Consider the following 72,089-nt stretch of genomic DNA (forward strand, 5'->3'; position numbering starts at 1 on the left):
TAAGTGAGTGTATGACTACATGCCTAAGTGCATACCACCTCCACCCCGAGTGTAAGTTATGAAGTATGTATGAGCGCATGAATTTGGATACATCGAGCAATAATCATGCACACTTTATCATCCTGAGTACAACCAGTGCATGACGGCTGCCTGATCAATATGCATAAGCGTTGTGAGTCACTGCATGTTGTTTTATAGGACTATGCATAACCCTGACCTTGTTTTAGTGTTGATTTTAATGTATGGTTAGGTTAGGTGGGGGTTGAGGTGGGGGTAGGGTGGGGGTGAGGTGGGGAGTGGGTAAGTGGGGTGGTGGGTGAGGGTGGGGTGAGGTGGTGGGGGTAGGGTGAGGGGTGGTGGGGGTGAGGTGAGGGTGGGGGTAGGGTGGGGGTGAGGAAGGTTTAGGTTAAAGTTAGGTTTTTGTTATGCGAATATGTTGACATCAATGTGTACAGAGGAACATACACTTTAGGTAGTGTGTGTGTGTTTATATGTGCGTGCTTGTGTTCCATAATCATAAGCGCGTGTGTGTGTGTTTGTGTCCTTGAGAAACATATTACTCAACTCCTGGAATATTTTCAGGTCAAAATGTGAATAATCAAGGTTTTTTTGTGTGTGTATGTGTGTGTGTGTGTGTGTGTGTGTGTGTGTGCATCTGGAGATAAGATAATGGTTGTCCCTCGTGTAACGAGGACGGCCGGCCCAAGAGCCACCTAGGAGTGAATTTGTTTAAGGTGTAGAAGCTGTGGCCAACACAACAACCACACCTTAAGTTAACGAGTTGCCTGACCCAGTGTCAAGGAATAGTCCAAGAAGACCGGACAACTCGCCAACTGCGCTGGCTAACCTTTACCCAGGAATACTATCTGCAAATCAATTAACATCAAGGTGCCCAATTACTGCTGGGTAGACAGAGGCAAATGACGTCAAGAAACTTGCCCATAGTTTCACCCTGCCCGGGAATCGAATCCGGGTCCACTCGCTTGCGAGGCGAGCATGCTGACCATTACACCACAGGTCCAGGTACACAATGGTACACAGGTACAGCACAGTGGTCCAGGTACACAATGGTATACAGGTACAGTACAGAGGATATGTACCACAACGTACTACAGTGACCACCTGAACCATGCAAGCACAAAGCTAACAAATTACACATTAATTAATAATAAGTGTAATTAGGAAATAAATAATTGATAAATGTCATTATACACGTAATAAGTCGATCGTAAATGTTTTTATACGGTAAAGTAATAGGGTTTTACTGCCAATTAACTCCTTGGTGTGCTTAATTTACACCAATCAATAATACTGTAGTAATAATAATAATAATAATAATAATAATAATAATAATAATAATAATAATAATAATACCAATAAAATAATAATAATAATAATAATAATAATAATAATATAATAATAATAATAATGTCATCAGCCACGCCCTTGAGCTGCGACCTTCAGCACCAGTCTCCCACAACCGACCATCACATGTTATGCATTAACTCTTATAAAATTAATCTATTGTCAACGGTGTCTTTCGCGTCGTAGGATAAATTCTTGAACCTCGAGTCTTTAAGAAAAAAAAACTATCCCAAAGATTTAATAAACGTTTAGTGTTTTATTTGGGAAGTCGTAGCTCAAAATTGGGATTCGAATCTACAAATCAAATGATATTAACATTCCCGCTGAACCAAATCTCCATAATGTAAATTTTTTCTAAATTTTCTCGTACCGAAATTTGTAATATGTATTCAAGCGGTTCAATTAAACGTGGAGTACAGATAAAAGCTGAAATGGTGGAAAAGTTACAAAAAAGTTCTTTCTGTAACTAGATACGTCAAATAATTTTATCAATGGTCAGCAGAATAAATTTAACCTAAAATTTTTTTAACTCCGCGGAAAAAATCCGTCTTCAGGAACAAAACAACAAAGAACTTGATCAATAAATGAAGGAGACGTTTTACTATTTATCATCGACAGAATCTTACCACCTTGACATCAACACGAGTGAGACACAACACAGTCATTTATAACCAAAATTCACCGTGTTTTTCTAGTCACGTTTACCCTTTGAAATCAGTCTCAAAAATTAAGTTTATCGATCCCTTCATCACACTTAAATAATACGATCTAGAAAAATAGTAATGAGATGATAGAACAGTACTGTAAACAATAATAATTACGAGAGGCCGAAGAAACAATGGAAATTCATATTATTAGTCGTGTGAACTCTGAAAAATAATTACATATACATTATATTTATCTGAAAAATAAAACAAGTTGACATGCGTTACACTAAAATAAATTCATGACTCTTACCTTCATCTGAAATAAACTTTACAATAAGATACACAGAAGAAATTACATACTGTATATACAATATCATCTGAAAATAAAGTTTACATGTGTGGTACTGAACTACATATGTCTTTCATCAGCACTAAAATAAAACCTGAACTTTAACTTCATCTAAAATAAACTTCACATAGATGGTGAACAAATGAATACATATGTAGTTCATTTACCTGAAAAAACTGCATTTATATTGTACTAAAACCCATAAACCTTACCTCCATCTGAAAAAAACCCACTACACTACCCCATAAACCACAGTCTAAATGTTAGTTATACTTTTACTTACAGCCTAACATTGTAACCTAACCTAACCTAACCATAAAGGTAACACGGCTACAAGCCTTGATCTACCTCAGCACCTGCCATTACCACCGCAAGGTTCCCAGTACTGAAGGGCAGCAATGTTAGTAAGATGCATGCAAGAAAAAAATAGAAAATAAAGTTTGCTCCGGATAAATCAAGGCTCAGTATTTATGGTAACGTTACATAATGTATTAAAAGGATTATAAATCACAGCAACTCTTCATGACTCTGAATAAACCAACGTCATAACTGCAGCCTATTATAATGATGCCCTACACCTCTGAAACACAGTGGTACTTACCTTATGCTGATGTCTCGACCTGTGAAGACATAAACCAGTGTTAGATACAAGGAGTTATCGAACCAGTCAAATAAACTATCGTAAAAAAAATGAGACTGAAGCCATAAAAAAGGCAATAAAGTTAACTATTCCCTCCACCATATTTCAGCAACCAATGACTTTATTATTCATTCATAAATCACAAGAAAAATTAAAGTAAATCCCCAAACCGACTAATGATCAACACTGGGGGTATTATGTTCATAGGATAAGATGTTTACTGCTCATGTTTTGGTAGGTTAGGTTAGGTAGGTTACTGTATGTTAGGGAACTTAGTTTAGGTTAGGTTGGGTAGATTAGTAAAAAGGTTAGGTAGGTTAGGACCAGGCACTGTTTGGGGGCAGTGCCATTTCATTATGAGTTGGGTTCCATTCCACCCCACTAGCACTGCTAGTTGGGGTTGGGGCCCCATTTCACCTCAATAGCACTAATAGTTGGGGCCCATTCCACCCTACTAGCTCTGGTCTGGCAGTTATCTATGAACTATGCATTTGTCACTAGGTTTATAATTTTAAGAGAAGAAACACTCACTCAGCAGATCATTTCCTGGTTATGTTAACTGTCACTACTATCTCACTTAATTTGTTTTCTTCACTATCTCTGAATAGAGTCGGTGCCTCGGGTATCATGTTTAAATTTTCGGTGGTGAAAAAACTGTTGAAAAATATTTATTCAAATTATTGCTCATTTCTCCGTCGTTATCAGTGAGCTCGCCGGAGTCTGACCATACTAGTCCAATCTTTTCTCGTGTTTTAGTTTGATACATTTGGTAGAATCCTTTGGGGTTTGTCTTCGCCTCCCTTGCTATCCTTACCTCATTATTCCTCTTGGTTTTCCTTATCTCGGTTTTAACCCTACTCGCCAATATCTTATAATAATCCTGGAGGTAAATTTCGCCACGCTTTATCCTTCTACCTATAGCCTTCCTTTGGCCAATGATGTTTTACATGTCTTAACTTCGAAAAAAAGGCATTTCCCCTATAGCAGACAATAGTAGCAAAAATTATGGCGGAATAGCAATGCGTTCTTGCCGAAATCGTGGACGAACTAAAGAGTAACGTTAATACTTTTATTTAATTAACACAGACCATCCTCTTCAACACCCCCCGCCCCCCCCGTGGGCACAGGGGTTAATACAGCATTACCATCATACGTCAGTTTACTCACCTTAGCGGGGGCAGTCGTCTTCAGTCATAGCGGTCATCACACTTTTAGTAACATGATTTATCAATATTATCATCACTAACACTTATAAGTTTTCATAATAAGTAATGTTCACATCACCTGCCTGGGTCACGGCGGCTCTGTACAATAACACTATTTTTGTCTAAATAAGTTTATCATCCTTTCACAGAATAACTTTCAACTCAGAAGTTTGTACACACATTTTTCCTGCACGTGTTCATGGTAAAATGTCTGGAAAAACCGTATTGAGGTTAAATTGAACAGAAGTTATCGTCTACCTCTAACACTCGACCACTCATCAACAGTCATATTCTCACCAAGTGTTCCCAGATAAATTTTCTCAACCAGCCAAAGTTTTAAAGTCCATCCAATATCCCACAGAGTTGTCAATACTTTAGTACAATCAGAGTTCATGATCTCAACTTAAATATATTATATCCTGTATACATGTAACATTTTCAGTTCTAAAGTGCTGTTCATTTTTAGTCTTTACTAGGTGTTATTTCTCTTTGCTGCACATTTTCACCAATTATTTGTGAGATCGGTAGAGTACACCTTCCCTTATAGCCAATTCACCCATCAAAATTATACTCAGGTATGTGAAAATATTTCAAAGATACGCTCAATAAAGTTAGTGTTCACTTAGGTTCAGTTTCTTCTTACACAAATTGATTTTTTGTCTATTACCAGGAAACTCAATTTGAACCAGCAACCCTCCCCCCCCCCCACCTTTTTTACTTTTACTTTTATTCTCTTCGCCACTGATCGGCTTGTTAGTCTCTTGGGCGATCGGTCACGTCTCTCATTACTTAGACAAAATAAGAGACAAATTTGATGGTAAACAGCCACATCTGGGAACACTGTTACAGAAGCGTCAGGCGCCAAACTGTTACTTATTTACCGAGATCATTAACTTTCTCATCTGATGCTTAAATAACTTTTTTATAATTTAAAGTAAATAATGAAAAATAAAAAAAAATAAATGAAAGAATTGCATAAAATATTATAGATAGTTTATCGTAACTAATAATAAACATCGCAATATAAAATATTCGGTACAATCCAGAGTCATCTTTAGAAGTCGCAAATTAGCAGACCACGAAAAATGAAGATAATATTTTCTGCCGATCTCATGAAACTTAATCATATTTACCTGTGGTGGAATAATAATAAAAATAATATTGTTACATCCTTGTGGGGCATTTTGCGTATAGTTTTGTTTGTCTGTTTTGTCTCATTTGGGGGTAGATAATGCTTCAGTTTGGGAGGCCCAGTAAGGGGGTAAACTTTTGTACGCGACTCAAGCAAGATACAGCACAGTACTAACTCATGTCAGTCTTTCGTTGTGTCCTCTGGAATCATAACAGCTGCATGGGTTACTGTGTTGTGTATATTAGTAGATTATGAATACTGTACCTATTACCGTTCTGTAGCTCAGCTGTTTGACGGATATAAATGCTAAGGTGATGACAACATCCTATCACAGCCCCGCTAGCGTTAGTGTATATTATTTAATAAATAAGCTAACTCTGCCCTTTGACACTGTAACGTTACTCAAGTTTGGTCGTAATATACTGGGCCAAAAAGATGTTGAAGAGACCTATTGAAATATTAGATCCACCATCGGCCATGCCCAGAACCTTCAGTAATAGAAAACTGAATGTTGCACCATACAGCAGGAACTGAAGAAAATGGGAATAGCCTTTCAAACATGGAATAAAAGTGGGATAAATTTCATTCTTGCCAGAACAAAAGACAACTAAAAACTTTCATAGAGCACAAACGAGCTTTATAACCAAACAAATACTGAAATGAACGCTTAGAACTCCTTACGACGTTAGGCAAACTTTGAAATAGTCTACAATAGAAAAAACAACAATGGAACCGAGACAGACATCACCAAACCATAATTATAAACAACTTCACAACACTATTTAAAAATTTGACGAAAATACAACCAACCAAGACCAGAAAGAATGTTGAAAACTTTCTAATTAAATAAAGCTTTAACGAACCAAAGTTCAGTTGCTAGAAACTCCAAGCTTAAGAAGTGACCCTAATGACAGGTCAGCTGGAAGACGTGACCCATAAACTATGACCCATTACAACACAACAAGGACAGATGACCTCCAAACTGTGACCCCAATACTTGTATAACTTCAGACAGGTCAACAGGGAGACGTCAACCCTACATTACCACCCCCCAAAACGCGTGAGTAAGGAGACGTGGCCCTCAAACACGTCAGCAAGAAGAGGTCACTGTCAGTAGCCAGCGCCAGGTTGAGGGATGACTCGGTGAACCACAAGCAGAGACGTATAAAAGAATCGTGTGGTAGAAAAGGTCACCTCAGATGTGAACGACTTTCGGGTCTTATCTCAGGAAAGGTCATCAGCGGTTCTTCACAGGTCTATATTTAGCGGAGGGAGAGTAAAGGAAGGAGGGAGAGTAGGAGAGGGTGATGACCTATGAATTCTGTATTTCTCTCCGTTCAGTCAACCAATCTTGCCCCCCCCCCCCCCATCCCCAATTCCCCTTCACAGACTAACTAAAGTTTTTGTAACAGCTTTAAATGTTCTTTTTTGTAACTGAGTCGTCTTGCTTTATTTACAAATACAGAATTGTTTTCCTTTAAGTCAACAGTACATCTGTGAAACCCCAGCTAACGATTATTTTATTCCTAGTATTTTATTCCTCGTAGTAGTATACTCAAGTTCTTCCTGGAAAAGTAAAACTGCCCTCCAGGTGACGCAGGTAGTGACGCTATGTATCAATCATTATATGACTCTTACTCCAGGAATTTCTATGACTAAAGCAAACCAAATATTTACGACCTTTCATACAGTTAATATCACTTATACTAATTACTACTCTTCTTGTTGTTTATATACAAAGACAAAACAAATTGTTGTGGTTTATACAGGTAATCATTTTCAGGTAGATACTCTATGTAGGTCTATACACTAAAACAACTATTAAAAATATCTTTAAAGATTTCTTCCAGACTGAACAAATCATGAATTTAAAATACACATTCCAATACCGAGGCCAGACGTTCATAATTAAGTGTCGCAGACTTTAGACCTGTCGTGACTCAGAGGTTGAGCTATGTTAAGAACTTGCCTTTCATTAGTTTGCAAGTAACCTATAATACAATCTTAAGGTTGTTAAAGCGCAATAATACATCATAACAACACAGTAATCAATTATATCACAACCTTCATGAACTTCGGCATGCTGGTAAATATCACATCAACAGCACTAAAGTCTCAAAAAAATGTGAGCTCGACATAATGGCTGCCTCGCATTTTCTATCAGGCGAGGTTTTCAGTGTAATAACTGATCTTTGTTCTAGACTGTAGTTACTAAAGCATAATATATAATAAGGATGAATAATTTATATGAATAACAACACTGAAGTGAATTAGGTTTCTTTTATTCTTAATAGGTTTTACCTAGTTTGTGATTTGTTATAAATCTACCTGATGACAATTTTTATTTGTTGAAACAAAAAATAACTCCCTCAAATTTTAAAAGTTGCCGTCTGGAGTCTAAACTAATATAACTTATAAATTTATCTTTAAAGAGTTGTTTGTCGTTTATAGAAAGTCAGCGTTTCTTTTTCTTTAAAAATGGAGAAAACAGACATTGAGACATAAAAAGATATGGAGTAATAACCTTCAGAAATTATTCGCTACTACCACCAGAAAACTACTGCCACCCCCACCATCACTACCACCACTTCTCCCCTACCACCCCCACCATCACTACCACCACTTCTCCCCTGCCACCACCACTACCCCACTACCACCACTTCTCCCCTACCACCACCATTACCCCACTACCACCCCTTCTCCCCTACCACCACCACTACCCCACTACCACCACTTCTCCCCTACCACCACCACTACCACCACTATCACACAATATCCAAAATCAACCTTACGACTTCACTATTCACTCAATTTACTTCATCGACCACGCTAGGACGAAAATACTGCTTGATGTGATGGACGGCCCAGTGTGTGTGAGAGAGAGAGAGTAAGGGAGAGAGAGAGAGAAAGGGAGAGAGAGAGATTAAGGGAGAGAGAGAGAGAGAGGGAGAGAGAGAGAGTAAGGGAGAGAGAGAGTAAGGGAGAGAGAGAGCATTAAGGAATAAACATGTAAGACCAAAGTTCAATGCTTGGCCAAAATGTCACTTGGATCAATCATTGTTCAAGAAATGGGAAAGAAAGATAAATGGTGGAGAAAACGAAAGGGGGTGAATGTGAATAAGATAAAACAATGAAGTAAGAATGAGAGGCAGAGAGGAAAAGGAGAAAAGATGTAATAATACTGTAGAAGGATAATGATTAAGTATAAGGGAAAGAAACTGAAAGAAAGAAAATGAGACTGAGAAAGAGGATAACTAGATAAAAATAAAAACAAAGATAAGAGGGAAAGATAGAGATGGAGAGGTAGAGAGAAAAAGAGATATATAGATAGAGAAAGAGAGACTGACAATCCCTTACTTTTCATCTCAGTTTTGGTCATAATATATACACTTACAGTATATGTCAGTCATCCATATTAGATCAAGGTGTTATATGATAAACTTAAGACTTCCCTAGTGCCGTGTTACAGATGACAAAGGTTAGATTAGGTTAAGTTCGATTAAGTTACTGTACTTTAAATGATACACGTACTTTAGACACCAACATTTAAAGCTTTAAGGATTTATTTTACATTTCTGTCCACTGTCGATTACATAGTAGGAGACCAGTTCAATAATCCTCTTATGTTTTGCATACCCTGTAATGTAACCTAATCAAACCTAACCTAACATACCCTAATTTAACCTAATCTAGCCCCGAGAGGTAGCATTAGGATGGTTAATCTTCAGGTAAAATATAATGAGGGCAAATATTCTGATGATCCAATGTTATTTATTTTTACTACATCAATAATTGTCCATAAAACTATCTGTGTTGTGTCCAGTTGGCCGCCACCAGCCTATATTTGTTCTCCGTTGTCATGTAAATATTCTAGTAAGTCTATAGTTCTTCGAGATCATTGTTGTAATATTGATTAGAATTAAAAAATAGTAAAAAATAAATAAAATTGGTTAAAATCACTAGTCAATGGCTTCTTCTGGGTACTAGTGTTTCTGAAAATTAAAAACAAAATTATCTACCATTTTTTTTAAAAATATGTGTATAATTTGAGTGCCAATGGCTTTCTTCTTGGAAAAAATTTTGAAAAAAAATCCTTGACAAGTTATTGAGATATGCCTTGGGTCATTTTGTACACTGACCACTGGCATAACAATAAATTCAGTCCAATATAACTTAACCCACATAACTTCGTCTGATATAATCGAAGTTAAGCTAATGTAACTCAACCTAAAAATACACTAAGTACACTAATACCAAATTTATACCTAAAGTTAAATTCTAGTAGTATACAGTACAGTAAATATAAACACTTAAAACTGTCTCAAATATATAAGTTATTTTCTAGAATACTGTAGTATAATACATATAAACAAGGTGGTACAATAAAACACTAAGGTCATCATTAAATATCTGTATCCGTTTATTTGCCATTCATGACAAACTAAAAAAAAAAAAATATTAACATTCCCTTGAAATCTGAGTCAAGACCTGCTTCTTAACATCTATTAAGCAGTATTAAATAAAGCCTGAGAAAATAAGAGTATGACATAGACAAAAATAATAATAATCTGTTGTTCTTAAACAAAACTCTCGTCATCCAATCAACATCAATAAAACAGACAACGTATTATTATCACAAACAAACAAAATTCAACAATGCGCAATGTTTTGAAGTGCAACACAAATAGTCAACTGATAAGTGTAAAGTACCTCTCTTGTTGGCTGGTCAAATGGATCCCAGTCCTAAGATTCTCCAATTCTTATGGTTTGGTTAGGTTAGGGTTCTGTAGGGTAGAGTAGGTCAGATTAGGTTAGGTTAGGTTGAGGACTGTTAGAATTCAGATCCATTTGACTCGCAACCTTCAAGTACTTCCACAGCTCATATACATCTCACGTGTTGTGTGGACCAGGACCTGTCAGGTGGTCGTTCACATACTGTACAGAATTTTAACCTCCGAACATTACAGCCACTACATGACCATCTCCTCACTTGATAATAGGAAAAATAAAATAAAGACTTCAGCAACACTTGGTGAAATACAGGAAGAGTGTACATCAAGGATTCCTACAGGTGTTGAAGACTGAAGACATTTATTACCTTCTGTCCAGTCTAAGTTACATATACAGTATATTAAACTCCTTTTATGATTACTTAACCTTGTGTACAATGACTTAAGCCCTTGAGTATGATGCTTAAGCCCTTGAATAATGACTTAACCTTTGAGTACATTACAATGAAAACCCTTAATTATGATGATTTAACCCTTGAGCATATTCACTTAACCCCTAAAGTACACTGTCATCATACGTGAGGGAATGCAGGTTATTGTATTCAAAGGGTTATAATGTCATACTCAATGGATAATGTACAGTAGTCATATACCAGGGGTTAAATCATCATATTCAAGGGATTAAACTTTATATTTCTGAAGACCACAGGAGATAATAATAATAAGAAGTACCGGTATCAATAACTGTTATTTGTCCCTTCTTGTAAAACCAAACTAATATTCTGTAAAATGTGGAAAAGTGCACCCAGCAGGATTTTATGTCTGCAATCATTATTTTGATATAAAATTTGTACTATGACTGTAATTTCTTTCAACCTTATTAAAACCCATCTCTGACAGTTCCATATTACAGATCAGATAAATCTGTCTTCCGTAGTACAATGTTACAGTTCATTCATCTTCACAAAATATAAAGTGGTAATTTACATACTCAAACATTAGTATTTAATCATTTCTGTACATTATTATTTTTGTCTTTATAATACACAAGTGTTTCCTAATAAATTATGAGTCTATATTCGGTATAAAAAAATATTTATAAAATAGATTTACAATTATCTTCAACTTATCTTCAGGTGTGTTGACTGTTCAAGAGAGTCCCTGCACCTGCTCAAGACTTCATTAACTTACTTCTACACCTGTGCTTCCTCTACACAAGCTGTTACAATTGCTCAAAACTTGTACCTGTATTTTGTCTAAAGCTGTAAACTGTCCTAAAGCTGCATCTTCACTAGTTAATGCAAGGATTTATCTCACAAAATGTACAAAAATCTATTTCTCTTTTAAGTATGATCAAGATTCTATAGACACACCAAAAACTGCAGCCACGCTTTTAGCTGTACAGTACAGTCGAGTTTACTCAATTAATTTATAAAACATGTTCTGTACTGTACTCAGAATCTGTACTACTGTAATTCTCCGGCAGTACAGTGTAAAGAAAAGACTGGCAGAAGAGTCCCCCACATTGATGATAACATGAACAAGAGTAGAACATCAAGCGCCACAAGTAATCCTGTTGCAGGAAACATAATCATACTGTATGTTGTTTTGTGATCAAATGAATGTAAATTGTTGTATACTGTAATATTTTTTCTTAATTTATAATTTCTATTACTTATCACTTTAGTAGCCATTTGGGGAGTTGGTCTGTTCTTTGTACAGGCAAACAGTGGAGTGACTGAAAAGAACCATAAATGTTCAGAAGTGTCACACTGGACAACATCCTTCTGACATCTGATCTGAGTGGGCACAGAAGCCAAGTTACCACAGTGAGAGACAAAGATATTGCTTCAGTACTACACACTTCCATGCCAACAGTGTCATGGCATGTCTGGGTGTAAAAATTCTGTACATGACTTTTTCTCTGAGCCAAGGTCATAGTGTTTACACCAAGGTCAGGTCATGATGTACAGTGTGAGTGTTTGTCCTGGCATATGTCATAGTTTATAAAAATTTCACAGTACTCATCAACATTACGTAAGTCATCAATAAAATAAATATCTAAAGACAAAACTACATAACTATATTTTGGTCGTGTTCACCAGGCAACACATAAGATGAAAAAAGACTAACAACAACAACAACAAAATCTACTGAACAAAATATACTGTACACTGCCGACTCAGCAAGTCTATTGAACCGAGTCACACACCCAGCAGAAACACCAAGTATTGCACTGATGTTTAGCACCTCAGTAAACACTACAAACGTCATTCCCAGCTGCACCCGAACACATAAATAATACTCTACTAAACCTTCGCCGTACACACACAAAAAGATCATATCCCTGTTAAGAAATTCTAAATAAATGTACTGTGCATTCTTTACACTGTGAAACTATCTACATTCACACGGCTAAAATACATCTATGAATCTATAAAAATATATCCTGAACATTAGGAAACCACAAAAAATCTGTAACAACTACAATTATATATATATGTATATATTTATACTCTATTTACAAGATAGATGAAGACAACTACAAAATATTGAACCTCACACACACACACATAAAGAAATCAATGCCCTGAACTCCAAGTCTTGAGATAAATTGTCATCCTAGACACGAAATGGAATATTGTATGAACGATCATGGGGATGGATGACTGTGAGAGATGAACGAGTGATGAAAACTACAAAAATATGAGACACCTAAATCATGTCACGGCACAAGAAGAGAAGCAAAGTATTACCAGTACTGTACTATAATGAGATTCAGGAAGTAAGGGAAAATAGCATAAAGGCGACAGGTGAGGTGGAAGACCATAGACATGTGGCGAACCAACAATGATGAAGACAGAGAAAGGTAGCAATGCACTGGAGACACACAGACAGTGCTGGATTACCGGGAATATGAGCGACAGCAGAAGACAGATTTCAAAACAGGTCAGTGATACGAGATGCAACGTTAACTTACAATGTAACGACTCGAGGGACTTGATGAAAATGATGCTAAAGAGAACTGGAAGAGTTAAGACTAAATTTGGTGCATGTGAGAGAGAGAGCATCCACCCTGGGGGCAACCAGCAGATGGATGTGAGAGTACAGTACAGGTGTGGGTGAGAAGGGTCCACCTAAATTTATCAGGTAATCTAACTATCTATGTGGACTGTATCAAGAAGTGTGACCGTACAGAACCATTTCTGGGATAACCCTACTCTTACATTTACCCACATCAGAGGAGCTCTTAGCTTAAATCACAATCTGTTAAACACGGTCGGATGAGAAAGTTTTAGATCAACTTTGATTTTGACACTGAAGTAATGTTTCTCTGCAGTGATGGTTGAAGCAATAACTATAATTTCAGTGGGTGATTTATAATTATATACAATATGGTGTGATAGTCTGCAACAGTATTGTATCATGAAGGAGTTAAGACCCTTCTCTCAACACCCATCAATACAGCTGCCACAAGGAAGCAATTCTTAATCACAAGTTCTTTCTTCAGCGCGGCCATCTGCAGGTACGTATGACTTATAAGAGACACTGACTGATGGTGAGGAGAAACATTTGGTTGACTTTTCTACAACTGGATAAACAGGTCGAGCAGGACTTGTCTGACTGATCCTCCACAGGTGAGACACTTCCTTCCCTTTGGGTAATGGTAGATGTCTCTTGTCTGTTGAGGAACTGACAAAACCTCTACTCAGATTAGAATGTTTACACCAATCTGCTGGTGGAACTTCCTCCAAGTTCACGGTCGGTGGTTCAGCGTCTTTATTTGCAGGGTCAACATCCCTCTTTACGAGGCTATTACCTTTTACATTACGTACCTCCAGTGAAAGCTGCTTCACTCTGTCCTTACAGTAATCTTTACCAACTGTTTTCTGCTTCTCCTGATGTCTTAAACCTTTCACAGAATCAGGCACAATTCTTGTTTGATCAAGCTTATTCCCATCATGTTTATCTACACTTGCAGCCTTACCTCTTCCATCACAACCTCTGCTACTACTGTGGTTCTCACTTGGGTGTCTTCCCTTCAAACTGTTGACACTTCTATAATCTTCCCTTTCCTCAACACCTTCTGCAGAATGTACTGGTATAGGTCCTCTCAGCACTTCACAATCATCACTTATTACCTCTTGGCTACTCTTACAGGCCCTGGGTGATGAGGCAATATTTCCTTCTTTACACTTATGATCGCTGCAGGATGAACAGCCTTCATCAGAGTCACAGGACACCACCTCCATATTCTCAGCCTTATTAGAATTTGTCTTATGAATTGTATATAACTTTGGTGTTCTCTTCTCACAGTCCTCACTCTGACTTGTTTCTTTATCTTGGTTCCTGGACTTTCTTAAGGGGCCACCTTGAGGTTTTTTCTTATAACGAATGTTCAGTTTGGTTGGAGAGGATGTGGAAGAATGCGACGATTGGTTCTGGTGTTCCCTGCACTTACGTCTGAGGCTGAGGTCCAGACACACGCCAGAGACTTCTGTAAAAGACTTATGATGATTTTCACTTTTGTTGGAAGTTAAAGGTTTTGGGCATGTGACAGTTCTACCTGACTCACGGGAATAATTCAAAGACTGTAAATAACAACTGTCTGAAGTGTCTGAGAACAGTTCACCATCAACACACAGTTTAGGGGTCAGGTCACACTCAAGTCTGGATGATTCAAGTAAATTTGCTTCTGTATCAACACTAACACCAGTAAAAATCGTCTTTGTCCTAGATTTTCTAGAAATATTTTTTGAATCACTTGTATGAATTTCATGTTTATCAGTTGAGGTAACAGTACAAGAGGCATCAGAGGGACTGTCACATTTTTCAGGGATGATTAATTTCCTATCACCTATTCTTCTGCCATCCAAACCTTTTTTACCCTCACTGACATTATTATTTTTACTAACAACAGAGTCTGCCTCTGAGGATAAGCTAATATTAACACTAGATTTATCAAATTTAACATCAACATCTGTATCAAAATCATGGTCAGAGAGTCGACCAGAATCCTCAGTAGTATATGAATCATGGTGTAGCCTGAGATCAACACCAGCATCACCGCCCAAGTCCCGGACGCCTTCACCACTTGCGTCATCGTTCATGATAATCTGGAGACACTGTTCTACCAACTGGTCTCCGAGGGTCGGCTTGGTGACGGCGACCTCCGACCTCTGGCAGCAAGACTCAAGGATGTGGCGCAACAGACGCGTCAAGACCACCATCGGCTTCTCGTGTACTCCACTGGGCAGACAGGGACCACCACCCACATTGTCATTGTCGACCGCTGAAAATTCACTTCGCTTTTGTTTTTTCACCGGAGTGTCCTTGTTAGCACCACACCTTCTCTTTATACATTCACCATCCCTCAAGTCTCTCTGCTTATCACACTCTACACTGTTGTTCTGTCCCGTCCATTTTCCTTCTGTTGTCATTTTATTGCGTCTGTTCTTCCATGATTTTTTTGTTTGTTTACTCAGGAAATCATCAGTGGACCCATCGTCGCCTTCTTCCACATCAACATAACTGTCTTCTAATGCCAAGGGATCAACTTCACATTTTATATCACAAGGTTCCACATTCATTGTAATAGTGATAGTGTTTTCTTCTGCGACCACTCCCCTAAAATCTTCCTCCTCTTCTTTTTCCTTCTTTAGTCTCACGTTACGCTGATGTTTTTTATGATTCAGAGCGTCATCATCCACTACTGATTTGCACGACAGATTCATCTCGTCATTAGTCTTACTGTTATACTGGTCGTTATCTCTGATGTCTGTACCTTCGCTTGTTCTTGACTGCGTGTATTCCTCGGCATGAGCTAGGATGATGATCGACCTCGGCGGCTTCACGTCTATACTCGTAAATTCAAGATTGACGTCTTCGTCGTCATTTTTCAGTTCAAGCTCACAAGCTGCGTCTGTGTTGTCAGGACGACGACGGTGTGCATCCTCAGTCACCTTTGTCTCCCTTCCGTCCTTTTTATCTGCCTCCGTGTCTACGTACTCCATTTTCCTCAAGCGATGGTGTTCACTGTTCTGTACCGTGGTGCAGGCCAGGTTGTGCAGTGCTCTCAGTGCCAGCTGGGGACAATTCTCCACGTCGTCCGCCATCCCCATACTGAGCAGCACGTGGACAAGTGCCTGTTGGTGAGTCTCGACGTGCTTCTTGAGTGCATAAGAATTCGTCGTTGGTTTGGTGCAGAGAGGACAGTGGAGGAGGCCCTCCCCAGTGTGTTTCCTCATGTGGTAGTTGAGTTTCTGACGCTTGGAGAAAGAGGCGCCGCACAAGTGGCACTTACAGCGTTCGGCCCCCGTGTGGACGCGGATGTGACTGTTACAAGCTGACTTGTCCCCGAAGCGTTTGTTACAGAAGGTACACTTGTAAGGCTTCTCACCTGCAAAGTAAAGAAAAAAATCACTTTCAAAATATCTATTCCAGAAAATATAAAAATGTAACTTACTCTTCATACCTCAAAGACACTAAACAATTCCTGTGACTGGCTACATAACTGAGGCTGTAACTCTACAACACTAAACCTGAATTTCAAAATATTCAAACAAATTATGTGTTGCCTATAACCACATACTTCAATAAATTAAAGGATAATGTCTAAAATGACTTTTTAATGCCACTGAGAAAAATTGACCATGTTATGATAGGTACAGTCAGGGTCAAAAGTTTGTGTGAAGCAGCTTGACCCCAAATTAAATAAAACAGCACACCGGCACCAAACGATAGTCAGGGTATACAAGTTCAGAGACTCATTCCCGTGAAAGTTTTGCAAGAACTTTGGACCCTGACTGTACACATTTATAATTAGATACAGTACATGTAGTATACTTGTATATTTAATATTAGCATAACAAGAGTTTACTAAAATACATGCTAAGAGAATCTGAATCCAAAATTGAAAGAAAGAGATATGAATTTACATTAAATAATAATTGTCTTTGAGAAACTTATAAACTGGAAAAGAAGAATAAATCACATAAGACAATGTACTCAAACAAAAGATCCATTATGTTTGGATAGGTAATGACAATGCATAGCCCGACTGAATGTAAAAATATAGAAATCATGTCACATGTTGGACTGAACAGATAACTTACTGCTGTATGCGTTGATACAGTGCTGTGTCTATCATCAGATACCCCACTACCTCCCTCACCTGTGTGGATACGGATGTGCCTCTTGAGATTGGAGTTCTGGGTGAAGGTCTTGGAGCAGTAAGGACAGGGAAGTTTGGGACCGTTGTGTATCAGGAGGTGTTCCCTTAGAGAGTCACGCCGCTGTGGGGGGGAGTTAATCACACAGTAGTCTCAGAATTAAGTTCCTCCCCAACACACATTATACCAGTACAGTTGTTGACTTTCCTCTGACACGACGTGTCCACAAATGTATAATACATAACCAAACTTTATAGCCCTTAAGTGGCAACCATCATTGGTGGTAGTTAACTAAAGGGACAGTGGTGAAGATTAAGAATTCCCCCTTATTTCTACTGATGTCTGACCACCTTAATGTAATGCTGACCAAACCTAACCACTCCACTCAGCATTATGGTGTTTAGTCATCAAGTGATATAAGCTGGAGTTCATAATCTTCATGGGATAAAAAAAAATTTGTTGTTTGAAATATACTTTCACTTACTAGAAATGCTTTGTCACACACAGAACAATTCATTTTGTGCTCTTGTCTGTGAAGGTTCAACTCTTCCACCGTGTCGAAGCATTTTGTGCACTCGCTGCAGTGTGGCCGCTTCCTGTCACGATGTACTGCTCTATAGTGACGAACTCTGCAAAATAAACTGAAACTGAAGAATGGTACAGTGGTAACATGTGTATCTTTCACTACTATGTCAAGAGCTCAAGTCCTGGCTCAAGGTACATGTGAGAAGGGTTTTATCCAGTGTGACACTAACAAACATCACAAGCTTCCTCTGGGTACTCAAGTTTCCTCCTGTAATAACACTGGACAGTAAAGGTCAGAAAAAAGTAACAAAGAACAGACCAACTGTGCAAACAACTAGTAAGCTGATTCACTGTGAAATGATAAATTTAATTTTGTCTAAATTAGTAGTTTTAATTTCGATAGTGCACTCAAAGACACTAATGTATTATTTATTTTCATCTTAATAAACAGTTGCAATGTCAACAGTACAAAGACACTAACCTATGATTGTTTGTTGGGAAGGTGATGTTGCAGAGTGTACAGCGAAACACTCGCTCCTCTGGGTGTGTGTGTACGTGTTTTACATGTTTCTCGAGGTGAGTCTTGACGCGGTATTCCCGCCCACACTCCACACATTTGTATCGACGTTTTGGAGTGGGCAATAGTTTTTCTTCGTGGGCTGCCTGTGTGTAGTGAATGAATTATACCGTGAAAACTTTAAGGCTGCCAACAGAACAAGCCAGACTAATAAAGCTAACTTGTGACACAAATATTAATAACTTATCATACAAAATCCATCTGTTCCCATGTGTGTAGTATTGTCAAAAATACATAACAAACTAAAACAATTAAATAAAAAATATTGATAAAAAAAAATTATACTGAACACACTGTCCTGTACTCAAACTCTCATCTAAAACCTACATATCTGTGAACATACTCAGACAATTAAGAATTTAAACATATTCATTAAAATACATATACCTGTACTGTATTGACCATTAACTACCACTAACATATTAAACAATAAATATTTAAAAAATATTAATTAAAATATATAGAATTGAATATAGAGTACATCTGGTCCAAGCCCTGACCTTAATGTGACGGTTGAGGAGGTAGGGATACTTGAAGGTGGCGGCACAGATCTTACACCTGAGTACGAGAGACTCCGGGTGGTTGGTCTTGAGGTGGACCCTGAGAGCCGTGCGTGACCTGAAGACGGCGTTGCATTCTGTACATCTCTCACTCTCCTGCCCTGGGAGCTTAAGTCCTGGGTGACTCCTACTGTAATTGTAAATAATATTATGTAAATGAATGGAAATACTGTACACATTATAGAGAGGGAAAGGCATCACTCCCTCTTTACAAACTCTGGACAGCATTAATCAACTTCTCATTTAACAAAACACTGATCTAGTTAAACTCAATATCTTTTTTTCTATATCTATAAATGCCACAACATATTCTTCTTCTATTACCTGTGACCAAAAAAAAACAAAAAACGGCTAATACTCCTAACTTCTTTTGAATAGGAACAGTATTAAATTCAGAAGGGATTATCTTGCTCCAGGTGTGAAAAAAGTGCATCCCAAGGGCCTGATGACCCAAGAGGAAATAGTATTACACTGTATATTAAGCCTTGAGTAAACAAGAAGGGAACATGGCTGACACTGCACTTGACAGCCTTCACCTCACCCGTTGTAAAGTTTGGAATCCATTTACAGCTGGGTGAACTGTGGGTGCCCTCTAGAACAGTAGGATGTATAAAGGAGGAACACAAATGCCATATTTAGTTTTCTAGTTTTCTTGCTGTCTCACATACACAAGCTGGATAACACTGAACTCTCACTATAGGAGAAGGTAAAACACAAAAAACAAGAGCATTGGGACTTCAGTGTTATGATATATGTGGCACATTATTATATATTTTGTCCATTCCAAAGATGAGAAACAATTACCCAAAGTGCCTGAGTAGTGAGGGCCGACTCCTGACCAGCGCCGGGCAGACTGGACAGCGGTGGTACTGGTCCAGCTCCTCCGCGTGGGCCAGAGAGATGTGTTTGTACAGCGCTGCTTGTGAGGTCAGTCCTTCTCCACAGTGACGACACTGATGAAAAACACATTATTACATGAAGTGCACACCTCAGATGTTCGAGGAAGATGGTGTGTGTCTCGTCTTCTCTGAATGTGAGAAATACCCGGCCATATTGTCTTTCTGAGATCAGACTACCATGAACAGAGTCTCAACCTGGAGGTAGAGGAGTGTAGGCCATCTTGAAGACTGAGAATATGTTGACATTATAACATAGTGGGTAGTGGGTGTGTTGGATGCTGGGGTTAATGGGTCACAGAAGTGAACAGTGAAGGCAGGTAACAGAGGAGCCTGGTTCAAAAAGTAATGGACTGTCACAAACAACCACCAGATTGCATTGATAATTTGGAACAGAAGACTGGGAGAATTGGGAGTTGGAACAACATAAATATAAATGCTGGATGGTGTTCGGGTTGACCATTTGTCTTTTAGTACCGTACGTGAAGTCCAAACAGAGCCTTAGAGAGTGTGATGAAACCCTAGTGTGTCACGATTTGGATTGAACTAAGCATGATCCCTCAAAAGACCAAACATGAACTTCACCTTCCGAAGAAGCTCCGGTCGCAGGATACTCTGTTCACCGTGAGTCCTCAGGAGGTGTCGCTTGAGGGTCGCCTTGGACTGGCCGATGGCACCACACAGGTGACAGGTGTAACAAGGTCCCAAGGCCACCCGGTGCTTCTTGCTGAGGTGTGCTCGGAGTGAGGCGGCCGTTGAATATCTTCTGCTGCACATTGGACACTCCAGGATATCCTGTCACAAGAGAAAACTCCTTCACAACTTTATACAAAACACATCAACATTTAAAACTTTCAAGTAACATACAGTACAGGGATAGGACTTGCATATATTAGTCTGGTATTGAATTTATCACACAGCAGAGGATTATAATAATTATGTATATCTGGCAACAATCAGCACACAACTGTTTTCATAAGAGTTCGTGACATTATTTCACAGTACAGGTATTGCTTAACAAGGAGAAATGAGCGAGTTGGCTTCACACACTGACAAGAGAACGTTTCATGAAAGACACTGATATCATCCATTGGTTTTGTAAGGATGTTTTACCTGTAATCACTCAGTAACAACTAACACAGCACCACCATTTGTTACTCTCACACACTGGCCAAACTCTTCTCTATCTTTTATTGTACTAATTTATAATTTACCTTATTCCAAGAAAATTAAAATCCATCATTACCAGTTTCCCATTTTCTTCGTCGGAGGACAAGTCTTCTCCGTGGTCCGTCTCCTCCCCGTCATGGTCCTCACCAAGAGCAAACTCGTGCCCGTCAGATTCAACACAGAGGACTCGCTCTTGTAGGAGTGGGTCGTCAACATTGGGACCCACAACTGAACCACATCTGTCATCTTCAACTTCAACCTTTACCTGTAGATGAGACACAGCCTCTCCTATAACCTCTGTTCCTGACCACATAATAAGATCAACTAACATACACACATAAAGACAAAGACAGCCAACGATGTAATGTTAATATACGATCAAACAAGCCCGTTCGCCACAAGAACACACACATGACCCAGACATCCATGTACAGATATTAATAATACAATAAACTAGTTATCATTGTCATCATTCTTTCACCTGACCTTATCTAGGAAAGAAAAATAGTCAACACTAATAAAATATAAATGAATATCTCTAACTTCTCTCCTATTAAAAATACCTAAACTATACTCTACATCCCTAATTCTATAATGTATGAAAACAAATCAAAACTAACCACCTATAGTATATCTAAAAACTGAATCACAGAGCCACAGTGAGTTTACCCAGACTAACAAGACTTATTTAATCATCTGTCACATCTTAAGATAAACAAACAGTAAAGACCAACCTTCACATCCTCTTCGGGTTCTTCCTTGATGTATATTTCATGAGTGGGCAGCACCTCCATCACGTCACCCCCACCTCCCCGGGTCCTCTTCCAAGACACAGTTCACCCACTCCGGCAGCTTCCCCGCGAGGATCTTGATCATTCACGCTGGGTTTTTTCTGCCATGGAGTTCGTGTATTTCTCTTAAAATAACGTTAAGTTTGGGTTATATCACATCTTGATCCCTTCTTCTTGGTTTAGTTAGTTTCTGGTTCTTTCAACAGCTCGGGAAATATATACAGTAATCCTATTGGACGATTCTTGAACGGTATCCTTCCAACTATCTTTCCTCAAGACCCATCACGTTCAACAGGACGGAGAGTTACAGTGTTACTTTATTGCGGAGTTGATCAGGTGTCGACTTATTTACTGCACGAGCCTTCCAATACCTTAAAGACACTGCGTCAACAAGGCTGCGTCAATGGGTAGACTCTTTAATATTAATTGTACACCACAACATCCATGACCCATACTTTGCTTTTTTTTCTTTCTAGTTAGGTTATATTCCAGCACGTGCATCGTTGACCCACGGACATTTTCTCTCATGAGGTCCACGAAGAATGCATCGGAGAATGTAGACTGTGACCCGCAGAACGTAACACAAAAACAAGTTCCAGTTTTATGCCCAGGATACGTTATATCCTCTAATAGTCTAACACTTACAAGCTTATTTACTTACTTATGCTAACATCCTTAACTCATTAGCACTGCACTTCACAACCTTATTTTTTTTGTCTTGATAAGCGACTATACCAAGACCTAGAAACTAATACAGTCTTTTGCTTTATTAGTTTTCACAGAAGGTCTTGATCTGTCATGAATCCTGAAACACAAGACTTGAATGTATTAGTAACCTAACCTATACACAACATGAAACAGCACATCTTACATACTCCCTAATTTGACACACTGACTGTAACATATATACTGTACACAAGATACAGGTCCACTATTATTAAATCTATATCTCAATTTCCTCACAAATAACATTACAGGTTTAAAAATATGCACTGAAATTTCACATAAAAAAATTAAAGTGCGACTCAGAGTAATGTATTTTTTTTAAGGAGGTCACATTGTAGTACAGTATTTGTATAGTGAAGTTAGTGCTACTATAATGAGGTCAGTACTGTACAATTATCATGAGATCAATGTCACTAATATGCAGTCAGTACCACTGTTATGAGATCAGCACCTCTGTTATGAGGTCAGCACCACTATACTGTATAAGGTCACATCATCTGGTAAACAACAAGGTCAACGACACAGTGGAACATATTCATTCCCCGCTCGTCAATATTGTACACTAATTGGCCCTCAGCGTTACCAACTCTATCGTGAAGTTAATTTTCCGAGTCACTTCAGTATCCTTTGATGAGTTAAACTAGTCTTTTTCCGGGATAAGTCTTTACATCCGAGTCACTTTTTATATACATCAAACAACTGGCTACTGCAGTGTAGTGTTTATGCATCTATTAAAACTTCTCGACTACTCAAAAGACTTCAAACGAGGTGAGTCAGATGGTCGTTATATCAGTATACAATGAAGTCCAATTACCGGTTGGATTTAGTCAGTCAGAGTTTGGTCTTTGTCTCACGAACAATATGTTGCTTACAAAGCTTTATTAACAAACTTGACTTCAGTAAAGCATATTTAAAACCAAGCTTAATGTAGACGTTGAACAATACTGCTGCATAGAATACTTTTTTAAATACTAAATACATAAAACAAATTACTGTACCATCTTAAGAAAACAGAGGGTACAGTTCTTTTTTCTGAAGTAAGAATAACATAAATGTAGTGTTTAGTCGAAAGTAACCATCAAGGTACAGTACTCCATCTATAGCCTACATTGATAAAAGTTCCATAAGTTTTTAATTTTGAACTAATTCCCACCCTCCCACTCACTCTCCCAGGGGTGAACATTTGAACACATTAACCTAATACAATACATAACAACCAGTCATCCATCACAGGAGCAGAAGTCTCGAGGCAGCCGTTCTAGACACACCGCTCCCCTCGTGTGATAAATCAACTCTTTTTCCTCATCACACAGATTAACAGGAGCTTCAGGAATGTTGTCTCACTACCCATCATAAATCTGGTTAACTGCCGGTGTTCATAAGTTCAGCTGTGTTTTGCATTATAGAATATCCAATTATATAATATTTCAAAGTCATTTTACAATTAATCAGTTTAGGGCTTTCATCTGGTGTCAGGGATGGTGTATAATGGGTCATCCTCTCCATGTTTATATTGATCCACTAAATGTCAACTCTGTGGTTCACTCAGTACAGTACAGTCTTCCAGCAGCAAGACCCGACACACACACACACACCAGCTCTAAGAATACAAGTGTGTCATCGCTCTGAGTGCTGTACTGTTTATGTTTACTCAACTTCACAACACCAAACATCACTTGAACCTCCATTTCCTCCTATATAACAATATCACAAGTCTTTAGTAGTTATCATAAAAACTAAAAAAAAATTATATTAAAATTATTCTTGTTGTTGGATCAATTATCATCATCAGATAATTTAGTAAAAAGGTCAACTAACACTATGATCTCATGTAATAGTTCATCTCAGGTCAACTACTACACCACTATGACCTCAGTTAGCAGTTCAAGGTTACCCACTCATTGTCACTTGGTTTATGGTCCACGATGAATTAAAACATTAGATAAAAAGTTAGTACAGTATAAACATTGCTGTCATGCATCACAAGTTATGGCGGCAACAGTGAACACGGACGGACACACTAATTACCACGAGCCAGCCTACTGTGCCATGATTGCTCTACCACTCTGCAGGCAATTTTTTTTTTCAACACATGACATAAACAGTGAGAGTGGGGCACATAAACATGACTACTAAGCCTTCGGTACACAGGGAGGCAGCATGGCCGGTACTGCTTTCGACCGCCTTCACTTAGGTACCCATTTACAGGTGGGTGAACTGGGAGCGCCCGGGGATCGAACCACCGACACACGGAACAGGAGGCTAATGCCGTATCCACTCAACCACCGCACTCCCACAGAAACTGTAGAACTGTACGTGTTAAATGATGTTATGACAGCAAAGGTGGAGTCAAGGCACACACCTGAACTATACCTATACAGCCTGGGTGAAACATAGCTGAAACATATTATGTAAAATTATCCATTATTATCATACATAACATATTTCATACATACTGTATTACACAATGTACATCATACATAATACACAGCATATATCATACATGCTACACAACATACATTATGTACTGTACTGGGTATTACAGTATACATATTACAAAACAGTACATCATACATACTACAGTACATAATAAAAAATACATAACATACACCAGTAAAAAATATATATATACCGGCGGTACAAACGTTATTTATTCTGAGGCTGCTACGCGTCAGTCAGTTCTCACCCAGTCTGTACAGTCTACTCAATAGGGAGGATAACAGTACAAAACCAAACTGTCTAACTGTGCCTTAAAGTGATACTAACAGACAGAAAGAGGTAGAGAAACAGCCACAGGTGATTATGATTCCTACTGTCAATAAATCTCTCTGTGGCAAAATGGCAACTCTCTTATAAGGTTGCCATAAGAGGCCAGAGGGAAGGACTTGGTGTTTTGATGGGGAATTTAAGTGATATAGAATGGAAACTTATGAAGGAGTGTTAGTATTGATATGAACTCTATTTATTTTCATATTAATATGAGTGGGCTGGTAAAAAAATACACTAATAATTAAAAAAAAAAGAATTGCAAAAGAGAAAATAAAAATGTGTAGCAAAAGAATAAAAAAAACAAAAACATTCCTGGAAACATAAATTGTTGTTATCTAAAAAAACAAAACAAGAATTAAAAATATATTCTCTACACCACCATGAATATATATCCACAAACAAAACTGTACAGTATAATGGCATAAGCAAATCAACTACTACAATATAATCTACTTATCTTTTTATCAGGGAAAAACCTAAAAAAAAAAAAGAAGCCGAGCTGACAGTCATTCTTCAGAACAGGGTGAAGAAAAAAGAACAAGGAAAAGATTTTTATATACTCCGTACTAGTGATTAACTGAAGATAGATTACGAAAAAACAACAACAACAATACACTACTACACTCAAATGCACTTAGGATCAAGCTACAGAAACTACAGTACACAAGAACAGAAAACTCATCACATGCAGATTCACCACTACAGCAAGGTACCCCATTACTACCTGTACCGACAAACAAAACAAAACCATTCACACTGTGCAACGAAGACAGGTGGAGCATTCTACCGTGTATAAATGTGGTGAAGGATTACTATCATGCAGTATGGTGTTGTGATATGGAGAACTTACCTCGAGAAGGGAAGATTAGAATTCTATGCATTAAATCCGTGAGAAAATTTTAGTACAGGAGACCATCACTGAGGCTTTTATCGGGGGCTAAAATAGTGGTCCAGAACGCAACACTAACACCAGCATATCTGTCGGGTACATACAACACCATCGTAAATTATTTCTAACACATTTTTTTTTTTTTTTTTGTGGTCTTTCAGTTAACGAGATTTCCACAGTCACACATATATCTTCAGGGTTTATCAAATAACTCCAATATAAGTGGACAGACATACTGACAGAGGTAACAGCTGTGAAAGACTCCAATAATATCCTACACCAAAATATATCTTCCATCTACAGTACACAGAGCAACAATATCTACATAATAATTCTTGTGAGATGACTACAACACCTCCTCTACATTCTACAACAGATTTCCTCATTCGTATATTATTATTTAGTATCACTGATGTCATCTATAAACAGATAACATATATCGGTCTTTGACTTTTATGGCAGCCACGGTAACCGTCACGAAGACACTCACTCTCTTCTGGGTTTGATTGTCTCTTATAGGCTGAGGTTAATGTAAGCCTGTTCATGGCTATCTATCCAAGGTACACAACTCCCTAACTATTACTGACTCCTATGTACTCTCTCCAATATATTCTTTGTGTCATTTAGTCGCATCAAGGGTCTGTGTAAAATACTGTGTGTCGATATTAACATTTAAGAGCCACAGATAAATATGAATGGTGTTTGTGTGGATAAGTGTGATACAAGTCCTGTGAACCAGTTGTTGTGTCCCAGTACAGAATATCAGCAAAAAGTTTCATAGCCCGACAGGTGAGAATAAAAAGCTCAAACGTGGGAACATTTTGAAGAACGTGATAAGCGCCAGCACCCTGAAGAAGATAAGCAGCCAATAATGAAGCATAATATGACATTAAGTTAGTTGTTGGCTATTAGATAAGTTAAAGTTGGTTCAGGAGTGTAAAAGACTTTCCAAGTAAATTGTTAGTGAGTAGCAACCAACACACTGACACACACACACACACTCGCTGATAAAAATAATAGGAGAAATATGCAACTTGACCAGACACCATCTAGGTACAGTGGAGTATATCGCAGATGAGGATCACCTAACCTAACCACCAACACCAACCTACATCCATCACCCAGTCTAAGGCTAAGCAGAGTGCCTTACCTCATAGTGATCCTCAACCACCTCTTCCTCAACCTCCATCTTGATTTCATCTTGGTCTAGTAGCATGTCCAGGGGTGAGGCGACCATGGAGGGAGAACCGCAGGCGGTAAAAGGCTGACAGCTCAAGTCACCGTGTGGAGGAAGACTCTCTCCGACACTCTCTGTAATTTCGCACTTTCCGGGATTCTTTGACAATTGGTCAGAGATTACATTTAAATTAAACTTGGCCTTTGACTCAAATGGTATGACCACCATAGGCTGCACTGCCTTGGCAGAACTTACAAAGACTTTATTCTGTGTTACTCCAGCTTGGTTCTGAAGTACAGGTATCTGGTTCCCCTTGGGAGACTTCACCGCTGATGCTACCACCGAGGAGTCTCCCTGTTTTGTCACTGGACTCACGGGTGACGCAGAGCCTCCGGTGTGCATGTCAATGGACTCGTAAGACTCGTAGCCAAAGTCGTCATCCAGAAGGTCTCGAAATGTCTGGGCGGTGGAATTCACGGGGGCGACCCACGCGTTCTCCGCAGCCGCTGGTTTAGTACCGTGGTACTCTGACTGTGGGAGAACGGCTTTCAATTTATTGATGAGGTTCTGGTTCACCGAGTATCTGTTATTGTTGGTTTCCCAAAAGCCAAAGGAGGAGGATTCATACTGGAGTCTGAGGAACCTGCGAGGGGGGTTGGAGGTCGGCTGTAGTGTGACGCTGGTCATGTTGAGACAGTCCTGGATGTGGTCCATGTAGTCCTCCATGTCGTCACAGATAACGTTACACCGCCCACAAACGAACTCTCCGTCGTCCTGCTTCTTGATCTTCAGAGTTGGCATCCACGATATGCTGACATTGGGGTTATTTTTCAATTGTGCAATTTTCTCCATTATTACTTCACTCTTAGAAACATTACTATCAACTGGCTTTGTTTCTCTGATCAGCTGCCTGGCTTGGTGGATATTACTAGTTTCTATAACTTGAATGTTAGCACTCACAGTTTTATTTTCAGTACTGTTTGGCTGCAACTTGAGAGTGTAGGTCGTGGTGATGGAGGGGAGACAGTAGGAGTCCTCTTCAAGGATCTTCTGATCAACACTCTCAGTCTCCTGGGGAGGAAGTGCTGCTGCTTCTTCAACACTAGCTGTAGCTTCACCACCAGCTGGAGACAGTACAAAGTTTGTCTGAACTTCTGGTACACTGAGAGAATCTAGTATGAGAGGCTTCACATCATCATTCTCTACACCAGGACTGACTAAGGGAGGAGAGCCTTGTATTCTCTTTAAGGGTGGAGGTGATGTTTGTTTCTGAGTATTTGTTGAGGAAGCTTTGCCTTTTTTTTTTGTTTTGGGTTGAATCTTAACAAAGCTGTTCATGACCTTCACAACCTCGGGCTTCATCGTCGTGTTGTTGTTGACTTTTTTTCTTCCTCTCCTGACTTTTTTTGTTCCTTTAGAGCATTTGTGGTTAGTGAAGTGAAAGAGGCTGTAGAAAGTACTGCTACACTCTGAACAAGTGTAAGAATGGACCTCCTTTATGTGGTTCTTCACCTCATCTGTTGTTCTGAAGGCAATGCTACACACCGGACATTTGGGATCTATCTCTGATTTGTCAGTCACTGGGAAGAGTGACTCTTCTGCTTCTTGTTCACTCCCGCTAGGAGCGACCTTCTGGTTTGCTTGTGACTGTGTTCCCAGATTCTCCACGGTGGGCTTTCTTTTACGACCATCCCGGCTCCTGCGGGTCTTGTGTGTGCTTAGGTAGTGTGCCTGCATGTCTTCCAGAGATGGGAAAGTTTTATCACAAAAAACACAGTTGACTGGCTTAGTGCAACTACTGTCACTCTTCTTATTGGTCTCCTCCAGCACCTCTGTGTTGACCAAGCTCTCTTTGTTGGTCTCCTCTGCCATTTCTATAATGTTAATTCTCTCAGGGACATTGAACATTTTTTCAGGAACATTAAGAATACCTGTACTCTCAGGGACAGGAAGAGCTAATGGGTAGTCCACCGTCTCAGGAGCACTGATAGCAACTGGCTGACTTTGAGGAACATTGTTTCTGTGTGAGGGTCTGCCTTTAGTGCCACTCTTAATGCTACCCTTTTTAATTATGATGGCTTTTTTAGCAGTGACGCCTCTGGTCACCGAGTTACTCGCTGTAACAGGCATACTGGTCACGACCGGGATGCCGGTTGTAACTGGGGTGCTCTTAGCCTGAGATATATCCAGCACCAGCACCGGCACCCACTGCTGGGGGGTCTCAGACACAGTGGGGGACTGTGAGGGGGACGAGGGGTCCACTACGGGTGAAGGGGGTTTACCCTTCTTCAGGTTACACTTCTTGTGCCTCGACCTCAATATTCTGATCTTATCCATTATTGACGTCTTCATCGAGGCAAGACTCGTACCAAACTAACGAACTACAAATAATAATAATGATAAAAAAATGAGGCAGAACTGATAAGACTCATGCAAAGCAAAAGGCAAACTTTTCAAACAAGCAGTTGTAGTGGAACACAAGAAACACAAGCCTTACTTCCCGACGTTTGTGTCAGTCTTGTGTTCACCGGGCCACAAGAGGGACGCCTACACACTCTACTTCTTTATCTGCAACACAAACAAAATCCACATTATAATTACATGTTTTTATTCACTCACACAAACCTTATAACTTTATGTGATCAGGAGATATTTAACAGACCACCTCAAGATTTACCAGCTTATTTCACTTGAAGATTAACCACCCAAACACTCTATATGGAGATGAGGTTAGGTTAGGTTAAATTAGGTTAGTTAATATTCAGGTGAAATAAGCTGGGGGGGGGCAATCTTCAGGTGATCATTAACAACCTCTACTCATCAAATTCATTGCAGAAATTCCACTTGTGGCAAAAATCACATAAATACATAATTTAAATCTGATAAACTATAACACTCAAACCTAACACTAAAAGTCTATTGTCTAGTTCACTTAGATAAGACAATGTTGGGTACAGTCAGTTTATTTTTCTTGATTTAAAAGAAATTCATGGTACCATAACCACCATGATGGATAGGAAGCATCAGGTGGCATTGTTGGTTATCCTCGGTCAATGTGCCTTACTGTATCCCTCCACGGTCTATGAACACTGTATAGTTTATGTTGTAAACTGTATACCTGCATTGTCTATATACAGTATCTGACTAAACTGTATACCTGGCATCTACATATAAGCTGAACCAACAGTAAAGTTGAATGATGATATTACTGAATAAATATTAAAGCATTATGACTATTATTGTATTATCATTATTATTAGTCTTAACAATTGACATATCATCAAATAATCAATAAACAAAATCCCCAAAATTGTTAGTTAAGAGAGAAGAACAAAATCAGCCTTAAATAATGATGACACCTGACTAACAGACAAACACACAGCCATAACTATCAGGGATTTAAACCATAATAAGACATAAACTACCAGACATTTAAACCCCCTAATAAGACATAAATAATCAATTAAAACAAAGATAAAGACAATAATTTAATAATCAAATACATTTTCACAGAATTTATGACATTTATTCACAGACAGATAAATGGGCTGATAAACAGATTCATAGATAGACAGGTAGACATATAGACAGGTAGGTAATTAATCAGTAAAATCATGGTAAATTAATAATGTTCCCTTATGTAGAGAGAAGCTATGCAAACAATAAACAGTAAGGTAATTTATGAAATATTATCCTTACAAAGTCATTAAAAGTATGTTAGGTAAGGTAAGATGGTCCCTGAGGTAGTTAACAGGTGTATGTAAAAATTAAACCCCCAGGTAGAGGTGATTTAAACCCCCCAGGTAGAGGTGATTTAAACCCCCCAGGTAGAGGTGATTTAAAACACCTCGTCCCCGATCAGCTGAGAGAGGATGACATCACAAGCCTGCCTCCACCCTCTCTCACACACCTGCCACTGTGAACCACTTATATACACCTGTCAGGACACAAGGGACACGTCAGATGAGCTCCTCGCCCCCCCCAGAAGGTCAAACACAGGGGGGTGTCACAGACCAGACCTCACCTTCAAGGTTGTTTACATCAGCTCGGCGTCCACAACACCTCCCCACAAAATGGCTGCCTTACAGTCCTGCTTAGATGTCTTCTCTATTTGGTAATCTTTCATATTTTCACTGCTCGTTTACCTTTACTTGTAATATCACACGAATATTATTATTTACAAGTATTTAATTAATATATATTTTTCAATTTATGGTTTTTATTTATTTTTATTTATTTGCAAAAAACATGGTATAAGATATCTCATAAGTGATGGTAGACGCCCGGCGCAGACTGCGCTCATTGGTGCGTTGTGGTGCAGCACACCTGCTGGCACCTTCAACTTCCTCTCCTGAATTATCTCTTTTTCACCTGTATTTCCAAGATATTTGTGCACTGTGTCAGTCACGGTATGTAAATAATAAGTGTAGTTAATCCCTCATATCACCACACTTCACCACATTGTCTACCATTAATCTACAGATATTACACTTCACATTTAACAAAAACACGCCTGTACTGTTTCTGGACAAGAGATCTTTAACAGGTGTCACTGTACACCATCACTGTTTGTTATGTTGTACACTAAGTCACCACGTGGTCACATTAACACGTGACACCGTAGAGCAGGTTCAGCACATCACACACACACACCACCTGTCGTCTGCCACAACCCAGAGCACATTTTCTACCGAGGTGTTGCCGTGAGCACCTAGTGTGTGTGTCTCCTTCACATGGTGATTCTGGTTGTTGGTTGTGTGGTGGAGGTGAGGCAGGGAGACATGGAGGACGTGAGGGGTGTGGGCCGCCTGCTGGTGTGGGACCTTCGGCTCCTGATTGCCCCAGGTGAACGTCATACCTGTTCACATTTCAAATAATCTCTGGCATTAAGACCACCGGCGAGACTTAAACACCTTTAGCTAATAAGGAATAAAACTATCGATAATTGTCATTAAACCTGAGCTTAAGAGGAGTTAGTGAAGTATAAATAAAGAGACGAAATAAATTAAGTTTAAGTTGTAACAGGAATGGGCAACACTCGCGGGAAAGATGTGAACCTGTCTCCGTGTGTTCCTCCCCTCCCCCCACCCCAAACACCCACTCACCCTCGCCTTTAACCACTCTCTAACACTTTCACACTCACCCCACAACACACCTACATCCCACTCGAGTACGTCTAACCCTTAAATAACGTAAATAACACACAAATAGACGATAAATAAGCCCCAAATACTGATGAACCTGTCGGCTATCTCCCCCTGGTTACCGTCTTAAGTTGGACGCGGTTACCAAAGCATCTCATTCCCACTATTTTTTTTAACTCCTACATCTCTTAAACTAACCTAACCATTAAATATAAAACGCATTAATAAAAATAAACTCAGATTAGTCATCATGTAATAGGAATAAATGATAATAGAGGTGTATATCTTAATAAATAGTGAAGATAATGGTGATCGGTGTGGAGCAGGTTGACTGTGTGTGACTCTTGCCCCCAGGCGTCGCGTCCCTCTCTCTCTCTCTCTTACCTGCCATTGTCTCCTCTACCTGTCCTTAAATTGTCTTTACCTCTCCTCTACCTCTCCTCGACCTCGTTATATTGTTTGCTTCATCTCCTCGACCTCGTTATATTGTTTGCTTCATCTCCTCGACCTCGTTATATTGTTTTCTACCCATAGGCTATTTCAGTATATACTATTACACACTGTATCAGTTATAAGTGAGCATCATTAAAAATATTATTAGCATCATTACAGTAAGTTCATTATTATTAGGAAAATAATTGAAACACCCAATGAATCTTCACCCTAGAGCTAACGTAACATAACGTAACGTAAGGCTAATCTAACCTAATCTAGGGTCTCTGGGTACGAACTGTATACCACACACACACACACACACACACACACACACACACACACACACACACAGACACACACACACACACACAGACACACACACACACACACACACACACACACACACACACACACACACACACACACACACACACACACACACACACACACACACACACACACACACACACCACACACACACACAAACACACCACACACACACACACACACACCACACACACACACACACAAACACTCACACTCATTTTGACCTACAGTAATATACCCAAAAATAAACAAATAAACAAACTCATAGGCCGGAGTAAATTCCTGAACGCTCGAGATTGCAAATAAAAACTAGCTGCCCTCTCTCAGGTCACAGGTATATATATCTATTCTTATTTATTTATATGCCTCTATGCCAATTTATCTTGTGTATATTTCTCCCGATCTTTACCAACGTGTATGCTATCGTATTTACTCTGATATATGTTGGTGAATAACGTATAAAAAAGACAAAAAAAATATTGAGATAGGAACGTCAGCCATTTTCAGCATTCAGTGAATTATTTATTGATTAGTGTTTATATCTTCTTATACTACGACTACTACCGCTGCTACTACTACTACTACTACTACTACTAATAATAATAATAAGAATATTAACTCACCTGTGACCTGTGGACATATAGTGACTTGTGGACCTGTAGTGACCTGTAGTAGTTACCTGTGACCTGTGGACATATAGTGACTTGTGGACCTGTAGTGACCTGTAGTAGTTACCTGTGACCTGTGGACCAGCATCATCATAACTTAGCGTGTAATACTTCCTTAATTGCTCATTACCTGTCCGTCATATTTTGCCCAATCAAAACTTTTCAACTTTTTTAATATGACAACATTTTGACCCTTTGTGTGTGTGTGAGAGAGAGAGAGAGAGAGAGAGAGAGTACGAAAGGAGAGAGAGAGAGAGAGAGAGAGAGAGAGAGATAACAGTAGCCCCAAAAGTTCGGGCGTAAATAGATAAGGCTTTGGAGGCTAACCGGGAGCTGTTGATAACGGAGAGAGAGAGAGAGAGAGAGAGAGAGAGAGCATCACACACACACACGTTTTGTTTGGCGGAAATTTGAAAATGATTTGACCCTTCGTTCCTCCCTTCCTCCTTCCCTCTCTCCTCCCTCCTTCATTCCCTCCCTCCCACCTCCCCCTCTGACCAGTAATGGCTATATCAATATTTCAGTAACACCCACTTCTCTATAGAGTGTGTGACGTGTAGAGTGTGTGTTGGGTTAGTGTGTGTGTAGTGTTACGACCGTGTCGTATTTTTCTATTTTTTTTATATATAACCTGCTTCCATGTTCCATATTATTCCTGTAATGTGTTGCATTTACTATTATATAATCTAGTCACCTTACCCTGTGCTGTTAAGGTTTTATCTGTTATTATTTGTTCAAACCCATTTTGTATTGTAACAAGCATTCTATGTTTCTCTACGACCATCTGCATCGTTAAACGACCCACCGGCGGGAGCCGACCTTATATATAGGACCCACCAACTGACGGAGTTAGTTCAGCCTTCTTGTCATACAGTTCACATCCTTTGAGTGTCACTCGTCACCTGTTACTTATACTTAATTTATTTGTGTTGTTCCTGTCGCCACCAATGTGGTATATCTATGTGAGTACCTATTTATGTCTCTATTTATGTCCATCAGTATTTGCTTTGATACATTTAAGTAATTCAGTGTTGTTTCACGTTAGTTAATTTCAGTGTTCGTGTTTATGCAGTGTTAACGTAATCCAATGCTTTATTTTTATTCTTTTGATGTTTCAATGTTTAGTATCATTTGTGTCTTAAAAGTTTCGATGGTGAATCAATTTGTTGTGACAGCCTACGAGGCTCTTTATTGTGTTAATATTTAATTAATTAAATTCTTAGAGGTTTACTTTATTTATTTTTATTCCCTTTTAATTTACTTCATTTTTTTTGTTTTGGTTACGCCTAGAACCTGGATACTTAAGTAAATTAAGAGACGGCGTAACAGTAGGTATAGAGTGTGTGTAGGTAAAGAGTGTGTGTTGGTATAGAGTGTGTAGATATAGTGTGTGTAGGTAAAGAGTGTGTGTTGGTATAGAGTGTGTAGATATAGTGTGTGTGTGTCTGTGTGAAGATAGATAAGCAAATTTTTTATCCTTTGATTAATAAATAAATACATCTAATTAAGATAATGTCGTAAGGTAATTTTTATGCTCTATTTGAACCTTGATTTATAGCGTAAGTCAACCATTTGAGTATATTCTAACCTTTTCACTTACGAGGATTTTTATTTCATCTTAGGAGAATTTTTGACTGTGGGTTCCAGGTACTCATCATCAACGGGGTATATCCGACACTCTCTGAAACATATTATTGGAACCTCCAGGCGGGAAAGACGCTGGGGTTCAAAAATAAGATTAATGGCACTCGGGGAAGGAAGAGGAAGCTTTAGCGAGCATCTTGAACGCTGAGAGTGGTGGGGAGGCAAATGTGGCGGGCCAGGGGGAATAATTTAATGAGTCACATCGATCAGGGGCCGCCCACCACCGTCCGGCATTTTCTAACAATATTTTTCTTTTCCCTCGAGCAAGAGATGGCGAGTAAGTGTATGTGGGGAGGAGACAGGAGGAATAAATGTGCTTATAACTTAACTAATTATTATTTGTATTAATGTAGATAACATGAATTGATTAAACTTAACGCAATAAACCTATTCTAGAACCCTTAGATTAAGTTTATTTCAGTTAGATTAGGTTAATTTTATCTCCTTTGAATATTAAATAGGCTAGGGATGCCGTTCGTGGTAAAATACCTAACATTATATTTTGCTTGGCAGAGAGCCAATGGGACTTGAGCGCATTTTACAGACCTTCAAAACTCTTTCAGATTAATCTCAGTACATTTATTCAGGATAATTTATTCATAAATGAAGACGAGTTATTTGCGATCCTTACTTATATTTTCTGAGACGAAAGATGGTTTAGTGTTGACGTAAGTGGCTGAGGCCCAACGAAGAGCTTGATGAGTCTAACGTCAAGTGCTCCAGCGTGAGTGAAATATTTTGATGCTTTATAATAAATGAAATAAAAATAACAGTAACAGGAGTCAGGCAGGTTTTACCCCTGGCTGGCCTTGCAACATATCCAGAGATACATCAAGATTAATCGTATTTTTCAGGAGTTGCAATATATTGTCGCACATTTTGTAAAACATATTGTTGAAAAAAAATATTAAAAATTGGTCAGTTTTGAAACATACCTTAAATAAGATTGGTTCATATGGTTGGTCCATAAGTGAAGCTTTATTTTTACCAGTGAACGGTGTGATTAGTAAAGTCGTTTTCTGACCGAGAATAGAGGAAATTTTGCTCAGTGTGATTACCTCTTTAACCTAACCGGTAAATATTTAGTAGTTGCCAACACCTTATATAATGTATCCTATTGAGTTTCTGCGGGTAATTTATATTTGTCGAGTATTTGAACCTATATGACCACCAATAGTAGTTGACTCGATAACTCCTTGTATCTAACACTGGTTTATGTCTTCACAGGTCGAGACATCAGTGGTTATGTCTTCACAGGTCGAGACATCAGTGGTTATGTCTTCACAGGTCGAGACATCAGTATAAGGTAAGTACCACTGTGTTTCAGAGGTGTAGGGCATCATTATAATAGGCTGGAGTTATGACGTTTGTTTATTCAGAGTTATGAAGAGTTGCTGTGATTTATAATCCTTTTAATACATTATGTAACGTTACCATAAATACTGAGCCTTGATTTATCCGGAGCAAACTTTATTTTCTATTTTTTTCTTGCATGCATCTTACTAACATTGCTGCCCTTCAGTACTGGGAACCTTGCGGTGGTAATGGCAGGTGCTGAGGTAGATCAAGGCTTGTAGCCGTGTTACCTTTATGGTTAGGTTAGGTTAGGTTACAATGTTAGGCTGTAAGTAAAAGTATAACTAACATTTGGACTGTGGTTTATGGGGTAGTGTAGTGGGTTTTTTTCAGATGGAGGTAAGGTTTATGTTTTTTAGTGCAATATAAATGCAAGTATAACTAACATTTAGACTGTGGTTTATGGGGTAGTGTAGTGGGTTTTTTTCAGATGGAGGTAAGGTTTATGTGTTTTAGTGCAATATAAATGCATTTTTTCAGGTAAATGAACTACATATGTATTCATTTGTTCACCATCTATGTGAAGTTTATTTTAGATGAAGTTAAAGTTCAGGTTTTATTTTAGTGCTGATGAAAGACATATGTAGTTCAGTACCACACATGTAAACTTTATTTTCAGATGATATTGTATATACAGTATGTAATTTCTTCTGTGTATCTTATTGTAAAGTTTATTTCAGGTAAAGGTAAGAGTCATGAATTTATTCCAGTGTAACAGTGAGATTAAGATAATGCATATGTAATTATTGTTAACGCTTCGTAAGATTAATATGAAATTACGTCGTTGTTTTCAGCCTCCAGAAAATATTACCGGATACTGTCGTTTAATTCCACTTTTTTCAAGAAAATATTCATTAAGGGATTTATAAACAGTTTTTGGGCTGTATTTTTACACACACACAACGGGGTGGACCCTAATTGTGTACCGAAAGTGTGAAAAACGATTTATAAAAGAGTGGTGTGAATGTTAAACGATCGTGAGCGTCCCTTAGACATTTAAAGGCCAACTTGATAATTTATAGATATTGATGTGTTTTGTGTGTGTGTGTTACAAAGGGTTAGCAGGAAGATGATGTTCACGTTACTTAGAACCATGTTAACTGGACGCGTGACCAGTGTTTGTTGACAGTTGATGTGTGGGGGACTAACAGTAAACATCTATTGACTACATTAACCAAACCTATCTAACCTGAGTAATCAAATCTCACTTATTAAAAAAAAAGATCGTTAGGTTACATTTGGTTAGGTTAGACTTGTTAGGTTATGGATATTTGCTTTCTTTTAATTTTCAAAACAGCGTGTAGAAAAAACTAAGCTTTCATACGAATACAAATTTTGAAGGTAAATTTGTATATATTATTCTGGCAATAATCATATTAAGGTTTTCTGGAGACCTTTCTGGCCTTAAGACGATAAAAGACTTAAGAAAACTCTGGGAAAATATCTTGTCAACCTCAGTTGCTGATGAATAAAATTTTCTTAAGTTCTTCTCAGTATAAAATATATGCAAAGTATGAGCTAAGTTGTCAGCCTTATATATATATATATATATATATATATATATATATATATATATATATATATATATATATATATATATATATATATATATATATATATATATATATATAATGAACCTGTGTCTTCACCCTCTTTGGGAAAAAGTCCCTCAAGAGATATAAATATTCATTTCTCCAGCAGAATTAAATGACATTTTTCATTACGTCAGTTTTTTTTATTCCGGTAAGCGTGGTTTTTTGTTTATTTAACAAAAAATCTTGTGACAGTTTTTCCCTAGAAACCGAATCAGCGCTCTCTTGACTCCGGCCCCTTCAACATAGATTCCAAACAGGGATTATAACCTTATCTATTTACGTATTTTTACGCTATATTTACCTAGGTGATACATGAATCATATTAATTATCGGTAAATATATCACAGTGAATCTAGAATATCTTTAATGAAATCACGAAATAGTTTTTAAATCTAATTAAAGTGGGTGAAATATATGTATCGGCAACTGGGTCTACAGTATGTCAGCTGTCTGGCGAGAGATGAAGTTGGAAATTCTTTTGAATTCTTGAGTAAAGGCGGGAGAGGACGGTCCCTGGATTCTCAGAGCTTTCTTACGCGTTAAATCTGTACCTTTTAAAGTAAGGAATAGTAGTGCAAAAATGGGCACGGTATAGTCACAGCGTACATTAGCTGACATGGTGATGGCAGTGAGCGTCTTGGTGTATTATTTGAGTCAGTTGGATGGTGACGATCTCACATCTGTATTGGAGATGAAAAATTGACTTAGAATATTTGTGAATGTCGGTGTCTCAGGTCCACGATGGCTGGGTCGCTTCCTCAGGCCCAGATTGGTAAATAAAAACTCGGACTAACTTGTATTGGTGTATTAACTCTGCCACTCTCATCCTGCTGCTGCCGCCCTCACCGACCGCCTCACACACCTAATGTTTCCTCAGTTTTAAGAAATAATTAATAATTTTCAGGGGCTCTACGATGCATTAGAATAAAGTAAAATATATACTACGCCAACACACATACACATATATATATTTCATGTAGATCCACAATGAAAACGTGGATAAGATAAATCTTGATAAAATCACACGGGAAAAGGGAAACAACGGAGCACCTTAGCTTTCGTCTTTATCCAAGACATCTTCAGAGGCAATATACATGGACAGAGAGAGGCTTAAATATACAGGGTGACCTTAAAAACATGAGGTCAGGTCATAAAGATGTCATCCACTAATCCCCACACCAACACACACGTAGAGGAGCTTAAGAGAAGGGGATTGACGTGACTGGTCAGGTCAAAAATAAGGGACCCACTAAGTAACTATCATACATCTAGATCAAAGGTTTTCAAAGCATTTTTAACCTTGGGCCACTGACAAATAAATTTATGTAACATATTATCAGTTTTGAACTGACCATCACTAAGGTTTATTGATTTTAATTCCTTAATCAAACTAGCTTCAACCAGAAGTCTTTCTGTGACACAAGATGATTTAAATACTTCTAAGCTTTTTCCCAAGCAATGGGATGATTATTATTCCTAACATGAACGAACAAGGCACTGCTTTCAGATGCTGTTCTGATATTATACTTACGTTAAGAACATAAGAACATAAGAATGGAGGAAACTGCAGCGGGCCTATTGGCCCATACTGGGCAGTCCCGTTTACACCCAACCCCTATTGCTCATATGAGCATCCAACCTATGTTTGAAGCAATTCAGCGTATTCGAGTTAATGATGATATTTGGTAACTTGTTCCATTCATCCACTACTCTGTTCCAAACCAGTGTTTACCTATTTCACGCCTAAATCTAAATTTGTCTAATTTAAAACCATTGTTACGAGTTCGCTCCTGGTTGGATAGTTTGAGTACCTTTGTAATGTCCCCTTTGTTTAGCCCTGCCTTCCACTTATACACCTTCTATCAGGTCGCCCCTCGCTCTACGTCTCTCAAGGGAGTGCAAATTAAGATGCTTTAACCTGTCTCTATACTCAAGGTTCCTAATGCCCGGGATTAGTCTTGTCATTCTCCTCTGAATTCTTTCCAAGGATTCTATATCCATTCTGTAATACGGTGACCAGAACTGAACTGCGTAATCCAGGTGTGGTCTCACAAGAGCAAGATACAGGTTTAGGATGACCTCGCTAGTCTTGTAACTAACACTCCTTTGTATGAACCCAAGTACTTTATTAGCCTTGTTACGAGCAAAAACACATTGTTTACTTGGCTTAAGGTTCCTACTTATCATTACTCCTAAATCTCTCTCGCAGTCGGATTTCTCTATGGCATCGTTGTTCATCTGGTATCTGGTTTCCCTGTTTACATCTCCTATACTGAGTACTTTACATTTGTCCACGTTGAATTTCATCTGCCATTTTTCAGACCATTCGAAAAATTTGTTTAGATCTTCCTGTAGTTTTGCCGAGTCCTCGTCAGATTTGATAACACGTCCTATTTTAGTGTCATCAGCAAATTTACTTATGTTGCTGTCAATACCAATATCTATGTCGTTTATGTATATAATAAATAATAATGGTCCAAGTACTGAGCCTTGGGGAACTCCACTTGTGACGTTGCTCCAATGGGACTTAGTGCCGTTAATGCTCACTCGCTGTTTCCTGTCCTGTAACCACGCCCTAATCCATTTAAGGATGTCACCTTTGATGCCATGAGCTTCTACCTTTCTAATTAGTCTTTCGTGGGGACTCTGTCGAAGGCTTTGCTAAAGTCGAGATATACCACATCATAATTGTGCCCCTCGTCCACCGATTCGAAAACTGATGAAAAGAATGTTAATAGATTAGTTAGGCAAGAACGTCCGCTTGTGAAGCCATGCTGGGAATCATTGATCAATCTGTGCTTCTCCAGGTGATTTCGAATAGAGTTTGAAATGATTGCTTCCAGTAATTTGCCTACTATTGATGTTAGACTGATTGGGCGGTAGTTAGAGGATAGTGATCTATCCCCTTCTTGAAAATCGGTATTACATTCGCTATCCTCCAGGATTCTGGTACTACACCTGTTTTTAATGACATGTTAAACAACTTTGCTAAGGGCATACTAAGCTCTTCCTTACATTCCTTTAATACTCTGGCAAATATCTCATCGGGACCAGGTGACTTATTAGGCTTTAGTTTGTCTATTTGCTTACTAACATCGTTACGAGTCACTACTATCTCACTTAATTTGTTTTCTTCACTATCTCTGAATAGAGTCGGTGCCTCGGGTATCATGTTTAAATTTTCGGTGGTGAAAACTGTTGAAAAATATTTATTCAAATTATTGCTCATTTCTCCGTCGTTATCAGTGAGCTCGCCGAAGTCTGACCGTATTGGTCCAATCTTCTCTCGTGTTTTAGTTTGATACATTTGGTAGAATCCTTTGGGGTTTGTCTTCGCCTCCCTTGCTATCCTTACCTCATTATTCCTCTTTGCTTTCCTTATCTCGGTTTTAACCCTACTCGCCAATACCCTATAATAGTCCCGGTGGTGAATTTCGCCACGATTTATCCTTCTACCTATAGCCTTCCTTTGGCCAATGATGTTCTTCAAATAATTTTTTATCCATTTAGGGTCATTGTTGTCTGATCTGAGTTTTTTGTATGGTATGTTCTGCCTTTGTGCATTAAGTAACTCACTATTTAAATTGTCGTGGAACTCGGCAATCTCAGATCTCGTTATCAGGTCGGTGTCATCTGTCAGGTTCACAGCCAAGTGCGACACCCCCTCTCTCAGCTGCCTCTTTAAACTGTCAAAGTTTGCCCTTCTGAAATCTGGTACTTTAGTGGAATTTTCCTTACGTCTGCCCTGAAAATCTAACTGGAATCGAATTTCTTTGTGATCGCTGTTTGCAAGTTCGTTCCCTACCTCGACATTGCTAATTAGGTTTTCTCTGTTCGACAGAACTAAGTCCAGTATATTATTACCCCGTGTGGGTTCGGTTATATGTTGACTTAGGAAACAGTCCTGGATCGTCTCGAGAAAATCCTCTGATACTGAGTTACCCGTAAGGTCAGTCCAATCTATTTGGCCAAGGTTAAAGTCGCCTACTATACAGACTTTGTTGTGTGTGGAAGCCCTGCGCATTTCATCCCAGATAAGTCGCTCATTGACGCTATCAAGGTTGGGGGTTCTATATATTACTCCTGTGATTAATTTCCGTCGCTTAATTCTATCCAAATTGTTTCTGTATTCCTCTCAGTTTTTATTTCCTTATTTATTTCACACTTCAGATTATCCCTAACATAGATTGCTACTCCGCCTCCTTTCCTGGTCTGCCTATCGGTATGGAACGTTGTTTGATTCTGAGCTGCAGTGTTTTTCCTGTCTGCCCTACATAATTACAATTACATTTGCTACATGGAATACAATAAACACTTCCATTTACATTCAAACTTGGGCTATTTCTTATTAACATATTGGTAATGGTTGAGTCATACTTGAAAACAACATTAATATTTAGTAGCTTGAGGGACCGAACTAATGGGACAAATTCATTACGATCGGGCAGAGTCAAAATATTCTTAAGTGTAGGAACTTGCCTGGTTTGAGAGGAATGAAAGGATTTTTTAGCCCTTTTAAAACAACGATCAACAAACACAGAAGGGTATCCGAGTTTCTGTGCAATGGAACAAATGTGTTTCAATTCATCGTCAATAAATTCAGTCACAAATACGCAGACATCTTAAGAACATAGCAGAAAAAACTGACATTTTGGTAGACTCCAGGTGATTCGATAAAAAGTGTATGAAACTGTCTACCTGTGTGGGCTTTCTGTATATCTTAAATTTGTAGTTTTGGCCATTTCTCATGATAAGGATATCAAGGAATGGAAGGGATCCATTTATTTCTCTTTCAATTTTTTTATCAAGATTTATCTTATCCACATTTTCTTTGTGGATCTACATGATATATATATATATATATATATATATATATATATATATATATATATATATATATATATATATATATATATATATATATATATATATATATATATATATATATATATATATATATATATATTCTAATGCGGAGAAAAAGCTTCGGAAATTGATAATATAAATATACAAAATTTAACCTGGGCATAGTGTGCTTAGGCTTGATTCGTTTTTAAACGCAGGACGAACAACTCCACCGAGACGTCTTCGATTAACTAACCACAGAATTTTGCTTATCCTCGCTCTCAGCTTTAATAATATTATTTTTTTTATCAAATATATTATTCTTACCTCGTGTTGGTTGATAATTGTCTTTAATTATTTAAGATGCGGTAAATTTAAAGATTAATGACAACAAGATTTATTGGGTTTGGGAAGGGGAGACGTTGCGGATACTTCATGTTATTCCCAGGAGGGACAACATTACTGGGAGGGGTCGGGGGGAATCTACGGAACTCTCATTGAAGTTTTGAATGTGTGTTGATTTCTCTTTTCTTTTTTCTTCTCTGTATCCTAGTTCTTTTTCTGTCTCTTTCCCTTTCGCTCCATTTAACTCACTATTTTACTCTGTAGTCTCTTCTTCCTCCTCCTTCCTTTCACTTGCCCTCACTCCTTCCTTTCATCCTCCCGCACTCTCCTTCCCTCCCTCCTTCATCCTTCCTCATTCTCACTCCCTTCCTCTCACATAAAGATGTTGACATTAGAAGTAACCAAGAGATCCGTGTTTATCTTCAATCTCTCGCTGGGATGATGGTGGAAAGAGAGAGAGAGCGAGAGAGAGAGAGAGAGAGAGAGAGAGAGAGAGAGAGAGAGAGAGAGAGAGAGAGAGAGAGAGAGAGAGAGAGAGAGAGAGAGAGACAACATCACAGAGCTCTTTAATATCTCAATGTCTCTTTCTTAATCGTGAATGTTTATACTTGATGGGAGATATATTTTGGTATAGGAAATAATGGGAAATAATATTTAGAGATAGTTGAGAATGGTGACGCTAGAGGTGTCGCCAAGAGTCACCAGATGTATGGTGCTAATAATGTTTGGTTTAATCTTTTTTTTCTCTCATCTGTGCACTTCCCCCTCCTCCCCCCTTTCTCTGTCTCTCTTATCCATCCATATTTCAGTCACAAAGAGAGTAAATTACATGGCTTATAGTAAAGTCTTTCTCGTATTTTAAAACAATTCACTAAAAAAAATAAAAACACCTTATTAAATTACGACTTGGCAACCAAACTTAAAAAAAACAGAAATACCCCTCCGTTGGGTTTAAATTTTATCCGTCTACCTTTAAAAATAAAGTTTTTAATCTGACGAATCAATAAGTGAATTAAACTGAGAAAAACAAACCCTGACTTTTCTATTCTGGGCAGCTAAGTTCATCCGCCATCTTGCCCTGCTATAGGAACAGAATCCGACTGCCGCTACATGACTTCCCTACCCCCTTCCTCCTGCCATTCACCTTACCCCCTTCCTCCTGCCATTCCCCCTTACCCCCTTCCCTGCCTCCCGCCGCCCCCTGGCTCAAAACTTTTCTCTCAGAAGGAAACCAACTTGCTATGACTATGACATCATCAGCGTAAATAAACTTTTCCTCCTCTCCTCTCCTCTCCGCCGCTTTCACGACTCCCTCAAACAAATGGGTGGAGTTTTGTTGTAGTTTGACACCGGTATTGAAACACATCGGTGAACTTGTCTCGTGATGTGATGGCCGAGTGTTGTGTTGTGTGTCCGGGGAGGAGAGGACGGTGTTGTTGACTTGATTGTAATGGTAGTAGATAAGGGGGAGTGGATGGGTGTGGAGGTAGAGCAGAGACCCTCGGCTAGAGCGAAATAATACACCAGACTGGTATGACAAAAATGACCCTCAGTCTCGGACCAAAGCTAATATCTTCCACTAAAAGGAAGCGGCGGCCCAGCACGACCTTCGCAATCTAAGAAACGACTGGTGGAAAAATAAAGCGTGTGAAGTACAAACATTTACAGACCAACACAAGATGTGTGAAGTTTTCAATACCTCTAAAACAATAAATTGTCCTAACTACTCATTGCGTTCATCCGACAGTAACTCCCTAAGTAAAGACGAAGAAGGTATCCTTCAGCACTGGAAAGAGCACTACCATTCACTGCTCAACCGAAACACCGATGTGGATGTCCTGACGACCCAGCAGGTTCATCAGCACCCATGGCTGACCCACCTCAGCTATCCTTCATCCCTGGATAAGGTAGCTACTGCCATCAAACAGATGAAAAATAACAAAGCCTCAGGGCCTGATGGAATCCCACCCGAGGTATATTAAGCAGGAGGACCTCTGCTTACCAGCTTAACGGAACTGCCCACTTTCCGTATCTCGGCTCCCACCTGTCCACCACCGCGGACATCGATGAAGAGATTCATCATCAGATCAGATGTGCATCTCAAGCCTTTGGCGGACTCAGTTTCCGTGTCTTCAGCTGTAGGGAGCTGAAATTATCAACAAAGTTGCATGTCTATCGAGCAGTGGTCCTCCTCACCATGCTATATGGCAGTGAGACATGGGTCACATACAGGAGGCACCTCAAGGCACTTGAAAACTTTCACCAACGTAGTCTACGTTCCATCCTCCGAGTTCGCTGGGAAGACAAGAGAACATGCCAGTATTCTTGCTGACACCAACTGTAGGAGCATCGAGGCTACCATTATCCATGAGCAACTACGCTGGACTGGCCATGTTACCCGCATGGACGACAGTAGACTGCCAAAGCAGCTACTTTATAGTCACCTAACGAATAGTAAACGTAACGCTGGCGGGCAACTGACAAGGTATAAGGAAAGTCTTAAGACAAATCTGAAAAAGTGCCAAATCGACCCCCTCACCTGGGAGACGATTACTCCACACCATAACGCTCGGAGGAGCACCACACGAGAAGGTGTCAATACTTTCGAGTTTGCCCGACTGCATACCGAGGCAGACAAGCGCCAACGCCGGAAAGACGCTGTCGCCGCCCCTCCTGCACTAGATGTAGCCCACCACATGTGCAACATCTGTGAACGACTCTGCCTGTCCCGTATCGGCCTCTTTAGTCACCTCAGAACTCACCAACGAAGGTGACATCCTTAATAACTCATATCATTGTATCATAGCTGGATGATCGTCATTCTCGATTCCGAGTGAAGGCAAAGTAGTGGTAGAAAAGACATAATAGCCTATTCTAATGCCTATGATTGTAGTTCGGTTAAGTTAGGGTTGGTTTGGTTAAGTTAGGTTAAGGTTAGGTTAGGTTAGGGTAGTTTAGATTAGGTTAAGTAATGGTAGGTTAGGGTAGGGACTGCCAATGGATGAATGAGTAAATCAGGAATTGGTACTTAAACAACTACCACACTTAAAAACTTAAATACATTTAAGTAAGACACACACAAACACACACGAACATTTAATATCACTTAGAAATTTTGATTTATATTTTGTATAAGTTTCGGTCAACAAGAAACAATTGCTTTCAAGAGTTTTACCTGCAGGTCACACACACACTACTACTCTCTCCCGGGAACCAATCATTATCGAGTTTGTCACCAAAGGGTAAGTTATGGTTGGGTGTTCCTCAAAGCGCTGGCAGGTCTCGGCTCCTACATCATGGTCCACCTCGCTTGACCTTCCCTTCCACCTCTCACAGACGAAATTGTGGGAAAGGAAAAATGTTCTTGGATTTTCTCGGACTTTTCCTTCACGTCTGGACAGGTGGAGAACCAGGTGATATGAGGAGGAAAATGTGTGTGTGTGTGTGGTGGGGAAGGAGTTGGTTGTTGTTCGGGGCGGTTGATGGTGGTTGTGGTTGTGTGTGAACCTTTTTAGAATCCCGGCAGGTTAGAAACTTTTTAGAACCCCAGCATATCAGAACCTTTTGGAACCCTAGAATATCAGAACCTTTTGGAACCCCGGTATGAGAATCTTTTAGAACCCGGTATATCAGAACCTTTTGGAATCTCGGTATATTAGAACCTTTTGGAATCTTGGTATATTAGAACCCTTTAGAACCTCGCCACACAAGGTAAGATGGACCAGCTCAGGAAAAAATTGGGTGGGGGGAAAAAGGGTGATTCAATTACTGATTTGAAGTAGTGATAATTGAGATGGAATGGTCGGTGGTCTGAGAGAGAGAGAGAGAGAGAGAGAGATGAAAACACAGGGGAAATCTTTTTAATGAGAAATTGTCTTCGTTGGTCAATTTTTTTCTTGCGGATACTATGATAACAAAGGGTTTACTACTACTACTACTACTACTACTATCAAGGAAGACTCATAAGAAGCTTCAACATTACTCACTCACTCAAAAAGCTTTAGTCAAAAAAAACTCGGGAGAATATTTGGCGCGCAAGGGGATCTGTTTACCAGCAAACTTTCCCGCGTATTTGGAGGAGCTGTGAGTCTCGGCATGTCCTTTTGATCTTCACATCTGGTTAGGATTTTGTTGGCAGGCAGGAACGAGTAGTCTCAGGGTATCATAGCTCCAGAAGGTTAGGTTAGGTTAGGTGTGACTGAGGTGTTGTGGATGTTGGTGTTGTTGTGGTTAAATAAAGTGAAATTAACCGCAATATTTAGAATAACTTGTGGTATTTCTTCTTCTTCTTCTTATTATTATTATTATTATTATTATTATTATTATTATTATTTCCATCTTATTCTTATTTATTCATCATTTTATCTTACTGTGAAATTATTGTAATTTTCTAATTTTTATCTGATTATTGTCTTTTACTCCCCTCTTAATCTTTCCTGTCTTCTTATTCCTTATTTATTCTATTTAATTGTTTGTATTCTATATCTTTTTCCTGTCTTCTTATTCCTTATTTATTCTATTTTATTGTTTGTATTCTATATCTTTTTCCGTTTTTCTTATTTTCATTTGTTTTTTAAATGTTTTATCATGAATTAGTTTCTTTCATCTTGTTTTTTCTTTCAGTTTATTTATTTTATGTATTTTTTATATTTTCATTCTTTTCTTTTTCTGTTTCTTATTATTTATCATTGTTTATCTAATTCCTTTTCTCTTTTTTTCTGTCATTCTCCTTAATTCCTTCTTGTTACATCATCTATATGTTTGTCATGTACTGTATGTGATTGGTTGAAAGCTGGTCAGCACTGTCATGTGATTGGTCGAAAAAATAAATAAAACTATACCTGTGACGCTGTGATTGGTTAAAACGCAACCCATTCTACCCAATCAGCAATCAGGGTAAACATGACGTCACATCCTCTGGAAAAAAAAAACATCAGAAAAAATCGTCGTTAATTCTTACTTCAATACAAAACAAAACGTTAAAAAAATAAAATAAAAAGGAAAATGTTACACAGGAAGAATTTAAAAGCATTATGGCCGGGATTGTAATATTGTGAACCAGTGCGTAATATTGGATAGAGAGTGACTGTCATGATTTTAATGTACGGACATTTAAAAAAAACTGGAGGGAGTGTTGCAAAAATACGAGAATATTACCCACACACACACACACACCACACACACACACACACACACACACACACACACACACACACACACACACACACACACACACACCCACACACACACACCACACACACACACACACACCACACACACACACACACACACACCACACACACACACACACACACCACACACACACACACACACACACACACACACACACCACACACACACACCTGCCTACCCTAATGAGACCCAGGCTTAGGGCCGTCTCCCAGAACGAGGTCCTATTTAACTAAAGGACCATATTTAGGGCAGGCCATAGTCTAATAATCACCACCCAGGGCCCACAGACCTATTATTCCAGGGAGACATATTGTACACAATCCTGATATAACGGAGGTGTATTCTACGTGACCCTGATATAACGGAGGTGTATTTTACGTGACCCTGATATAAAAGAAGGTGTATTTTACGTGACCCTGATATAAAAGAAGGTGTATTTTACGTGACCTGATATAAAGAAGTGTATTTTACGTGACCTGATGTAAAGAAGGAGTATTTTACGTGACCCTGATATAAAAGAAGGTGTATTTTACGTGACCTGATATAAAGAAGGTGTATTTTACGTGACCTGATGTAAAGAAGGAGTATTTTAGGATTGACGCTATATGTTCAACACTTTCCCATCCCCCTTCCCTCCCTCCTTCTCACCCTCACCCATCTTCCCCTTTACATCTTCCCCTTCCCTGTCCCCTTCCTACACCTTGCATCCTCAACCCTCACACCATCCCTCTCCTTACCTCTTAGACACACACACACACACACACACACAGACACACACAGAGAGACATCATCAGAAGCAGTAGTAATATCCGTGTCCTCTTGCCTGCCGTGTTATTAAACCAGTCTCTCTCTCTCTCTCTCTCTCTCTCTCTCTCTCTCTCTCTGCTGTTTGTTGATCCAGACTAAGCCCGACAGATTACAGTCCACGTCATAATTACACACACAGCTGGGAGGACTTGGCTACACGACAACCAACTATAAGCTGCCTTACCTCTGTTGGCAGAGAGGAGAGAGATGGCGGAAGATGGAAGCCCGTTGTTTATTTCCCTATCTTAACTATGTGACTTACCTGTCTTCCTAATTAACACACACACACACAGTGGTTGACGCCGTGTACAGTAGATCTTCTTCCTCCTCCTCTTTCTCTTCCTCTTCGTCTTTCTGCCTCATCATCCTCTACTGCCACCTCCTCCTCCACCTCCTCCTCCTACAACATGTTCTACAAAGTAATTGTTCTGTCTCTGTCTCTTTGTCCTTCTCATTCATCACATTTTTCTTTCTACATATCATCACTTGTCTCTCTGTTTCCCCTAACTTCCACTTCTGTCTCTCTCTCGTCTCATTTATTTAATTACTTTCATGATAAATACTTTGGTAGGTGAGAGAGAGAGAGAGAGGCGATTGGTGTGATGGTGGTAGTTGTGGTTGTTGTGGTAGTGGCTATGAAGGTAGTGGTAGTAGTGATAATAAAGTGGTGGTAGTAGTGGTTCACCTTCCCAGTTGGATCAACTTAAGGGGAGGAGTAATATTATAGCTGACGCTGCATCGACCACACATACCATTAGGGTCGACCAGGGGCGCCCTAACCTAAGGGGTAAATATAAATAAAACCAACACAGTGTACAAACCTCCGACAGTTTATTAGCAATGTACAGGCATTACATTACAAAAATATTCTGATTGCTTTTATGAAGATGCATTTTTGTTTTGACACACAAGGGGTTGAAGCTGTCCACACACACATCGCTGATGCTGCAACTAACCTAACCAGAAGTCTCCGTTAATGTGAGACGGTGTGTGTGTGACCTATGGGAAGAGCATATTAAAGCCATTTTACTGAAGAGGGTGTTGTAGGTTATACACACATACATACATACATACAAACATACATACATACATATTCAGAGATGTGTACAATACCATATGTATGTATGTATGTGTGTGTATGTATGTACATCATGCAAGGGTTCAGTACCATCGCACACACACACACATACACACACACACACACACACACACACACTCTGACGAAGGTGAATATATGAACCTGGTGCAGTTGCAGAGGTCCCGGGATGTCAGTCAGAGGTCTCGGGAGGTCAGAGGTCTCGGGGGGGTCAGAGGTCTCGGGAGGTCAGAGGTCTCCGGGGGGTCACCAACAACACCCACCTTGAGTATAGACACGACCACCACCATCACTACAGTACCTATGCCTCTACAGTACAGTCATCTCTCATATAGTGGTGCACAATATGAACGCCCGTTGGATCTACGTCTTATTATACACAAATACAACGAAGTGAAAAGAAAATCCTAAAAAACAAACAAACAAAAACGTAATGTTATTCTTATTCTATGTTTGGGGGGATGTGTTGTTTGTTTACTTGTTTATTTCTTTGTTTTGTTTACATTGTTTACTTTCAGCCCGGTAAGGGAATGTATACTTGATGTGGTGGTGTGGTGGGTGAGTGGATATTGTATACTCGAATCCTTCTTTTGCTAACTCGGGTTCGAATCCAGGTTTTGGTAATTCTTGGGGAGCTTATCCTTTGAGTACGGTCTTAACTCCCTCGAGTACGATAATCTATAAACCCTTGAGTACGATATCTTAACCCCTTGAGTACGATATCTTAACCCCTTGAGTACGATATCTTAACCCCTTGAGTACGATATCTTAACCTCTTGAGTACGATATCTTAACCTCTTGAGTACGATATCTTAACCCCTTGAGTACGATATCTTAACCCCTTGAGTACGATATCTTAACCCCTTGAGTACGATATCTTAACCCCTTGAGTACGATATCTTAACCCCTTGAGTACGATATCTTAACCCCTTGAGTACGATATCTTAACCCCTCGAGTACGATATCTTAACCCCTTGAGTACGATATCTTAACCCCTTGAGTACGATATCTTAACCCCTTGAGTACGATATCTTAACCCCTTGAGTACGATATCTAAACCCCCTGTATGAGGTTAGATTAGGTTAAAATGGGTTAGCTTAAGGTTTGGCTAGATTGATTTAGTTTCGAGGTTCGATTAGGTTAGTTTAGGTGTAGGTTAGGTTAGGTTAGGTTAGGTTAGGTTAGGTTAGTTTAGGTGGAGGTTTTAGCTAGATAAGATTAATTTAAATTCAAGTTTGATTGGGTTGGATTAAGTTAGGTTAATGTAACTTTAGGTTAGGTTAAGTTAAGTTAGGTTAGGTTAAGTTAGGTTTAAATCAGCGTTAGTACTGAAGGTGGAGGCTGACGTCCAAGGATGTGCCTCAGTTCCCTCCAGCGACTCACCGCCACAGTGGACCCAAGACCACACAGGGTAGTCCCCCTCGACTCTATCTCTCCCTGGATTGTTAGTCTCCCTGGGCTATGTACCTCCCTGTATCGTCTTTCTCCCTTCTGTGTGTGTGTGTGTGTGTGTGTGTGTGTGTGTGTGTGTTGTCTGTACTTAATAATAACAACACTCGGATGGAAGTGAGGTGAGGTAAGGGGTGAGGGGCAAGGGAAGGAGGCGAGGTAAGGGGTGAGGGGTAAGGGAAGGGGGTGAGGGGTGAGGGAGAGTAGTATAAGAAGCGAGGTAAGGGGTGAGGGGTAAGGGAAAGGGGTGAGGGAGAGTAGTATAGAAGCTCAATTGCTTACACGAACAATGAGACAAATCCAGATTCTTATATACTGACGTCATCAATGGCGTTTAGATTTTTAATTTGTTTATTTTTTGACGTCATCAGCGACATTTATCAGAACTTGACCTTCGTTATGGGAGAACTGTTTCGTTATAAAGGTTTCGTTCTTATTATTAGTTCGTAAGGAAGAAACATCAATTGTTATAACGCAAAAAGTCACTTGGATCACCCTGTTAAAGATTTCATTATTGCAGAAACATACACAACGCAGTGATCCGCCGGGCTGGGTGGAGTTCCTGAGGCCGTGTGCTGAGGCCCACGGGATTTACGTACGGGTTGGGTTAGGTTAGGTTTAGGTTAAATTAGCTTACCTTAAGTTATGTTATGACTAAGTTTAGGTTGGCTAGGTTAGGTTAGCTTAAGTTGTGGTTAGGCTAGGTTTGGTTAGCTTAGGTTAGGTTAACTTAGCTTAGGTTAGCTTAGTTTATGGCTAGGCTAGATTAAGTTAACTTAGGTTATGTTAGGTTAGCTTAAGTTTAGCTTTGACTAGGTTAGGTTAGTTTTGACTAGGTTAATTTAAGTCCAGGCCTAGTTAAACTGGATTAGATCAGGTAAGGTTAGGTTAGTTTTTGCTGGGTTAGGTTAGCTTAAGGCGTAGGTTAGGTTAATATTTCGCTAAACCAGGTGAGTTCAGATGAGGTGCTTTGAGGCCAGGTGAGGTGAGGCTGTGAGATCATACACACACGAGGCCAGAAACTCCCCCACAGCGGCGCCTCACATGCTAACAAGGACCATAGGATAATAAGTTGATGCAGGAAACAACAACGAACAACAGCAAACAACAACATCAACAACAATTTCTAAACACAAGCAGACGCCCTCACACACAAGAGAGCTTCAGGGTGATCGAAAAGTCCCTGTGCAGCTGTATTAATTAACGCTACATTCATTCCTCCTTATACCTGCAGGGTTATTTACTTTTTTCTTATAGTAAATAGTGGAATTGATGAACATTTTCCGGTATTTAGTGTGTATCATTACCTCCGTTTAGTTTAAGTAGTGTAAGGTATGTAATATTGGAGGTATTATGTGGAATAACTATAGTGTTGGATAGGGTTGGTGCACAGGGATTTTTCGATCACTATATTACTGCAGTTCAAGAGCGTCAATTTCTGATGATTATTCCACACGTAAACTCTTTTGAAAGGGTTATGTCAGGTATACAGAAGAGACGCGTGTGTGTGTGTATACGAGACACCTATTCGCTGCACAATAACACACACAGACACACACACACATACATACATACATAAACACACACACACACACACCTCACCCCAGTACACCTGACACGAGCCCCTAGACGTGTACCTGAGTTTTCAAAAGTATACATGATATATATTTATTTTTAGAACTTATATAGACCAGAAACTAATAACAAGACAATAGTGGATGAAATAATATGAATCGACTCCATATACGCTCAATTATTTCCTAATTGTCTATATATACAGGTAAAACTGCATTGGTTATTAGGGGACAGGTAAGGGCTGGGCTGGGCTTGTTGAGAATCCAGCAACGTTAAGTTATGAGTCAAAGTTAAGACGAGTTAAGGGTTTGTTAATTTATTTTAGGTTTAATAACTGATGTGTTTCTGAAGACTAGCCCAAACGGCGTCATTGTAGTAGATGTTGAAGGAATACCACGACTACCAGGGTAAACAGAGGCTACAGCGGTAAACAAAAATCTTATTCCAAAACTCAAACCACACGGATAAACTAAACCTAACCTAACCTAAATAAAACTACCCTAGGAATCTTTATTTAATTATTATTTTTCTAAAGTTTAGGTTAGGTTTTGTTTAAATCGTGTTTTATTTATTTTCTTCGTTAATAGTTAAGTACTGTGTAGCTCTTGCATCTCCCGCCGCCATCTTTGTTCGTGGTAATTTATTCTACATTGTGCGTGCGTGTTGGTGCTACGATGCAGCCTAGCAGTAAATTTCCTTGTTGACGAAAACTTATTATGTATACACGCCCTGTGTCCTTCACATCCTTATTAATACATCAAAATTTAGAATATTCATCAGTAAATTATAATCTCTGATGAGGAGCTGTGAGAGAAAACAATAACAAGAGCGGAGGATGGAAGTGGTGATTCGATTTTTGTTTTTGTTTTGGAGCTAAAAGTCAACACAGGTGAAGTGAAGGTTATCCGATTATATCGACGTATAATTTTGATTGTAGTTTAATAATTACCTGATATATAAGCCCATTACGCTACACTATCAACCACTAGTAGTATTTTAACACACACTCACACACATATATATATATATACGTGTGTGTGTGTGTGTGTGTGTGTGTGTGTGTGTGTGTGTGTGTGGGTAATAATAATAGAGTACTTACGGTAATTATAAATAGCAGGTTCTAAGTTTAGTCCAAGAAGGTGATATGTTTCTTAATATCACCAGTAAAGTGTGTTAGGGATCCCTCGTGCAGGTGAGGTGAGGTGAGGTGAGGTGAGAAGCTTCCTACTAAACACGCAGAGAAACTCCATCATCGCGTTTTTTTTAATACTAATTTATGAAGCGACGGCCATTAAAAAAACAATGTTGGAATTATCACCACGACTTTTATGTACACGCTTTAAACAAACACAAACAAATAATAACAACAAAATGGCAAAGCTACAGGCGTTAAAAGAATAATTTTAAAATATCACCACATCATTGGCATACACACCTAAAAAATAAAACAACTAAAAAAAAAACGAAGCACAATGTTGACTCATCACCACGACTTTATGTACATACCTAGAACAAATTACAAAAGTAAACAAACACTTATAATAAAAAAAAATCACAAACCGACAGTGATTTATGAAAATTAATTACACCCATAACGAGATTTACAGCGTAACAGACGGAATTCATAGTCACTACTCAAGCGGTGGATGAAGCGGTTGTTGTTGTGGCTGACTGACGGGTGAATGGGCGGGGTGGAGTGGGGGGAGGGGGTGTAGAGGGGGTGTCTAAACTTATTATACATCATTATATACTGTATAATATATAACATTAGTCTCCATCAATCTATAATATAATATACCAGTTGCTGTTTATTGTTATTCTTTTTTTAGTCTTAATTCAAGGCAGCGACTATTGTTTAACTATAAAAAATGACGGGAAAAAATAATTCCTTAAGCTTTATTTTTATTTTGAGAAAGATGCAACTTTCTTTTTACTTATTTATTGATTCTCTCGAGTGCACGGTAATAAATAATAATGATTAATGACAATAAAAAGCAGCGTTAAGCAGCTAGCTATCTACGGTGCTAAAACAGTCAAGCGAGTGTCTGAATGTGATTTCTCAATATGGCGTATAATAACAACATCCGACCACAAGACACAAAGTTATAAAAGTACGACGAACAGGAAATGTGATTCATTTCTTATATATTTTTTTTTTACTCTAGACGAGACTTGAATTACGTTCCTAGGGTAGTTTGTGGTTATAGTATTAATGTTTGTTATGGTTAGGTTGTCTCGTTCGTTTGAAATAATTGAGAATGAATAAATTACTGAGTAACGCGGTTCTGTTCGTTGTACTTTTCCAACTTTGTACTTTATCCTCTTGTGGCGATCACACAGTTTTAAGCCGTGGTTAGTCTTCACCTCATCTACTACGTTAAGCTTCTTATGGGGGACCCTGATGCGATTTATTATTCATTCATTTTATATTTTTTATTTTTTACTGTTTTTGCAGCAGTAGGTTTGCACATGAACAACACTGCGGCAACATTGTCACAATTTCACCGTCGTGGATCGCATTTGTGGTGACGTCACGAACATAAACAAACGTTTCCCGCGTAATTCGACCAATGGGAAGGCTGGCATATAGTACTCGCGGTGTTTGTTTACATTCGTGACGTGAAGACAAATTTAAACTTCAGTGAAATTTCGTCATCCATAAATGAAAAACTGTACAAGACGTTAAAATATTTGAGGCTTGATGACGTCTATAGTTATTGTTTACGGCACCTAGTCATAGCGACCTCAACCCCGGGCAGTACAGTACAGCACAGTATATACACTACATTAGACTAGGCTAAGCTGCGGTACAACAAACTCCATTTTAAGCTTAAAAAGGCAGTTCAGAAACTTGTCTTTCTCTGGTTATTTTAGACTTCAAAAAACCATAACTTTTTTTATAGATAATTTACAGTTAATCTAATAATATATTTTTGGGGCTTAACAAGCTAGAGGGCTTAAACACTAGAAAACAATTGAGTAATTTTGTTTATTGCATCAGCAATAATGGCTGATGTCAACACCGGCGCGGTGGTTAACTACATGCCCACAGCGGCACCGCAGGAAGATCACCACAACCTGCGGCAGAAGGCGGCAAACACAACCTGCGGTGATAGTCACACCAGGGTCAACAAACGTCCTTGTTATATCAAATAAGCCAATATGTATTTATTTATTTGTTTCCCGGATGGCGCGCGCGCGCGCGTGTTGTCCCCTACAAAGAAAGTGGAGCGAGTGTGGACATCATAATCATTAACACACAAAAGAATTACAGTACAATAACATTATTAACCTGACAACGATGGTAGACAAACTTGGCACACGGGGGTGGCACTTGAGAGCATAGTTTCCGCCTTCACCAACAACAACAACATGACTGGCTGACTGCTGGGGCGGAAACCCGTATATATGTATTATTATTATTATTATTATTATTATTATTATTATTATTATTATTATTATTATTATTATATATATCGTTTATCTTAGAGATGTTATTGATGAGAGATGAACCACAGTGTTCACTTAAGCTCCGGTTACTTCAAGATGTCTCTCTCTGTCTCTCTGTGTCTTGGAGATGTCGTCCTTCAAGTTTCATCTCAAGGAAGATCTCTTTAAGACGTTTGCAATTAGCGCCTCTGGGAAGGCCTTTATCAGAATTTGCAATGAGAGTCAAGACAGTTGCAATTAGCGCCGGCGGGAAGGTGCAGGAGTCTGACATTTGAAGTCCTTTATCAAACCTCTCCTTAACACACAACACACCGCCGTCGACGTCACCACGTTTCAGGGAAGTTGCAATGAATGTTTATGGCGATGTACAGTATACTCTTGCAACATTTGGCCTGTGTTATATTTACACCTGGCCAACGAAACCTCAAGACGTGTGGGATCCGCGCCAAGGAGAACAAGAAACATCTCAATAAATGACCATTATCAAAATGCACTATAAGACACATCACACCTCGTCCCATATTTCAGGATTAAATTTTTTTTATTTTTTGCAATTAACAATCTATGCGAACGTGTAATATTGCAACAATAGGACCTGTATCAAAATTTGCAATAAGACACAAGAAAGCGCTATCCCACACTGGTAAATTCGTTGTAAACATGTCACCATCATAAGAAGAGTTAGAATATTGATATGCAATGTTTTGATATGTCTGGCGTGGCGTCCCTCAAGGGGGGGTAGTCGTGTCCTCCTTAGGCAGAAGAGAATGCAAACAACTCTCTCTCCCTCACTGTCTCCCAAGTACAACATTATAATACAAACCAAGTCAATATAATAGTTTCTCACGATCATAATTCTTCCCTTTTTTTATCAATCTGCTTAAATTTTTTTCTTCCCCATTCAGTGTGTCCAATTAGGTGATGTGAACAGCGACGAGATATAAACTTTATCGAGGAGGTTATATCGTTGATCTGGTAATACTTTTTCTCCATATGGTATAAAATATTTCAGTAAAATATAATATCTATTTTTTATGAATTTGATTTGAGTTACAAGTTTGATCAATGTGTTTACTTGTCGGAAAGATGACGATAATAATTAGTTTGTTCTCAAGAGTTTTGTAAATTACTTCTTCATACGGCATAGAATTGTAAGTATTGTTGCCTCCTACAAGTGCATAATAAGTGCACTTATGACCCTTGTTCCAGGTATTTGTAGTGTGTTGAATATTCTGTTTAATTTGTGTAAGTAATAATGATACGTAAATACAGTGTGTCGTTCTGATTGGCCCAGTAAACACCAATGAAAACAGTAACTATTGTCTGTGCTATTTTCTTGTGATGTTGATTGGTCGGCAGACTTCTGGTGAACACCGATCAAAACAGCAAACATTACCCGTCTGATATATCGTGTGGGATGTGATTGGCTATCTCAGTGAACATCAATATGAGCAAATGTTGTCCGTCCATGTAAAATTTATTTAAATATCTGGTAAGGCGGGAGTCTTTAAGGCGAACTCCAATCAAAACAGTCGATATTACTTCTCCAAATTCTATCAAGATTCTAATAGGTCGATCGTCTTCAACTATCCACCAATCACGGCGAAGGTAAACAAAACAACTTTCCCGCCATATTTTTTAAAACCCACTTTTTCTTGTAAATACAATAACTACTAAAAGATTTTGTTTATATATTTCGATAATATTAATTTTTCGGTTTATTCGTAAAAGTTTTCGTTGAATATTATATTTTTTTATATTACGAAATACCAAGTGAGTTAGAGTGTGTTTTGGTCTTGTGTGGAACTATCTTCTTTTTTTAAGGTGTGGCGGAGAGTTTGTTGTTGGTAAAGTGTCCACACGCGCTCATGTTGTTGGTATTACCTGGGACGTGTAGGAGGGCCCCAGCCAGTGAGTGCGTGTGTGAGTGCGTCGTGTGTGAGTGCGTCGTGAATGTGTTTGGGACGCATAAACGTGTCTGTATTACCTTTCCACTACAGGATATCTAGTTGACTTACATATGTGTACACCTGAACCACATGTGTACTTGACCCACATGTGTACCTGACCCACATATGTGTACCTGAACCACATGTGTACCTGACCGACATGTGTGCCTAAACCCACATAAGTGTAACTGACCCACACATGTGTACCTGACCTCAATAAGTGAAAAGTACCACACCTGACACCTGCATATATGTAAATAATATCACATGTACACACCTGCTGTCAATCTTAATTACAACAGGTATGGTTACATATATGTGGTCCTGACTTGGGTTATATGAGTCATCCTATAGATATAAACTTACATAGTTATATATTGTTATAAAGCCAGGCATTGTTATTATATACCGTTAACGGGGGTGTTGTGCCGTTAACAGAAAGGACCGTTAGTATTTTTTTTTCTGTTTGGTGTAAATTAATTGAATAACCAATTTTTTGTAGGAATAAATTTTGTGTTCATTAAATTTCTTGTCTGGGAAAAAGTCATGATAATAAGTTTTTATGAATAAATTGCGTGTGAATGTTTTATTTTTTTCCTGTTTGGAAATAAATTAATTGTATGACCAAATATTTTATATAATTTCTTCTTGATTAATTCCACATTTATTTTAATTAATAACCTTAGAATAAATTTATCAACTTTAGTAACTATTCAGCTTATTCTTTCCTCTGGCTCAGAATAAATTATGTTTATTGTAATTTCCTATAAATTTCTCAACTATAAATGTCTTTTAAAGAAATTAATTTACTTGGTATAAAATGTCAATATATATAAATGTATTCTATAAATTCCTATATTGGTTTTATAAAGTTTCATTCTTTTCAAAATTCCGTAAAAAAGAAAAAAATTCTTGTCCTAAAATATCATTAAATTTCGATGTTATTGAAAGATTTATTTACCAGGACTAAAATATCTTCACAATTAAATGTTTTTCAAAGTAATTTATCTGGTCTTAAAATGTTCTTAAAAATCTAATAATAAACCTTAACAAATTCTTCAACTCAAATCCGTCAAATCTCAATTTTTGTTCCACTGAGAAATATTTTATTTTTATTTTTAAATTATTTTTTTGTTTATGATTCAATTCCTGTGTTTACTTGTGCTCGTCTGTTGTCCGCCTGCAGTCTTGGAGCGGCGGGCATCGGGGTGGTTGGTCTTGGGGCAGGTATCGGGTCGGCTGATATCGGGGCGGCGAGTATCGGGTCGGCTGATATCGGGGCGGTGGTGAGTCTTGGTCTAGGCTGCTGCAGTTCCGAATATTTTTCCTTTGTCTTCTCGTCTTTTTTCTTCCCTGGAGCGCCGGCGGGAGGAAGAGCAGAGGGGGGAGGAGACGACAAGGAGAAGGGTGAGGAGAAGGTAGGAAGAGGAGGTTTAGGAGGAAGAGGGGTAGAGGAGGAGGAGGAGGAGGAGGAGGAGGAGGAGATAGATTGAGGAAGTTTAGGAGGAAGAGGGGTAGAGGAGGAGGAGGAGGAGGAAGAGGAAGATAGAAGAGGGATAATCGAGGAAGATAAGGAAACGGAGGACTGAACAGGTGTAGTAGGAGGAGGAGGAGAAGAGAAGGAAGCGCAATACGGAGGACACTTATGAGAAGAAGAAGAAGGAAGAGGTAGAAGAAGAGGAGATGGCGAAGAAAAAGAAGAAGTGGAAGAGGAATTTGCCGATAAAGAGGACATAGAAGGAGTGGTAGACAGCCAAGGGGAAGAATAAAGATGGAAATTAATTAAAGAAGAGTCAATAACCAAAGAAGGATGAGAGAAAGGGAGACAAGAAGAGGAAGAAGAAGAAGTAGAAGAGGAAGAAGTGATAAGAGGGATAATGGAAGAGGTATTGAAGGGGATTAAAGCAGAAGACGTGACAAGAAATGATGAAAATCTAGATGACGAAGAAGAGGAAGAAGAAGAGGGAGAATAAGAAGAAATAGCGAAGGAAGTAGAAGAAGACGAAGAAGAAGAAGGAGGAGGAGAAGACATTGTTAAAGAAGATAGACGATTGAAAATAGACGATACAATAGAAGAAGAAGAGAAGAAAGAAGAGGAGGAGGAACCACCAATAACAGCAGGAATAGACGAAGAATAAGAAGAGGAGAAGGAGGAAGAAGAAGCATCAGCAACAGTTGAAGGCACGGAACAAGCAACAGAAGAAGAAGAGGAAGAGGAATAAGTCGATGATTCATGAGACACAGTTATTGAGGAAGATGGTCAGGTAAGTGTCAAATTCTCCAAGGAAAGAGAACGTCTTTTCAGCCATCTTGGTTTACTCTTTTTCCTACTTGGTATCTTCTTCTTCTCCTCTTCTCCTCTTCCTCTTTCTCCTCCATCCTCCTCTTCTACCCCTACCCCCCTATGGGCTTCCTCCGTCGGCCCCGTCAGGTTGTGGAGTAATTCGTGAACGGCGTGAGACAGTCGTGGTGTGTGAGGGTGGACGAGAGGTCGGAGCGCTCGACCCACCACGAAGGACGGGCGGAGGTTCGATCCCCGGGCTATGTGGCGCTGGTAGGAGATATCTGGGAGGCAAGCTTCAAGACAGCCTTCTGGTGCTCTGGGGGGAGAGAGATAGAGAGATAATGGTGAGTCTCTTGAGTTTTATGAGAGAGATAATGGTGAGTCTCTTGAGCTTTATGAGAGAGATAATGGTGAGTCTCTTGAGCTTTATGAGAGAGATAATGGTGAGTCTCTTGAGCTTTATGAGAGAGATAATGGTGAGTCTCTTGAGTTTTATAGGAGATAATGGTGAGTCTCCTGATTTTATGAGAGAGATAATGGTGAGTCTCTTGAGCTTTATGAGAGAGATAATGGTGAGGTCTCTTAAGCTTTATAAGAGAGATAATGGGTGAATCTCTTGAGTTTTTATAGAGAGAGAGGCCATGATAACAACAAGTAGGGTTATGATAGCCTAACCTAACCCTAGCTTCTACTTAAACCAATCAATAGTGCCACTATTAGTTTAATACTATGACACTGGCCAATCAGCATTAAGGACGTTGAAATTTTGACCAATCAGCATAAAGAGAAACTTATGTCCCAGTTCAGTTGACAGTCCACCTAATCTGGTCAGTCTATCCCAGCCTCTAAACCGCTAAAAAATATTGTACTAATAGCAGCACCATCGGACATTTGGACATGTCGATCAGAAGTCAATGTCATCAAATTTTAGACCAATCAGCGTAAAGATAGGGTTTAAATTCTCAAACGTTCGTAAATTGTATATATTAAGTCACCATAACAGAGCCTTCAGTAACAGCCCAAGCCAACCTAGTAACAGCCAAGCCTTCCTGTAGCCCAAAGACCTTCAGTAACATTCAGAATAACAGTAACCTATCGGAGCAACCAGCCCAGGACCTTGACAACCAGAGCCTTCAGTAACAACCCAGAGCTCAGTAACATCCCAGGCCTTCAGCCAACGCCCAGAGCCTTCAGCCAGCTGCAGAGCCTTCAGTAACAAACTTAAGAGCCTTCAGTAACAACCCAGAGCAACTAGTGCAATAGAGCCTTCAGTAACAGCCCAAACCTTCAATAACAGCCAGAGCCTTCAAAGTAACAAGAAACCTTCAGTAACAACCAGAGCCCCATTAACATTCAAACCTTGTTGGTAACAGCCAGAGCAATACAAAATATCGCTTGTTGAAGCAACCCTGATAACCAACCCAGACTGCTCGGTGATAACATTGGAGCCCTTCGGTAACATTGGGCCATTAACAATGAGGCAATAATGTATTGAGCCTTCAGTGGCCCAAATATACAATTGACCTTGGTAACAACTGAGCCTTCAGTAACAGCCAGAGCCTTCGGTAACAATTAAGGCCTCTGATAACAACCCGACCTTCAGTAACGACCCAGAGCAACTAGCGGTAACAACGAGGCAACTAATCTTCAATGAGGCGGCTGATGACATTGAGCCTTCAGTAACAACCCAAAACCTTCTGATGACAATTGAGCCTCGGTGACTTAATGGAGCAACTGATGTTTTGACCGGAGCCTTCGGTAACAACCGGAATGACTACAGTAACATTAGAGCCTCGGTAACAACAGACCTTCGGTAACAATTAGACCTTCGATATTGGAGCCTTCAAGTGTTGACGGAGCTATTCGGTAACAGCCAAGAACCAATCAGAATTGACTAACATTGACATTCAACATTGAGAATGACTGATATTGGAATAACAAGTATTAGAGGCAACTTCAGTAACAATAACTAATGGCAATAACAATGAAACCTTCAATGCTGTTAAATATTAAATAACAATGAGCCTTCAATAAACAACCCAAAACCTTCGGTAACAATGAGCAGCTTCAGTAACAACCAGAGCAGCTATTGCTGACCCCAGACATTCGTGTGACATTGACTATTCCAGTAACAATGGAGGCAACTAGTAACAATGATATTCAGTAACAACCCAGAATGATATTGGAATTATTATTCAACCATTAAGAGCCTTCATTTATAGCTCAGGGTTTCAGGCAACTTACCCCAAATAATTGTGTGAGGCGATTTGAGATTTGTTAAAGGGTATTAAGAAACTGAATTTACAGAGGATCTTTGAGGTTATTGAGAACGATTTTTATGATATTGAGAGAGAGAGAGAGAGAGGGCTGACTATAATTATTGATTTTATTTTATTGTTTTATTGTGTATTCATTTTATACCACGCTGGCCACACCACGGAATATAACTTCACACACACACACACCACAGCCACCAGCCCTGCTCCTTCTACGAATGGGCTCCGTTTTTATGTAATTGTGTTCTGTCTCTCGGCGACTACTGGGCATCAACAAGGAAATCAGAATTACAACATTAAACTCTCAATTGACTCCTCCCAGGAGTGTTGTGTATTACCCAGGGGGGTGTTGTTGGAGTTAACTTGTGGGCTAGTGGTAGAAGGAGTAGCTACGTTCTCCTCCTCCACCGTATTTATCTTTCTCCACCACTTATGTAATATCACTACCCTCTTTCAGTAACCCTCCACCGTACCTCCCCCAATGTCTCCTAAACTCTCCCACCACACTCACCATCACCTCTTCTCTCTGTCTCCCCTCTCACCTGCCTGCTCTCCACCACACTCCTGTCCTCTCCACCACCTCTCACCACCACATCTCCACCACCACCACTCTCCACCTACCTCTCCACCATCTCCTCTACCACACCCTCCCCACCACACTCTCACCACACACCAACCCTACAATAACTTCACTTTCCGGTTAAATTCCATCAACATAAACCTTGTAACAAAAAACTAATTTTACCTGAACTATTTAAGTAAGACCCTCAACTGCCATATAATTTAACTTTACCCTACTCTCATATGTAATTCTCAGCTCGTTGCGTGGGTTAGAGTTGGGTTGTGGGACAGTAATCGAGATTAAATTCGTTGGAGACCCAGATAAGTTAATTGGGTTGATTGGGTTGGGTTGGGTTAGGATTTAGAGTTAGCGTTAGGTTGGGTTAGATTCAGGATTTAACATTAGATTAGATTAGAGTTAAGTTAACATCTTTAATTAGCATTAGTTTAGGTGAGCTATGTTGGTATTGAGTTAGGTTGGCTTGTCATTTACATTTAGATTGGTTCACATTATTAGCATTGGTTAGGTAAGGTTAAAGCAACATTGGGTTAGATTAGTCACGTATCTTATTAGGATTTAAGTTGATTAAACTAACAAATGCGGTTTAGTTCTATAATTATGTTAGTATTACGTTAGATTAGGTTAGATTATGTTATCGTGTCGGAACAAAAAATAATTATTTGTGTTGTATAAACCTAATTTAACGGTGGTTACAATGAATTATAGACGTTATGATCTATTTGTTGTATTGTGTTCACTGCACTATTTTATATTTTTAATGTTGTGTGTGCTTTCATTCTCTCTCTCTCTCTCTCTCTCTCTCTCTCTCTCTCTCTCTCTCTCTCTCTCATATGATATCAATTAACACACAAGGTAACACAATATCACACTACTATATCTAATACTCAAGGCTTATATATTAAATCAACTCTTATTAAGCTATTTCATACATTCCTCTATACAGTTATATGTCTTTATAAGTTTATACCTGTTATATACTTCAGATTAAAATATATAGGTACTATACATTAACAATAGTTTGTTTCTTGGTTGTTTATGCATAATTATCTATATATAGCAAGTATGTGTGTGTGTGTAAAATGTGTGTGTAAGTGTGTGTGTGTGTGTGTGTGTGTAAGTGTGTGTGTGTGTGTGTGTGAAAATAATAAGGGGTGAGTCAGCATTCAGTTCTGTAATTTCAATTAGTTACTTCCACTCACTGTGTAACAACCGAACTGATATTTAGCCAGATATAATTCTGTTGTAGAGAGTTGGATGAGGATGTGTCTGGTTAGTAGTGGTGGTAGCTGGCGGCCGGCCATTCATAGCTCCTTGTTTATGATGTGGGAGGCAATCTTGCCAACGTCGGTATTAACGAGAGGTTATTAATATATCAAAAATCCTCTTGTGGGCATCTGTGTTTGGTGGGTGAGGTGAGGTGAGAGGTGAGGGAGAGGTGAGGTGAGGGAGAGGTGGGGGAGAGTGAGGAGGTGTGGGGGTGGGAGTGGGGTGAGGTGAGGTGAGGTGAGGTGAGGTGAGGTGGGGAGAGGTGAGGAGAGGTGGGGGAGGTGAGGAGGTGAGGTGAGGAGAGGTGAGGTGTGAGGTGAGGTGAGAGTGGGGGAGGAGGTGGGAGGTGAGGGAGGAGGTGGGGGAGGTGAGGAAGAGGTGAGGAGATTGAGGGAGGTGAGGGAGAGAGATTGAGGTGAGGAGAGGTGAGAGGAGGTGAGGGAGGGTGAGAAGAGGTGGGGAGGGTGAGGTGAGGTGAGGAAGAGAGGTGGGAGAGAGGTGGGGGAGGGTGGGGGGAGAGGTGGGGAGGGTGGGGGGGGGGTGGGGAGGTGGGGGAGAGAGGTGGGGAGAGAGTGGGAGGTTGGGGAACCAGTGAGAGGAGGTAGGTTAAGGTGGGTGGAGTGGTGGGGGAGGAGATGGGGTGAGGGGAGGAGAGATCAGGGGTGAGGGAGTAGAGAGATGGTGGGGGAGGAGATGGGGTGGGGGGGGGAGGTGGGGGAGGTGTGAGGGGGGAGAGTGGGAGGAGGTCCAGGAGAGAGGTGGGTGTGAAGGAGGTGGAAGGAGCCATGGCCTATTTGGCCTAAATCTAACCTAACACAAACAAGCTTCCAAAATAAAAACAAGCCAGGACTACTACAGCTTAGCCCTGCCTGCAACCCTGCCCAGCCCCTGCCTACCTGCCCCTACCCAGCAACCTTCCCCTACCTACCTACCCTACCCACCTACCTACACCCTCCTACCCCTACCTTAACCCCTCCCCCCCTGCCTACCCAGCTTCACCCCCTACCCCTTCCTTACCATGGCAAAACCTAAGATAACTAAACCAGATACATGTGTGCCTTGGTCTGTGACCTGGACTGTTGCCTTGACATGGAGCTGGACCCCAGGCGATAAAAATACTACCGACATGCATTACCGATAGCTGTAAGGGGTCACAGGTCATGGGATTACAAGTGTGGTAGTGTCCGTCTTATAGGGTTTGTGGTTGTGTGTCTTTGCTGCTGGATGTGGAGAGAGAGCAGTATGGAAATATACAGTTGGAACATAAGGGACGAACCCTTAAAACGTCTTTAAACTTCTGAATTACATGAAGGAGAGAAGATATGGAGGGAGGAGGAGGAGAAGAAAGAAGAAGAAGGGGAGGAGAGAAAGAAGAAGAAAGAAGAAAGGAGGTGGAGGGATGATGGATAGAATGAAAACTTTGAGTGTTCAGACTGGAAGATTAAGCTGATCCTGAACTATTGTGAGAATGGGAAGATTTTTTTTAGGAGAGAGAGGTGTGAAAAAAGTATTTATATTTATAATTCATGCTGAAGACAATTTGTGAGGATGATGGATGTATAATTCATGTGATATAATTATACCCCTGATTGGATGTTAGTGATCAGTGATTATTCATTTGATGTGTTGGAATAATTGATGTGACAATAATAGATGACGTGGGATTTGTTGTTGTTTATGGTGGCATGTACCAGATGACGCATTAACTGTGTTATTGTTTATCAGTGACGTAACAGATGACACGTGGCTTTGTTATTTTATCAGTTAACGTAACAGATGACACGTGGGTTTTATTATTGTTTATCAATTAATGACGTATTTAGATGACGTGGGTTTGTTATTGTTTATCGGTGTGACGTCTTTAATTCGGCCTGTTGGAGGCGCCTGCTGCCTTCCTCTCATCCTTCCTCTCTCTTGCCTCCTTCCTCTCATCTTCCTCCATCTTTTCTCATCCTTCCCTTCCATCTTCCATCCTCTTTCCTCCTCCCTCTCTCCTCTCATCAGCAATGTTGGGCCTTTAGAATCGTGTCTTTCTCAAGCGACATCTCTCTCTCCTTGCTCCTTTCTTTTTCCTCTCTGCCCCCTTCTCCCTTGCCTCTCTCTCCCCATCCCCTCTTTTCCCTCCCAGCTTCATCCCCTCCCCATCATCCCCTACACACACACACACACACCTTCCTCCCCCACCACCCCACCCCCTCCCCACCTCCTCCTCCCCCCACCTCCCACACCATCCACACCTCCCCTTGCCTCCCCCCCCTCCTCCCACCCCCTCCCCCCACACCCCTCCTCCTCACCTCCCCTCCCACCCACCATCCTCCCCCCCTCCCCACACACACCCCTCCTCCCTCCTCCCAGCTCACATCAGTATCGAGCCTGGGGATAAATCAGGCCCCATCTATGCACAATGTTGGGACTTAACCGTGATGGATGTCCCCCTCCCTCTTCTCTCCCTCCCTCTCCCTCCTCCCTCCTCCCTCCCCCTCCTCCTCGGATCCCTCTTCTCCTCCCTCTCCCCTCGCTCCTCCCCCCTCCCCGGATCCCTCCCCTCTCCCCTCACCTCCCCCTCCCCGGATCCTTCCCTACCTCCCTCCCCCTCCCCAGTACTCGCTCCCCTCTCCTACCCACCCCCCCTCCTCTTCCCCCTCTTTCCCTACCCCTCTCCTCCCTCTCTACCCCCCTCCTCCTCTCCCCCCCTCCTCTCCCCCTCCTCCCTCCCTCCCCTCTCCTCTCCAGTTCTCCTCTCTCATTAGGTCTTCCTCCCTCCTCCTCTTCCTCCTTCTCCTCTTCCTATACCCAAATAAACAGCCCCCGAAGCAAACAAAAGGACAAACAAACAAACAGGAAATACAAACCAAACAAGGAGGAAAAAGAGATAAACAACGAAACTCCAAGCATGAGATAAACAAGGAACAAACAAACAAACAAGGAACAAAAAACAGGGAAGAAATAACAAGGAATAAACAACAAACAAACGAACAAACAAACAAAACAAACAAAGGGGAAAGAAGGAAGGAAGGAACAAGGAAGGAAACAAGGAGGAAGGAAGGAAACAGGGGAGGAAACAAGGGAGCCATTTAGTGGTTATGGGTAAAGAATGGCGCCTCTCTCTGTTCGATTGTTACCCCTCCCCCCCCCCCCCCCTCTCTCTCTCTCTCCCTCTCCCTCTCTCTCTCTCCCCTCCTTTATTAATGTTTCCATCTGGTTCCCATTTCATTGTTACTCTCACCCTTGTTAGTCTGTGTGTCGTCTAGTTACATTTAATTCATGATTATTTTAGTTAATTAAGTAGTTCTATTTAATTGGTCTTCCTTATAATTAAATTCTGACTCAAAAGTAATTTATTTTTTCTGATTAATTTTTTTATTAATTTTCATCTTTTTAATTTATTATATTTTAGTCAAATTATTATAGTTTTAATTATTTTTTCTTCATTATAATTAAATTTAACTCATAAAAACTAATTATTATCTTTTCTGGTTAAAATTTCGTGTTTTTTAATTTATTTTAATAATTTTTATCATAATTTTAACCTTTATCGAAGTTTCCCCTCTAGAGATCTATTTTATTTTTCTCTACAGGATGGACGACGACGATCACCACAAACATCTGTCATAATCGTAATCCACCTCCACGTCACTTCCCCCGTTCGTCTGGCTAAATCCCCAGGCGATTGAGGGAGATTTATAGATTAATCCTACCTCTATGTCCTCCTAAGGTAGAGGGGAGGGGAGGGGGATTTTGTCGGTGAAATCCCCCCTTCCCTCCCCAGAAAAATAAAAACATTACGTGACACAATTTTTTTTTACAGGATTAATGTTTTTTTTTCCTTAAGTTTGGAATCAAAATGAGTTAACAAATATAGTTCGTGTTTGTTTGCTTGTTTGAGGGATAAGATAAACAACTCGTGAAGTCAATGTTGTTTGGCGGGAAGGTAAACAATATGGTAATGAAATGAGATGCTGGAGTTGTATGACTATGTGAAAGACACACACACACACACACACACACACACACACACAAACTTACCTCTGGTTCTTGGTTTTTTTGGAGAGGCAAACAATCTACTCCTCTGGCTTTGTTTACCCCCCATTTGTTTGCTCTTGGTCTTAACACACCACGATATTGTTTGCTTTATGGGTAAAGCAAGAATCTCAGCCCCAAGACACGTTGTTTTCTTAGTTGCTTGCGCGAGGAAAAGACAAACAAGGAAAACACACACCACTGAATTTACTGTTTGCATTGCAGTAATCAAACAATCTTAACCCCCAAGACGTGATTTCTGAGTTTGTTTGCATTTAGTTAAAGGAAAAAACTGACACGCCTCGGGATTGTTTGCTTTATAGGATAGCAAACAACCTAGGCTCTTGCACCATGTTGAGGAAATCCTGAGAACGAGCCGGTAGTGTTGATTCAAACTGTGTGTGTAGCCTGAGGGGGGGTGGAAACAGAACGCTGGTGTCGGTATCTTTGTATGCAGACAGATCTAGACTGACAAATGTTCATATATCCCAGCCTCCATTTATACATATACATATCTCCCACACACTATATCCAACCTCTCCCCACCACACATATTCTACACATCCCAACACACTACACATCCCAACACATCTCTCTCCACATACTACACATCCCCATTCCTCGTCCAACACCCCTTACACCCCCATCCTCAACTTACACATTTCAATCTCGCCACAAAATTTTTCTCATTCTTGTCTCGTCATCATATTTTACCTGATGTGAAGCAGCGGCATTGGTGGTGGTGGTGAATGATCGAATTAGTTATACTCTCTCTCTCTCTCACTCTCTCTCTCTCTCTCTCTCACTCTCTCTCTCTCTCTCTCTCTCACAGGAACTCCTAGCGGGGTCTCAGTACTGCTCTAAGATTCTCTAAGTTGGGAAATTTCAGCCCAAAATAGGGAAGGAATAGGATTTATTTCTCCCTTCCTCCCTCCTTTCTCCCTATCTCTCTCCTCCTAACCCCATCCAACCCTTCCTCCCTCCACCCCTCCCTCCTCCTTACTCCTCCTTACTCCTCCCCTTCCTTCCTTCCTTCTCCTCCTCTTCGCGGTTCGACTCAGGTTTCGAGACGATTCAGAATACCTCTTTAACACATCCAGTTACTCGTATCAACCCGTCAGCGTATACCCAATTCCCTATCTTTCTGCTGACCTATTCATCCCCTACGGGCCACTAAAATAAAGGACAAATAGGCACATCAAATTGAGAGGTAGATGTCATTTGGGGGGGGGGATGGGGGGGAGGTTCGAATCCTAATACCGAGACGATTCGAGACTTCACTAATAGATGCAATTAGTCGCAGTTGTCCATTCAGCTGATTTTTCTTAACCAATTTTTGCTGACGGCTGATTTGTAAGAGATTGATAGCCAAGGACACGAACAAGGACGGTGGAGGGTCACAACGGACGTGGGGGGGCGGGGGTTAAGACCAGCCACCGGGGGAACGGACATTAGGTAAAGGAACGGACGTGTTAAATGAACGGACATCAGGAGTAAGTCTTTTAGGTTAATGAACAAATATATCACAAGAGAGGTGTGCTGTATGGGGCCTATCAGAACTGGGGTCTATCAGAACTGGGGTCTATGAGGACTGGGGTCTATTAGGACTGGGGTCTATGAGGACTGGGGTCTATTAGAACTGGGTTCCCCATTAGGACTGGGGTCTATGAGACTGGGGTCTATCAGGAACTGGGGTCCATGAGGACTGGGGCCTGCGGAGGACTGGGGTCTATTAGGACTGGGGTCTATTAACACTACTATTAGTAGTGGGGTCATTATAACTTGGGGCTGCAGAGTGAAGCATGGAGTAACTTAATGACGGTGGAGAGAGAGAGAGAGAGAGAGAGAGAGAGAGAGAGAGAGAGAGAGGTACATTCAAAATACACTCCACCATTCACCGTCTGCTAATGCACCACGAAATCATGGAAGGTATTGGAGGAGGAGGAGGAGGGGGAGGAGGAGGGGGGAGGAGGAGGGGGAGGAGGAGGGGGGAGGAGGAGGGGGGGAGGGGAGGGGAGGTTGGAGGAGGAGGGAACCGAGACAAGGTCCAAATGGTATTACGTCGTTCAACAACTATTGTATCGTATTGAGTAGTGGTGGTAGGGGTGGTAGGGGTGGTGGGGATGGCAGTAGGGGTAGGGGCAGTAGGGGTGGTGGTAGGGGTAATGGTGGGTGGGGATGGTGGTAGGGGCAGTAGGGGTGGTGGTAGGGTGGTAATGGTGGTGGGGATGGTAGGGTGGTAGTAGGGGTGGTACGGCAGGGGGATGGTAGTAGGGGCAGGGGCAGTAGGGTAGTAGGGTAGGTAGGGTGGTAATGGTGGGGATGGTAGGGTAGGTGGTAATGGTAGTAGTGTAGGTTAGAATCAGGTGGTAGGGTCACAGATGAAATTAGGTCAGGGGGTGGAAGATGTCAGAGGTAACTGGACCTTGTTAATAGGTTATGGAGGAGGGGAGGGGAGGGGA

The 72,089-nt window shown here is 39.9% G+C and overlaps 2 protein-coding genes across 3 annotated transcripts in view; both read right to left on the reverse strand.

Annotated features, from left to right (window-relative positions):
- Nucleotides 1-9,734: 9,734 nt before the first annotated feature.
- On the reverse strand, nucleotides 9,735-32,137 carry LOC121863153. 2 transcript variants are annotated; one of them, XM_042361651.1, is made up of 12 exons: nucleotides 31,345-32,137; nucleotides 29,818-29,888; nucleotides 26,105-26,232; nucleotides 21,703-22,564; nucleotides 21,045-21,233; nucleotides 20,384-20,593; nucleotides 19,707-19,855; nucleotides 18,843-19,032; nucleotides 18,247-18,428; nucleotides 17,725-17,869; nucleotides 17,243-17,363; nucleotides 9,735-16,468 (listed from the first exon to the last, which is right to left on the reverse strand). In XM_042361651.1, the coding sequence occupies exons 4-12, from the start codon at nucleotides 21,760-21,762 to the stop codon at nucleotides 13,557-13,559; spliced, it is 4,158 nt and encodes a 1,385-aa protein (XP_042217585.1). In that variant the 5' UTR covers nucleotides 21,763-22,564; nucleotides 26,105-26,232; nucleotides 29,818-29,888; nucleotides 31,345-32,137; the 3' UTR covers nucleotides 9,735-13,556. The 2 variants fall into 2 exon arrangements, with proteins under 2 accessions (XP_042217585.1, XP_042217581.1); XM_042361647.1 differs by lacking the exon at nucleotides 26,105-26,232.
- Nucleotides 32,138-57,210: 25,073 nt separating this feature from the next.
- The window catches only part of LOC121863696, a 48,645-nt gene continuing 33,766 nt past the window's right edge, over nucleotides 57,211-72,089 (reverse strand). The window contains exon 3 of the mRNA XM_042362439.1: nucleotides 57,211-61,798. Coding sequence (XP_042218373.1) covers nucleotides 61,459-61,798 — 340 coding nt within the window. The 3' untranslated portion in view covers nucleotides 57,211-61,458. The remainder of the gene's footprint in view (nucleotides 61,799-72,089) is intronic.

Source organism: Homarus americanus, unplaced genomic scaffold (genome assembly GCF_018991925.1).
Source record: "Homarus americanus isolate GMGI-L3 unplaced genomic scaffold, GMGI_Hamer_2.0 scaffold40248, whole genome shotgun sequence".
NCBI classification, from domain to species: Eukaryota; Metazoa; Arthropoda; class Malacostraca; order Decapoda; family Nephropidae; genus Homarus; species Homarus americanus.

Coding starts and splice junctions, on each gene's coding strand:
- LOC121863153 (XM_042361647.1), bottom strand. CDS start 21,762: ATGGAGGTGCTGCCCACTCATGAAATATACATCAAGGAAGAACCCGAA. Junction 20,594..21,044: donor ACGAAGAAAATGGGAAACTG/GTAATGATGGAT, acceptor CTCTTGTGACAG/GATATCCTGGAGTGTCCAAT. Junction 17,364..17,724: donor TGTGTGACAAAGCATTTCTA/GTAAGTGAAAGT, acceptor TCCCCCCCACAG/CGGCGTGACTCTCTAAGGGA.